Source organism: Lontra canadensis, unplaced genomic scaffold (assembly GCF_010015895.1).
Source record: "Lontra canadensis isolate GAN:19392208 unplaced genomic scaffold, GSC_riverotter_1.0 scaffold9, whole genome shotgun sequence".
NCBI classification, from domain to species: domain Eukaryota; kingdom Metazoa; phylum Chordata; class Mammalia; order Carnivora; family Mustelidae; genus Lontra; species Lontra canadensis.
This window is the reverse complement of record NW_022631003.1, coordinates 30,366,539-30,431,991: the sequence shown is the minus strand read 5'-3', so window position 1 is coordinate 30,431,991 and position 65,453 is coordinate 30,366,539. Positions and strand designations below refer to the sequence as shown.

At 41.9% G+C, this 65,453-nt stretch overlaps 2 protein-coding genes across 4 annotated transcripts; one reads left to right on the top strand and one right to left on the bottom strand.

The window, feature by feature from the left end:
• Nucleotides 1–5,742: 5,742 nt before the first annotated feature.
• On the bottom strand, nucleotides 5,743–12,059 carry MANSC4 (MANSC domain containing 4). 3 transcript variants are annotated; one of them, XM_032855189.1, is made up of 4 exons: nucleotides 11,795–12,059; nucleotides 8,919–9,053; nucleotides 6,206–6,486; nucleotides 6,041–6,126 (listed from the first exon to the last, which is right to left on the bottom strand). In XM_032855189.1, exons 1-4 carry the CDS (start codon nucleotides 12,021–12,023, stop codon nucleotides 6,067–6,069), a joined length of 705 nt encoding a protein of 234 aa, XP_032711080.1. In that variant the 5' UTR covers nucleotides 12,024–12,059; the 3' UTR covers nucleotides 6,041–6,066. The 3 variants fall into 3 exon arrangements, with proteins under 3 accessions (XP_032711079.1, XP_032711080.1, XP_032711081.1); XM_032855190.1 differs by having other exon boundaries at nucleotides 6,047–6,126; nucleotides 6,276–6,486; XM_032855188.1 differs by having other exon boundaries at nucleotides 5,743–6,486.
• On the top strand, nucleotides 9,048–33,752 carry KLHL42 (kelch like family member 42). Its single transcript, XM_032855186.1, is given in 5 exon segments — nucleotides 9,048–10,481; nucleotides 18,145–18,650; nucleotides 18,653–20,000; nucleotides 29,618–29,811; nucleotides 33,112–33,752. Coding segments are annotated over 4 exon segments (2,256 nt in total). The 5' UTR covers nucleotides 9,048–10,481; nucleotides 18,145–18,388; the 3' UTR covers nucleotides 33,564–33,752.
• The last annotated feature ends 31,701 nt before the right edge of the window (nucleotides 33,753–65,453 follow it).

The window sequence follows — 65,453 nt, the reverse complement described above, 5'->3', positions numbered from 1 at the left end:
CTTTTTATTGATTTTGAGGGGGTGTCTCTGTCCCTCCTGGATTGAATGCCTATTTCCTTCTCCAGATTAGGGAAGTTCCCAGCTGTAATTTGTTCAAATAAACATTCTGCCCCCCTCCTTCCCCTTCATCTTCTGGGACCCCTATTATATGGATATTATTTTGCTTTATGGAATCACTGATTTCTGGAAGTCTTCCTTCATGATTAAGTAGTTGACTCTCTTCAGCTTACTTATTTTCCATTATTTTGTCTTCTATATTACTGACTCTCCTCTGCCTCATTTATTGTCACTTTTAGAGCCTCCATTTTTTTTTTTAAGATTGTATTTATTTATTTGAGAGAGAGACAGTGAGAGAAAGCATGAGCAAGGAGAAGGTCAGAGAGAGAAGCAGACTCCCCGTGGAGCTGGGAGCCCGATGTGGGACTCGATCCCGGGACTCCAGGATCATGACCTGAGCCGAAGGCAGTCGTCCAACCAACTGAGCCACCCAGGCGTCCCTAGAGCCTCCATTTTTTACCGCATCTCAGTAATAGCACTTTTAATTTTGGCATGATTGTATTTTAGTTCTTTTATTTCTACAGTAAGGGATTCTCTAGTATCTTGAATGCTTTTTTCAAGCCCAGCTTGTATCTTTATAATCATTGTTTTAAGTTCTAGTTCAGATATCTTACTTATATCCATATTGATTAACTCCTTTCTTTTGTGATTAAGTTTCTCCATCTTGTTATTATGTCCAGAAGAGAAGAAAGAGAGAGTAAAGACGACAATATTTCTAAAAAGTGGCCACTTTTCTCTTTGTAGCATTGCAGCATTTCTTTTATCAGATCTCTGGTTGAAAATGCAAGTGTTCAGAATGATTTGATAACTATCTAGCTGAATTCCAAGGATAAGACAAACATAGGGTCCTTACTACACCATGTTAACTCTAGAAGCCACATCACATTTAAAATATTTTCTCGTACTAATGCATCATGGCAATGATTATTCAGCAATTTTCTTATTTGTATGGTGTGGCAGTAGAACTGATTAGATCTGTGTGATTCCTTCTGGTTTGAAAGTATTTTAATTTTATTTCTGCCATCACTTTAATATTCATGTATATACATATGTTGTTCTTTTATCTCCTATTTCTTTCCATACAAATTAGCACTTATTGGTTGTTTTTGAATCCAGATCTTCCTCAACTTATGATGGGGTTATGTCCCAATAAATCCATCTTAAGATGAAAATATTGTAAGTTGAAAATGTATTTAATACACCTAACCTACCAAGCATCATAGCTTAGTTCAGCCTACCTTAAACATGCTCAGAACACTTAACGGTAGCTTACAGTTGGCCAGAATCATCTATCACAGAGCCTATTTTATAATTAAGTGTTAAATATCTCATGCAATTTATTGAATACTGTACTGAAAGTGAAAGAATGGTTTTATGGGTACAGAGTGGTTGTCAGTATATGGGTTGTTTACCCTTATGATCACATGGCTGGATAGGAGCTTTGGCTGCTGCTGCCCACTATCATGAAAATGTATCATCACATATCACTAGTCTGGGAAAAGATCAAAATTCAAAATCTGAAGTATGGTTTCCTCAGTATGTTACTGCTTTTACACCATTGTAAATTTGAAAAATCGTGAGTCATAATAAGTCAGGACCAGCTGTAATGACTTTGGTTATTTAGGAAGCTAAGTCCAGAATCTACTCCCCTGAATATAGTTCAGTGCTTTTTTTTACATAACTACTGTCCACCCGATGCCTTTTCTACAGATGCCAATTCTGATTAGAAACAGGTTCTTGGAAGTATTTTTCTAATCTGAAAAGGTTGCTCCATTCCTCTCTTTTGGGCTCACTTTATGTTAATTCAACTCTGTTTAGCATCCTCCTTTCTGTTTTCTGGGGCTCACTTCTCCAAACCAATGCTTGCAGAAAAGTGGAAATGGAGATTAACTGGTATTCATCTCTTTAGATTCCCCAGTTAGAGTTTCTGCAGCTCAGAAAAGAGATGAGGTGTAAGACCTTGAAATTGATTGGAGTAAATGACAAAATAAGAACTGTCCTATGAAACATTCCATTCAATTTAACTGTCAATTCAGTATTTTTATCTATTATGTCTTACCACTTCCAAAGTTGTAAGTGGTTAAGTTAATTAAAATAGAGGAATTATTGAGTTTGTTACTTGTCCAAAACTTATTTCGCCTAACAGAATTAGAGAACATAAATGAAAGCCAAAAAGAATTTGAAAACAGTTACCCAAAGGATTTATATGAAATGAAGGTATGATTTAGTATTAGCAAGGCCAAGAATCTGTATGTTATTAAGTATGATAATATGACCTTGATTGCAAAAATAGAGATACATTGTAATCCACTGCATAGAAATAGTAAATTAGGGCGCCTGGGTGGCTCAGTGCGTTAAGCCGCTGCCTTTGGCTCAGGTCATGATCTCAGGGTCCTGGGATTGAGTCCCGAATCGGGCTCTCTCTTTGGCGGGGGCCTGCTTCCCCCCCCCCACCCCGCCTGCGTCTCTGCCTGCTTGTGATCTCTCTCTCTCTGTCAAATAAATGAATAAAATCTTTTTTAAAAAAATTAAAAAATAGTAAATTAAAAGCATACTTTAAGTGTATTGAAATGTTACATTTCTAAGAGATTCATGGAGTTTAAGGAATTTCAGATGTAGAAACAGTATTGAAGAAGGGAACATTTTGAAAATAGAGGTTGAGGAGAAATCCTTTGGGAACATGTAAAGAGATGGTAGGTTAGGGCCATCCATCTTGTTGAAATAATACTATAATAATAGATAAAACAGAGGAGGTAATGTTATATAATAAAGAATCTGACCTAGCCCAAAGAGAGGTCTGGCCTTTGCTTGCAGCTTCTAGGAGGTAATCTATGTCATACCTCATAGAAGTATCTTTGTTTAGGGTGAGAGCCAGTCACAATGGATTTTAGGGTGGGGCTGGCCACACCTGACAGTTTTAGCCATGCCGGCAAAACCACATGATTTAGAGGAAGGGGCATTAAGTCACCTGGGATCAGTCCACCTGGCAGCTGAGATCAACCACCCAGGTAATCACTCAGTCATACCCCTGCAATAGAACCTCTATAAAATCTTTGAACTGCTAAAGTTTGGGCAGGTTTCCCTGGCTGGCAGTACTCTGGGCATATTACCATACACTGGTACAGGCAAAATAACATATCTTGCCTCTAGGGGGAGACACCAGAAACTATAAATTTGGAACCCTCTGTGACTTCATTCTATGTGCTTCTTCCCTTGGCTGACTTTAATCCATATCCTTTCCCTCTGATAAACCATAACCATGAGTATAACAGCTTTCCTTGAGTTCTGTGTATTATTCTAGTGAATTACCAAACCTGAGGGTGGTTTTCAGACAGACCTCCCTGCTCCAAATTTATACTTGGTGTCTCACAGAGCACTGTACCCTCTAGCCTTTGCAGTTTGGGTATCTCCAGGCAACTGACCTGAAGATAGGCTGTACACTGACACCTAATGGCAAAATCTTAGAGCTGTGAGATTAATACAGAACTGCCTCAGATGGAAAGCAGTTATGATCATTATAATTTTAGCAATAATTAAACTACTGTTTTTCATTAATCGGATCTTTATCCATTAAACTATTAATTGAGCCAGTATATACAATGAACATCATATTTATCCTTTAAGGAGTCTAAGGGATATTTGCTACATTGATAACAGATTGACTGCTGACGTCAAACTTAAAATTACATAACTCAGAAGTTGCTTAAACACATAGGCAACTAAGAAGTAGGATAAATCTGTTCCCTTAATTGTGACATGCTTTAGTTCTTTCTTTGCATATATCCTTCCCAACAGTGGTAAGTATTTCATAATCCTGGACAGTTACAGACTTTTTAAAAAAGGTCTGGCTAGTTACAATGTTGGGAGGATTTCAGTATCATGGTTACTTTGCAACTGAGTTTAACAATCTTGGCCTTGGTTGTTGACTGGTTGTTGGCCTTGAGAATCTTTTATTGTTTCTTAAGAAAGTTTTAAATTCCATTCAGAAGTTCTCTTTTGGTCCTTGTGGCTTCCAGGAAGGACATGGTTTCTAGGCTTGGCGACTTTTGCTTCCTGGCTGACACTGGTCTGGTTGCATCTACAGTCTAATAAATGTCTTCAGTTTATCTGATGGTCACAGATAGTGGCTGAAGAAGAGGAGTATGAGTTTGGTTTCTTACAAACGTAAATGTTTTCTCAAATTATGGTCATTTTTATAAAACTACCAATTTTAGGAAATGAGCAAATGCTAAGAAACCCCAAGGAAGAAAAACGTTTTTCTAGCAGCCCTGGTTTTTGGGAAACCTTTAAAAGCTTGTATATAAAAAATAAAATAAAATAAAAACTTGCATATATTTTAAAGAAAAATAATCTTTTAAAAGATTGTACAAATAATTTTTAAAGACTGCTTCCTGCATTATTTATTGAAATGTAATTTTAGGGTAATTTAAGTCTTTATATCCTCCCTATGTAATATGAATAATTTTTTTTCTTAATGAATTGGGAAAGAAATTGATAAAAATAAGGGTAAGTTGATGACATTTTTAAAATCAGATTTTTATTTGTGGCTAATATTCCACTGATATAGATTTTTTATATTTCTTCCTTATATTAAAAAAAGAAACAGACATTTTTCCCCCACAGAGTATCAACACTAGGGAAAGAAACAGAAACACCTCTTAAGCCACTGGACAGTTTGTTATTTAACATAAGTGAGAACAGTACTATTTTATTAATCCTATAATAGGGTTTTCTTTTATCTATTCTTCTTGCTTATTGGCTGTCTTTTAGTATCTCTCCTCACATGTAAAAGGAGTTTCAAGGGTTAGATTAAGGGCCTAAAGCTTAAAATCACTGGAAACTTGATTGAATTAAAGTGTCTGCACTTCAGGATGGGGGTGGGGGTAGATCTCGTGTAAGATTTGGACAGAGCTCAAATACCTACAGCTAATGTTTGCACCTGGGGAAACACTACATACACGTGAGGGCTGTAAACTAAAACTCCCAAATTTTATTCAACAGAGATCCACACAAACTCAAAGATTCCAGTACCAGAGTTAAAGGCATGTCATCTTTAAAAAATGAAGATGGTTTAGGATGGAGAAGAATTAATCAATTGAACATCAAAACTAAATTTTTTTAAAAGGCAGCATTTGCACATGTGTTAGTAACTGTAATAATAGCACTTTTCTGTCTAATCCACTAAAAGATTTTATTAACATACATGACAATTATTTGACCTTGACAGGAAACATATGATGTTATGTATGGTGTTTTCCTCTCCGTATCTTTTTTTTCCATTTTTTTGGAGGCTTTTAATCTAAGTGATTTCCAGCATAAACTTTTGAATCAGATATCTATTAAATCCTGCCTTCACTAATATTAAGCTATATGACTTTAGGGAAGATAGCCTCTCTCTTCTCATTTTCCTCATCTATAAAATGTGATAATAATACTGTAGTCATTAAAAAAAGTATATCTAATTCATAAAATTATATCCATGAGGGAATACATATATAGCACTTAGAAGCATATCTCTCACACTGCTAAACAAGTGCAGGGGTCAGAATTTTGGAACTTTGGCAAAGGGTAGACAGTTCACAAAATAGAAATGATCAAAGCAGTTAAGTTTATGAAGATTTTGGCCTTTTTTAGAGGTTGGTAAGGGGGGTATCCTGTGCAATTATTATTATTTTTTTTAAACAAACAGCCCTTGTCTTACAGAAACTAAAAAACGATACCCTTGAAAGCTTAAAATCTCCTTGTAACTTTTACTATTAAGAGTTCTTCTTTAGAGTGTTACCTTTACGACATGCCTGGACCCTGACTTTCTCTGCCCTGGCTTATACTGGCCCTGCTGCTTTCTCCAGCATCCAGATGCCAGGATGATCATACAACAGCAAAGAAAGATGACAGAGGTACAGAGAGCCACCGGAGCCAGCCACATCTTTGAAGTCACAGATGACCCATCAGGTGTCATGTCTTCATTCTCAGCTGTGTGGTTTCTGCTGTTGGACCCCTTGGTTTTATTTAGTAATTGCTTGCTACTGTTGAGTCGGGATGGAATAGGCCTATGAAAAACTTTTGTGTCTATGGGAACAAAGAAAGGAGAAATAGTCTTGTTATCTGGATTATTGATGAAATCAGTGCTGTGTGACCCCATATTTACCTCTGTGGTAATGGAGTTATTCAGGGAAATGAATTTTGCCCAAGAGTCTGTGGTTAATTCCTTGGAATACCTAGTACTGTTTGTGTTGACAACCAAATCTTGATGTGTGGTTGATGACGGCATCTCTGGTGATGGTAGCATTTGGTTTATCACTGTGGTTTGTTGTTCATCTAAATGCGTAGCTTTTAAAATCCTTAGTCTGTCCCGTGTATTAGATGAGGAACGGGTATTTAGATATGTGGGACGTGATTGTTCAAAAACCAGCAAATCTGGATCTATACCTGAAAGATAAATAAGGCATCATTTTTATTTTTTATTTCAAGGAGAGAATATCAAAGCACAGCTTGGAGAAGTCTTGGGTTTGCCACCAAGTTAGTGAACTAAGCTTAAGTTCAAGTTCTACTATTGCATATTTCCGGAAGGCTTAGAAACGTACTGGCTACATTTGAATTTATCTTAACTTTCAAGAACACTTTCTGTTATAAACAGCTGGCTACATCATGGAGGATTCTTTATGTCTGCCAGGGCTTCTGGGTAACAATAGCCAATGTCAGTGCAAGAATTGCAGAAAAAAACAGTAACCATTTGAGATATGTAGCATCTTAAAGTTTTTAAAAAGTAAATAATACAGAAGTATAACTGTATTCAAAATCATGAGCAAAGCCCTCTGTCTCCTCCCTTCCCAGTTCCTGAAGGTATTGACTTTGTCTTCAGTATTTTCTCTCTTGTAAAGGAACTCCTTTCCCTCTGACTTCAGACACAAGCAAATATTGCTCTGTTGTAAAGGGTAGGGGAAAAACTTCTCAACAGCTTTTCAGTTGTCTCTCCTATCAGTTTCTGTCTCTCTCCCTCTCTCCCTCTCGATATAACAATATCCATTTCCTTTCTTTGTTGTTTGCCTTCTGCCATCTTGTTCCATCCACACTACTGTCAGAATTATGCTTCTGAGATAATCAGTAGTTTCCATATTTCCTTGCCACCTCATTGTTTTGACTTCTCTTTTACCCTCAATCCTGCTGGCCATCCTTTCCCTAAAATTCTCCTCTTGTGACTCCCTGGAACACAGATTCTCTTGGCACTTTATCTCAGATTGCCTGTTTCTCATTTTTTCTTTCTTTAGCTGGTTCTCTCCTTGGTCCAAACTGGTTGTGTGCTTTCCACAATCTTTAGTCTGTTGTCATCTGCTGAATTTTCCCTTCATCTCAGCCCTTCACACACACACACACACACACACACACACACAAGTATCCTCATCGGTTGTCACCATTATGTCAGTGGCACTGAAATCCACATCACCTGTTATTTCCTGTTTCTCGGTCCCTGGTCTCATTGCTCCTGTGGTCTACTGAAGGTTCCCACCTAGACATCTCATGTCATCACTGAACAGTCCCAAAGCCAAAATCATTTTGTCTGGCTCTCTCCCTTTCGGTGACCTCACCAATCTTCCATCACCCAAGCTGGAATCTATGTACTGCAGAGCAATCTTTGACTCCTCTCTCTTCTTTTCCTTCATCCAAAAAGTCGGTCCTATCTGGTTCCCTCCTAATGTGCCGGTAATCATCCCTCCTCTTCATTGCAGTTATGGTCACCTTCTCCAGATCTAATGCTTCCCTGACTAGATATTCTTATTTGCATCCTGCATATTATTTTCCCAGACTAAAGACAATCACACTCATCACTTTAATGATGACGTTTTTCTCACTAATTGCCTTTGCTGGTTCTCTGTTGCTGACAAAGTCAAGCCCAAACACTGCTTTGTCCAAAACACTTTTGTAACCTGGCCTACCCTGTCCTTACCCAGATTTTCATTGCAACCCCGAAAGTGCCCCTTTTGTAGCCAAATCTGTTTTCTACTCTCCCATCGTGTGATACAGAACTCCTTGTCTTGCCTCTGCCTGGCCTCTTCCACGAAGCTGCCTCTGAATGTAGGTTTCTTTAGTCTCCTCTTCTTTTGAGTGCTTGTACTTGAGGCAGTATCACACATTTTTGTATTCAATTAGGTTCTACACTAATTGTGAGCCTTGTCATATCAACTAGATTGTAAGAAACTCGAGGGCAGAGATACGGCTGCCATCTTCTGCAATGCTGCTCCCGGCCTGAATTAGGTGTTCAGTAAGTAAAATCAATGATGAAATTTATCGCCTTTGTGTCTGGATGGCAAAAATCTATTCTTTCATATTTACCAATTTGTACCGTCTGTTTATATACATGGGCAAGGTACGCTTAAATGTGTATTTATCTAAAATAATGGTTATCTTGGTTATCTTGTGACCATTGGTAGGCTAATGTATGTTAGAAAGTGCATTTCCTTGTCCTTGACATCAATCTTTGTAGAATCGTTGTATAGTGTCTGTCCATAGACCTCAAAACTACCACTAAGCATTTTCTTTGTTCCTAGTAGTACTCTTAGCCCCTCCAGTAGGAATGCCTTTTTTGGCTTTTGCTGGGGGCTCCTGGAATATAGGTAATGCTTAAGCTCTTCTTTGATCACATACAATTTGTTATCATCTGGAATGAATTCATCATTGCTGAGCATGCCAAACTAAAGCAAATTTATTTGTAGTTTTCTGCCCTGGATGCACAAAACTTTTCCAGATAGAGATCACGGGAAAACAGTGGTTCAGGTTGTTGCCAGCCAGTTTCTAGGTTATACATCTCTACTAGAGCATTACCAACATTCTTCAACATAAATACAAAATACACAAATCATTACCTTCTGTTACGTTGTATAAAATGGCACTGGTTCCGGGCTCTAATATGCAACTCTCCAGTGTGGGGCAGTGAATATGGAGGCAGTTGACATTGTCATGCATGGGATCATGGTAGAAGACAGCCACGTTACAGGAAACTGAAAGGAAAAGTGCATCTGCAGATGGTTTTGGTTTCTCCCAGCTGGAAGAGCTCTGAGTAGCTTCTATTTCTTCCAAGAACATGGCATTCACACCAGTATATTGCAGGGCTATGTTCAGACATCTCACAGAACATGGTGAACTACAGTAACTGTTTCTATGAATGTGGAAAATGCCTTTTTAAAAGAAACTATCCACTGATTTTCTCTAATCTTTCACACATTCCATTCCACACAGGATTACCTGGAATCATTTTCCAATCCCAGGACTTTATGTTCATGAAAAGTTCAGTTGGCTACAGAAGCCCCGGGGGTTATCAGATTTCTAGTTGCAGTGCCCTCTCAGAATGCTAATGCACCGGAGTTCACCAGAGAAAGAAATACGAAAATCAAGTGACAGATGTTGTAACAAAAGAGGGAGTCATGGGAAGGCTAAAACTGCAATTACTGGGAAAGGCCCAGATGGTAGAAAGGCAGCAGGCTAGGTGAACGCTACCCTGACCTGATTATAGGGGAGCACTAGCCCCATTTGCAAATCACACATCCAACGGAAAGCCTATTCAATGTCCTTTAAAGAGGAAGAGAGTCTACTGACAGGATGTGAGCATTTGGAATTCTAGTGGGTGGGGGTACATCACTGATGCTATCCCCCTTCTCCTAAATAACTTTGCTCCATAAAATGCATCATGTTATTTCTGGAAACCCTTAAGTCTGATTTGCTGAGTGCCAGTATCCAGTCTGTCCTCTCTAAAGTGCAAAACAGACTTTCCTCCTGCTGCAGTGTAGTAGGAACCATGTGCTGGGAAATATCCATTGACCAAAGGTATCAACTTCTTTAATAAAATAAGATTACAGAGGGATAGCATACAATTACCAGACCTCAGAGTATCCCTAAAACTGTTGTGGAATTGTGGTTGGCCAAACCTTTGCTGCTTCTGTGTAAGGTTAACTGTGGGGAGCTCTATCCCACCCCTCCCCCATTACCTCTGGACCAGCCAGGAGGATAAAGAAGAGGGCAGAATTCAATGAATAATACATTGCTAATACATTTTAGATTACAAATGCATTCCCTGAAGACTGGACTGTCAAGTTTAAGGGAAAGGATAAAAAAATATTCAAATTTAGACATTTAAATTTTTGATAAGAAAGTAGTTGATGCTGTAAAGAGAATAATTTTAAAAGAAGTTTTATATTCCTCTTCGTGTACATTTTAGAGTTCCAGCTCTGAACAGGTTAGCTATTGCAGGATTGTGGCTTTTTAAAGTTCTGGCTTCCAGCTAAAACAGACGTGTGTTCGTGCCCTTTCTTCTGGAGGAAGAAAACCACAACTTGGAAGCTACAGAGGCTCTAAAATCATGGAATTCTACTGGATGCTTACAGTATCCCTGGAAGTCCAGAGGACACAGTTTCCCTGCGATGGACAGTCAGGTAAATTGATACCATGGGAAAATGCCGAAAGGTACACCCCCCCCTCCGCCCACCTTCCCTTGAGGCTTATGGGAATTAGAAGCATCTTTAAGGTGAGAATCTAGATTGGCAACCTTTTCAAAAAAATTTCCCTTTGGGGCACCTGGGTGCCTCAGTCAGTTAAGTGTCTGCCTTTGGCTCAGCTCATGATCCCAGGGTCTGGGATCAAGCCCTGCATTGGGCTCCCTGCTAAACGGGAAGTCTGTTTCTCCTTTCCTTCTGCTGTTGCCCCTGCTTGTACTCTCTCACACACACACACACTCTCTCTCTCTCTCAAACAAATAAATTCTGTAAAAAAAAAAAAAAAATTTCCCTTTAAAAAATTAATTGCTCTCTTGTGTGTCTGATTAACTTTCTAGGGCTTAGCTTGGGACAGCTTCTCACACTGTGGTCAGTTTACACCCTTGGATAGCCTCAGTCCACATCCCAGAAATCTGCCATGTGTACTTGGATAGAAGGCACTGGCAATTAATAAGTCGGTATCAAACCATGGAAAGAAAGTGTGGAAGAACCAAGAGAATTATTTTAACGTATTGTGTTGCTTTTGCTATTTCTTTCCAAGTAGCTTTAAAATCTTGGAAAAATGAAAAACAAATGAAAGTAGTCTTTAGACAATTGTAACTGAAATTCTGCAATAATGAAATGTTTTCCTCATTATAAACCTTGATCATATTACATGGGTGATGCTTAACTCTGATTCTGGATTTCAGACAAAAAAAATCAGAATATTTAAAATATATATTTCTTTTCTTCCTTTTTGCTAGTTGACATATATCTACCTATGTCCTTCAAAACATCTAAACAATCTAAATTCCTGCTCAATGCAACCCACATTTGCTCAACACAAGCAAGCACATTTCAAAAAATTGAAATATTGAGATCACCAAAAGAAGTTTGAAAAGGAAATTATTGTGTTTTTTGGAAATTATTATATTTTTGAAACCAAATATGCCATTTTGGGGGGGTGTGGAAATATTGTTAACCCTCAAGGAAATAGTTTCATTTAGCACTTTAGTGAAGAAAAGAAGATTGTGTCACCTGTGGGTTCCATGGCACCCTGGATCATCACCAGATTTGTAAACTGAGCCAGCACTGATCCAAATGGCAAAGTCAGTCTCAATCTCTCTCCTGCCCTCCCCCATCCCCTTGTCTCTCCCTCATCTTCCCTAGTCCTGATCATCTGTTCCCTGGAACCTCTGCCTAGAGCTCCTTACTTAGATCTTCATTTTATAAGTTTCTCCTGATTTTTGCTCAGGCATATCATTGATACTTACCATCCTTCCTAAGGCAGCAGCTCCTGCTGCATTTCTGGCCGGTACTTTCAGAATAATACTTCAGGAACTGAGCTCCCAGCTTCTGAGACTCCTCCAGGTCAATCAGAAGACCTGGAAAGCGACGGATCCAACAGTCTCTATAAAAAATGGTGGGTGAGCAGAGAGAGTCTGAAGTCCACCCCATGCTCAGCAGCAGCACCAAGGCTGTTTCCACCACTGCCACGTGCATTTCCGTGGTAGGAAGATCGGGCAAGAAGTCTGAGTTCTGGACAGACTGGAAGCTGAAGCTGACCATCGGGGTTGAGGACAGGTTCTGGAACTTCGAAGCTGTTGCTAAGGGACTCTCCTAGAGAGTCACCTTCTAGAAAAGTGAAGCCATTCTTTGACTGCATATTGATTTTTCTTTTGTTTCTTCCCAGCTGAGCCCTAGGTGAACATTTGACTTTCTGATGTTAATTCTGAACATTTTCCAGGCCATTTTGTTACTCTGTCCCTTACCCTCTTGAAGATGTGGATTCTCTCCTCTGCTTTTCTTCTTTCTCTGAAAGTGAATAGTCACAGACACCTCTTACTAAGTAAATATAAAGACAAGTGGAAATCCTAGCCCAGAGTCTTTCTGAGGAAAACAATAATTTGGTCACTTGACATCAGATAAAGGAAGGATCCATTACACCAGAAACAAGACATTGTTTGTAAGGGAACTGTTGTATGGTTTTAAAGAAACCTGTGACTGCAGACTTTTTATTTTTTTTATTATTTTTTTAAGATTTTATTTATTTATTTGGCAGAGAGAGAGAGAGAGATCACAAGTAGGCAGAGAGGCAGGCAGAGAGAGAGGAGGAAGCAGGCTCCCCGCCGAGCAGAGAGTCTGATGCGGGGCTCGATCCCAGGACTCTGGGATCATGATCCGAGCGGAAGGCAGAGGCTTAACCCACTGAACCACCCAGGTGCCCCGACTGCAGACTTTTTAAAAAAAATTTTCCCCCTATGGATTTAAGTTCTGGTATTTACATTCACCAGAAAACCAGTTTGTGCCCTGTTTCAAATTTTTTGTTTTTACTAACAAAATAACAACAAAACCTTGAAAGTAAATGAAAACTGAAAATGAAAAAAAAAATTAATTTTGCAGTGGTTTTGAAAACATTGAATGTGGATATGTGGATCCTGGTCACTTCTTGGAGCTAGGCATTCCCCACCCCCACAAAGGTCAACCACAGGCTTTCTTTAAAAAAAGAAAATGAAACATTACAGTGAAAATTGTGAAGAAGTTCAAAAAGCGGTGGGGGAGGGCACCTGGGTGGCTCAGTCATTAAGCATATGCCTTCCTCTTGGTTCATGATCCCGATGTCCTGGGATTGAGCCCCCATTGGGCTCCCTGCTCAGCGGGAAGCCTGCTTCTCGATCTCCCACTCCCCCTGCTTGTGTTCCTTCCCTCGCTCTCTCTCTGTCAAATAAATAAATAAAATCTTTAAAAAAAAAGTTCAAAATGGGGGCTATCTAATCTATTTTCTGAGATTCTTGATTGCAAGTTATAAAGGATACTTCTTTGTGAAGCATATACAAAAACGCATAGTATCTCTGACGAAAGCAGAGACAGTTGCTAAGAAATGTGTATTAGGGAAATGAAATGGTTTTAAATTTCTAAATATTAATAAAAATCACTTCAATTGCAATGCCAAAACATTTGAAAAGATACTAAAGGAGGCAAAAATGGGCTCTCACTTTTGTGAAGGTTGTAGTTTCCATATCCCATGATGATGTCCACATTGACAAAGTAGTTCAAAACATGAAACTGTTGGGTTTTTATACCCATTTTTATACCAAGCATAAGTGAAAATCAGCTTTTGGCATAAAGTATGGTTGAACTGCTCTTTTCAAAAAAAAAAAAAAAAGACGAAGCTTTTTCTATCCTGTGATCTGGGTTTCTTTTATACCTTTTGCACAATGACTCATTCACTTACTTGACACAAAAACGTTAACATTCTTTGAATTTTCATTTCTCTACCTGTTTTGTAATAATAGCCTATCACATATCCTTTAATTTTTAGAAATATATGATTTAATCATCAATAATAAGCAAATAATCAAAGGGCTGAATAACTTTAAAAACAAAACATTTTACTTTCTCCTAAGCAAAAATTATAGCAATGGATTAACTCCTAACCTTGCATAAGCCACCTAAAATATACTAAAAATGATTAATATGTTATTCTATTGAACTTCTCATAGAAAACAAGTTTCAGTTGCTTACCTGCAAATAATCAGACCATTCTGTCTGTTCCAAGGAGAAAGGGAAGAGAGGTTTCCTGATGGGAAAGTAAGCGACAGGTGAGGAACAAAAAGATTACTCCCTTTTTCTCCATGAGGTTCCATAGATACAGCAATTAGTTCATGCCCCAGGGACATAAACCAGAAAGTCAGCTTTCTAACCTTCTACCCCCAGTGTCTTTCAATCACATTAAATGCAGTTTCTTTTGTGTGATATAGAATTCCTTGAAGTTCTCATGTATCCTGCAGGGATAATGGAACAACCCATAATTGCTTAATCCTTTTGCTGTGATATGGTGTTCAGGTAAAGATCAAAGTTGCATTTTTAAAGAATCTCCAAATTCCAATGTAAAAGCATGCTTTAAAATTTTTAAAGCAATTTTTTTTTTTTTTTTTTTGGTGATTGCATAAACATTCAGTTGGAAACCAGGAACTTCTTGGAGCCAAGTATTTTGAAAAGGAGAGATAGAAACTGGACTGCAGGGGCAGAGGGAGGAATCCACAATGGGCTGAGATACGTGGCCCAGAAACATCTAGTCTCAAAATTGTCCATGTGAGATGAAATTACAGAAACCAGAAAGCAATTCCAATTTTGAATAAAAAATTGCTATATAGGCTTTTATAGATTTTATCAAATATTGAGAACTGTTACACTATTACAATGCAGTGATATGTTATATTTATTTCCAACTGGGTGCTCTTAAGAGGGGTTCAAAGATTGTATTCTTACCTTAAAAACCACACTTTTCTTTCCAAGAGCCTCATTCAGTTGCTGTAGTCTGGGAACCAGAATTCTTATAAGCGTCCCAGGTGATTTACTAAGATGTTTGGAAAACACTGACATAACACTGACTGCAAAAAAAATGGAAGTTTTACTTACATTAAGATGCTCAATCTGAAATATGAATGATTTTTATTTTTTTTAAATATTTATTTGAGGGGGGGGTCAAGGTGGGGTAGAGAGTGAGGGGGAGGAAAAACAGACTCCCTGCTGAGCAGGGAGCCTGACCTGGTGGGGGTGGTGTAAAGATGAAAGGGGTTGGATCTCCGGTCCCTTCCCAGAGGTCATGACCTGAGCCAAAGCCAAAAGTTGGATGGCCAACACACTGAGAATCATCCAAGAGACCCTGAGCCATTTTTAAAGAACTGTACTATTTTAAAGTCATTTAAATTGTCCCACATGCTTTCATGAAAGGAAAATATTTCAGTTTTGCTTGTTAAAAAAGAAAAGGAAATAATCTTTATTAAAATGTTTTGCTTTTTATTAAATTGATATATGTTTCACTTTAAATACCCAAACTTTTGGGGCACCTGGGTGGCTCAGTTGTTAAACATCTGCCTTTGGCTCAGGTCATGATCCCAGGGTCCTGGGATTGAGCCCCACATTGGGCTCCCTGCTCTGTGGGAAGCCTGCTTCTCCCTCTCCCACTCCCCCTGCTTGTGTTCCCTTTCACACTGTGTCTCTCTCTGTCAAATAAATAAATAAAAATCTCTAAAAAAAATTAAAAAATAAAAATCCAAACTGTACAGAAAAGCACAAAAAGGAATAAAAACTACAGTCCTATAGTCTTAACACTTTCATTAACATCCTTCTAGACATCTCTATAGAAAATAGATACATATATGCCATTGTACATAAATGGATTCATGCTGTTCCAGAAACTGTTTTTTAAAGATTTATTTATTTGTTTTAGAGACAGAGAACATGAGTGGGAGGGGCAGAGAGGGAGGGAGAGAGAATCTTAATCAGGCTGCACACTGAGCACGGACCCCACTCAGGGCTCAGTCCCATGACCCCGAGGTCATGACCTGACTTGAAACCAAGAACCTGATGCTTAACTGACTCTGCCACCCAGTTGTCCCTCCAGAAACGGTTTTCTAAAAACCCAGGGTAAAATTATATTTTTCAGGGTTTCTAAAGAAGGATCTACATGTTTATCCAAAGTTGTAATGGGTCTCCAGTATTTCATTCTACAAATGTACCAAAATTTACTTTGTACTTCAGCTTCCTCAGCTATGAAGCAAAATAAAAAATTGTATTGTAATCCACAAAATCACTGACAATAGTGCTTAGCATATAATAAACAATAAATGCTGGCTACTATTACTATTATACATTATGTTTTCCAATTTTTTATTATTAAAAGCAACACTGTAATAAACATCTTGTACTTAAAAATTTTTTTCCCTTCTCAGTCATTAAGGTTGTATTTTCCAGAAATTCTTAAAGAAACAGCCTGTGTCTGACTCTTACTGTAGTCTTTTGTAAAAAGATCATAATATATAAAGTGTCTGAAGTGAGTCATAGTACCACAAAGGCCAGTCTTTATTATTCATTGTTCAGTCAATAACAGATCTATAAAATTATACCACCAGCTGTATATGAGCAATATTTTCATAAGGCTTAGAAATAATATTTTAGATCTTTTGTAAATGAGTTTATATTGCTTTGACTTTGCATTTCTAACTCAACAGAAAGCTTACTGTGTAAATTATAAAAATGATTAGATCTTTTAAGATACTTCCAATCCTAAATGACATTATTATCATTATTGGGGTCAAAAAGCTTACAGGTTCAGTGCCTGGTTTTGTCAGACTCACACCCCAGATTCCCTGCCCAAGCTAATCTTACTCTGATAATATTACTGTGCGTGAATTGCCTTTCTGATGTGCATCATTCTTTGAGTGTGATTTTTTTTGGGTCTCTTTTTAGAAGGCAAGAAAATACCAGTCTGAGGCATATCCATGACGTTTGGAAACAAAAGCATCCATTGGTGAAAGATTCTAAAAGGACAGGGAAGAGACTAAGAGCCTGTTCTTCTTGGCTGACCCACTGAATCTGGCATTGTTGCTGATGGAGGCACAAATAAATCCCAAGCCCAAGCCTCTTTAATAGAGGGTGTGCCTCCCAGCAAAGTTTGCCAGTTTAAGGCCTAATACTAGAGATGGCACTTTACTTTCCCAAAGAGGTTGCTAAATTCATGGTTGCCTCCCCCCAAGAAACTTAGAATGTCTTGACTGCACCCTTATTGAGAACAGAAGTGTGAGAAGTTGCTTGAGAATGGAGTTTTATCAGTAATGATTTAAAGTCCAAGAAATAAGGTGAAAAGATAAAGTTCACAGATTAAAAAAAAAAATAGACGAATAAGGCAAGTCATAGATCCATCCTTGTCTCCTTCACTTTTCCCAGGGAGGCCAGAATCTACTAGAATTTTTTTCTATGTCTTTAATATGTTAGTTTCTTCTCCATGGTGTTTTATAAAGAAAATAATGGAGGACAACTCACCATGAGGCAGTTAAGTTACATAGTGAGAAGCACAAATTAACCAAAAAGGTGCTGAAATAATTTCATGCTTTACCAATCTGACTTTCTTCTCTGGTTTTTAACCCTCCCCCCCTTCCCCCCCACCCCCCTCCCCCCCCTCCCCCAGCCCTTGCTAAGGTAAAATGTTAATCCGGTTGTAGTAGGTAACTTGTTTCAAAAAGCAGAAATGTATTTATGAAGAAGGTGTCATTTAACAACTTGTCATTCAAGAAGACAGATGAAGCTTGTCATAATAAAAACAAAGCCCAAATACATCTCCTCCCCAAGTTGAGGACTATTACGGAAGAATCTTGGTCTGGGAAAAATTTCAAGGTTTTTTGTTTGTTTGTTTGTTTGTTTGTAGAATAGGGTGCCAGTTCCCTCCCAATCCTTATCCCTCTATCTACCCAAAACTAACCTAACAGTATCCCCCTCACTCCCTTCTAAGATTAATTCATATCTCATGAACAACACGAAGTCCTCATTATTAGGCCTGAGCTTTTTATTCATCTCTTTGCAACGTCCAGTGAGAGGAGACCGGGAAGAAGTCTACCCTCCTTAAGTAGTCCTCAGACGGGGCATGAGCTGGGGAACATAGGGTGGCAAGAAAAGCCACTCGGTAGGTCAGTATGACTAAAGGCGGCCAGACCTTCTGCCCAAAGGATCACGTTCTGTCATGGCTAGCCCAATCAAATTGAAATAGGAGAAGCAATGACTTTTAGACGAGGTTTTAAAAAGAAGTCACGTGTCCTCACTTAAATTGTCTTTCTTTTAATAGCATAAAAAGGATTAACGGGCCCCAGCAGCAAATACAAGCTCCTCTGCTTCCCGACCCGTTTCATCTGCTGTACTGTGCACCCCAGCGAGCCCTGCAGAACCTGCTGCCATCTGCCTGGACCTTCTTTCTGCAAGATGGCTTCTACACGATGGCCATGGCGAAGAATCAGCTCTAGGTGTCACCTGCGTGTGTAGGGAAGGCCTGTGTGCCTCAGGCCCCGGGACACTATGCCTGATTGGGCTAGATGGGCGATCCCAGATGTGATGTCATTTTGACTCCCAGGACCCCCGACTCCCATCATCCCGGTCCCCCCACGCCTGTTTCTTCTTTTCTCTCTCTCCGCGCTTGTAAAGCAGCGCGGAAGAAACAGCGGACTGGCTTCACCTCGCCTCCAGTCCCCCTCCCAGCCCGCACATCGCTGCGGAGCCCGCAGGCCGCAGAGCCGCTGCGCCCGGCGTGCGGGGGAGGCTGAGGGGACGTGGCCGCAGCCTGAGCAACGGGGCCCGCAGCCCTCCAGCCCTCCCCGAAAGCCGGATCCGCTCGCAGGTCTGGCGGGCGGCAGGGGTCCTGCGGGCGGAAGTGAGAAGCGAGGCGTGGGAGGAGGCTGCAGACTGGGGGCTGGGATCCCCTCGGCGGCTGACGCGGCCCGGACAACCCGAACGAGGACGGCGGCCGCCTCCCGACGCCCGGTGCGCTGCAGCCGGGCCTTTTTTGGCGTTGAGGCAGAGCAGACGGGCAGGGCGGCCGCTCCGGGGGAGCGAGGCTGAGCCGCCGCCCCCGGGACCAGGAGGAGGGGCTGCCTCGGGGGCGCCGCCGAGACCCAGATAGGCTGGGCGGACGCGGGAGCGGGCGGCGGCCGGTCGCCTCCCTCCTCCGCGGCGCCATCCCTCGGCGCGCCCAACCCGGAACCCGGCGAGCGCGTGGGGGCGGGGAGGCGAGCGCGCAGAGCTGGCGGGCACCCCCGCGGCCCCCGGCCCCCCAGCCATGTCGGCCGAGGAGATGGTGCAGATCCGCCTGGAGGACCGCTGCTACCCGGTGAGCAAGAGGAAGCTTATCGAGCAGAGCGACTATTTCCGCGCCCTCTACCGCTCCGGCATGCGCGAGGCCCTGAGCCAGGAGGCCGGCGGCCCCGAGGTGCAGCAGCTGCGCGGCCTCAGCGCCCCGGGCCTGCGCCTGGTGCTGGACTTCATCAACGCCGGCGGGGCCCGCGAAGGCTGGCTCCTGGGCCCGCAGGCGGAGAAGGGCGGCGGGGTGGAGGAGGAAGAGGAGATGGACGAGGTGAGCCTGCTGGCGGAGCTGGTGGAAGCGGCCTCCTTCCTTCAGGTCACGTCTCTGCTGCAGCTGCTGCTGTCCCAGGTGCGGCTCACCAACTGCCTGGAGCTGTACCGCCTGGCGCAGGTGTACGGGCTGCCCGACCTGCAGGAGGCCTGCCTGCGCTTCATGGTCGTCCACTTCCACGAGGTGTTGTGCAAGCCCCAGTTCCACCTCCTGGGGGCTCCTCCTCAGGCCCCCGGGGATGTCAGCCTGAAGCAGAGGCTGAGAGAGGCCCGGATGACGGGGACTCCGGTTCTTGTAGCCCTGGGGGATTTCCTGGGGGGACCCCTGGCCCCTCACCCCTACCAAGGGGAGCCCCCGTCCATGCTCAGGTATGAGGAGATGACCGAACGTTGGTTCCCGCTGGCCAATAACCTTCCTCCCGACCTGGTGAACGTCAGGGGTTACGGGTCCGCCATCCTGGACAACTACCTCTTCATAGTGGGCGGGTATAGGATCACTAGCCAGGAAATCTCGGCTGCGCACTCCTACAACCCCAGCACCAATGAGTGGCTCCAGGTGGCCTCCATGAACCAGAAGAGGTAAGCGCCCAGCGGGGCTGCTTCTGCTTCTTTTCCCGTTCCATTCATTCACTTGCTCACTAGTTCGTTCATTCCCCTGATGTTTCCTGGGCAATCGCAGGAGATTTTGCTGAGGTGGGAATGACATCTTCAGGAGTGTCGCTGGCCTGGACTCTGGCAGAGTTCCCAAGGAACTGAGAACTTGGAAGGAAGAGAGGAAGAAGTGGCCCCAGCCCGGTCAACTAACCGAGTACTTTCCTTGCAGATCTCGCTTTTTCAGGCAAACTGCCTTTTTGCCTCTTTCCCAGTTGTGGGGGAGGGGTTATGTCTGTGGTTTCCTGGGAGGATACTGTAAAGGAAAACTTTTTTTAAGTTTGCTTTCATTTTTACCTTTTTTTTTTTTTTTTTTTTTTTGGCTCTAATCCTGATTACAGTGACAGACCGGGCAGTGACCTGTAATACTGTCTTGGGAGGATTTTTGTTGTTGTTATTGCCTTTGAAGCTTTCCACACTGGGGCCCCAATCTGTGATCAGGAGATTACCATTAGAATTGTACCTTGGATTGTCTTTATTTTGTATCCTCTCTTTTGCATCTCCCTTCCTTCCCAGACAGTTTCGTCTTTGCTCTAAAATTTGAGCCTGGCAGTGGTCACCTACAGAATTAGAACATTTCAGTCCACCCAACCTTCTCCCCTCCCATCCTCAAATCCCTCCCAACATGCCCTTGGGTGACATGAAAACAGGTAAAGGAGGAGGGGAGGTGAGGGAGAATAGGGAATAGAGGTGGGAAAGGAAAAGGAAGAAGAGGAAAAAAAAAAAAAAGAGCAGAGCAGATACAGGAAGAGATGGTAGGTAGGAAAGAAAGATGGTAGGACTCAGGATGGCCCAGAGCCATTCACACACAAGTGGGGAGAAGAATCAGTGTGACCCACGAAAGGACAGGAATACTCTTTCTTCTGCTACACTTGTATCCATCTCAACCCCCACATGGGCCCTACCCTGAAGTGTGGAACAAGTAGTTGGGGGACTCACCACCAGGCAAAGAAAGTTTTAACTGGAATGGGAAGACCATTATACATACATACTTGACTTAAGGGTACCTCAACCTGGGGGGGTGGGGGAAACAGTGGCTTTATTTCTACTATAACATAAAATTCATTTTGGAAAGTGTTCTTTTTTTTCTGGTGATAAAAATAATACATAATTATTCTAGAAAAGTGGAAAATGGAAAAGAATCAAGAAACAGAAAGACTATCACTCCTGCTCCCTCCCTCACAGAGGCAATACTGTGTAGAGATTGGAATGTTTTCTTCCAAGCCCTTTTTAGTGTATTATTTATACCACTGAGATGATACTGTATTTAAGATTTGGTATCAGAAGTGTTATTTTTAAGCAAATTCTACAAGCTTTAATTGAAGTAACAAAGGGACATTCAGTGGTTACGGATGGTGCTCAGATTTGGGGTGGAAGGCCCAGCCGGTTGTCTGTCACCTCTACACATGTGTGTCCAGCTGTATCAACTGCTACTCAACAGAACCCCTCCACCCCCAAATCCAGCTTGAGCTCTAACATAACACCTCACAGAATTATTATTATTATTATTATTTTTTTAGAGAAGCGGGGAGGGCCACAGGGGGAGAGTGAATCCTAAGCAGGCTCCATGTTCAGCACAGAGCCTGACGTAGGGTTTGATCTCATGATGCTGGCATCATGACCTGAGCCAAAATCAAGTCAGATGCTTAACCAACTGAGCCACTCCAGTGCCACCTTTTCTTTCTTTACAAATCCTTGATAGTCTTTTTTCTTTTTCTTTTTAGGAATATTCTTTATGTCCTCCAGGGGAAAAAAAGGTATTCAAGTAATTCGTAAATACATGCTTAGAAAAATTACAAATGACACGAAAAACCACAGAGTAAAAGATATGTGTATCTACTGATATATATTTATATATTATACATTTGTAAATATATGTTATAAATGTGCATTTATATAAACATAAGTATGTTGATAATTGTTAGGGGAAAATGTATGTATGCGTGTACATGCAGGGGTGTGTGTGCATCTTATATATGTTTTTACCATAGGTTGATTAGGCTGTGCTGATTATTCTGACCATTCCACTTGGAGAGTTTTTTCTGTATCAACAAATATCAACAAATATAGAGCTGTCTCACTCATTAATAAGAGCTGTATTCTAGCCTATGGCTGTACCATAATGTAATCAGCCCATCCCTTACTCATGAGCATTTAAGTTGCTTCTATTTGCCATTATAAACAATGCTATAATGGGATGCCTGGGTGGCTCAGTCGGTTGAGCATCTGCCTTTGGCTCAGGTCATGATCCCAGGGTCCTGGAATGGGTCCCATGTTGGGCTCCCTGCTCCTCAGGGAGACTGCTTCTCCCTCTCCCTCTGCCCCTCCCCACACTTGTGCTCTCTCACTCGCTCACTCTCTCTTTCGAATACATAAGATCTTTAAAAAAAATGCTATGTTGAACATCTTGGCATATATGTGCCTCTCTTAGCAGGCATTTTTCAGTAGTTCTAAATGACAAATTCCTGGAATCCCTGGATAGGTGAGCCAAAGTATATATAAGTTTTTAAATTTTGGTAGCTCCTGCCAAGTTGCCCATCAGAACATTGTTCAGATCTCCTCTCCTATCAACAGTGTCTGAGCTTGCCAGTTCCTATACTCCTGCCAAGACAAGATATTATCATTATTTTTTATTTTTACCAATCTAGTGGACAAACACTGATGTGAATCTTTCTGCTTGGGAGAGAAATTTTTCCTCTCAGATGTTTATTGGCCCTTTGTATATATTTTATAAGTGGCCTTTGCCAATGAAAAAGAAAATTGGTTTATCTTTTTCATATTCAGTTTAGAAATTCTGTTTACATATGTAGAATCAATCTCTTGTCTCAGGTAATGTTGCACTGTTTCCCCCCTGCCTTTATTTTACTGGAAGGCCTCAAAAATAAAATCCGCAAAGTGACCAGGCTGGTGAAGTCAATGAGTAGAGGGGTGGGTTGGAGTGATGATGAATTGGAGAGCTGTCACCCCACCGCAAGAGGGCCCCACCTCTCTCACCCACAGCTTGTTGCTATCTCCAAGTATAGAAAGCATTGCCAGACAGCCAGATGCCCTGATTTTTAAAGGCTGGCAACTTACTGCATTGAAAAAACCAACATCAACTGTAACAGAAACCTTGCAGACCAAACGAACTGTAGGACAACACCAGCATTGTGAGCCTCCAATTTTGGACGTCAGGTTTATCATGTTTTCTTACATGAGGAAATTTAAATTTTTTTGAAGTCAAATTTGTCATGTATATCCTATTAGCTTTTAATCTTGCACAGGAAAGGTGTCTACAAGTTAAGAATATACAAATATTCATCTGTCTTATAATCTATTTTATAGTTTTGCCTTTTTACATTTATATTTGAATGTGTTTGGGATTCATTTTTATGTAAGGTATAATGTTAGGTTATAGCATGTTTCCTAAATGTCTTAGTGGCCTCACTCCTCACTGTGATTTGCACAACCAGTTATCAGATGCTAATTTTCCTGTTTCCATATTGACATATTGGCTATTCCTTTACCGATAGCATACTTTTAAATTATTGCAGCTTGGTAAACTATTCTGTTGTCTCATGGAATGGAGACCTGTTTTTTTTTTTGTTTTGTTTTGTTTTGTTTTGTTTTAAGATTTTATTTATTTATTTGACAGAGAGAGAGAGAGATCACAAGTAGGCAGAACAGCAGACAGAGAGAGGGGGAAGCAGGCTCCCTGCTGAGCAGAGAGCCCGATGCTGGACTGGATCCCAGGACCCCGAGATCATGACCTGGGCCCAAGGCAGAGGCTTAACCCACTGAGCCACCCAGGTGCCCCTTTTCTGTTTTATTTTGATTCTCTTAGCTATTCTTTGTACATTTTCCCCTTCAGAGAAACTTTAGAATCCGATTGTCAAGTCCTGTTGGAGTTTTAATTGGGCTGACATTGTATTTATCAGTTAAGTTGGAGGAGGATTAATAGTTTCATAATACTTTGCAGATAGAAAAATGGTTTATTTTTCCATGTATTTAGGTCTTTTGGTCTTTCAGGAAAGGTTTATGATCTTTGTATAGTCTGTATATTTTGTGCAGTTATTCTCAGGAATTTTCTAGGTTTTTTTTTTTACTTTTGTTTATTTATTTATTTTTTAAGTAGGTTCTGGGCAAAGGTTGGGCTTGAACTCAAAACCCTGAGATTAAGAGTTGCGTGCTCCACTGACTGAGTGAGCCAGGCAACCCCGAGCTACTGTTTTTTTTCTACACAGATACTTTTTTTCACCAAATTTTAAAATTGGGGGCCATGTCAGGATTTGTAACTGTCTTTATCTCTCTCATACTTTGACGTGATTTGATGGTCAACTCAACTGGATGTCCCTTTCTGAACTCTCAGTTAGGCTAAATATTCAAATTCTTTGTTTCTCTAGAACACTCTCCACCTCGAATTGAAGTTTTCTGCTTATGTTTGTTTCTCTCCCTTCCAGTCAGGTCCAGTTCATTGCTTCTGTGTGCTCCTACTGCTAATGTGATATCCAATAATTCATAGATGCTCAAAATGCACCATTGTTTTTGAATTATGGGCTATATCATATATTATTGTAATAAAAGTGACTATATTATTTTATTTTTTAAAATGTAATATTGTGAATATTTTTATCTTGTAACAGTCACTATAGTTATTTAGAATAGTGGAAAAATAATAATAGGTAACATTTAACTGAACATTTACTCTGTGCTAGGTACTATTCTTACTGCTCTCACTTATTCTTCACAAAGACTGTATCAGTCAGGTTCCCATTTTACAGAGTCAGAAACCAAGGCATAGAAAGTTAAGTAAATTGCTAAGGTGTGTAGTAAGTAGAGTAACCAAAATGTAAATATCCATTGAATAGATATAACCATTTAGAGTATTTGCAGTTTGGCTTATAGACTAGCAGTGACCATCTTCATTCATGTGCATTTTTTAATTTTCTTAAAAATTATTTTCTTCAGAGAAGTGGAGCACAGATGCTTTGTGCTGCTTTTAAAAATTTCATTACGTGTGTTTGAGCTTCACCACAGCCTTCATGTCTAGCATCTTTCTAGTCACTATTGGGCAAACAACAAAGACGACATGGTTCCTGTCCTCAAGGAGTTTAGATGATGAAACAAGTAAAAATGAAACTTAGAATGGGATTGTTTCTGGATAATGTATCTAATACAGTTTCTGGAAACACCAGAGGAAACTTAGAACCTTGAGGAAAAGCAGATTTCAGCCTCTGTGATTACATAGCATTTCACATCTGGCTTGATTCACTGCCTCTGTGATATACCTTTACTGTTTTACTTTGACAAAGTGGTCAAATGCAATGCAGCCCACATTCCTCAGCGACTGAATAAGGTGGTGATCTCAGAATCTTAAATAGTATGGGACAGGCAGGAACCCTAGCTTTGAGAGATTCTGTAAAGTCCTTTGCACCTGGAGAAAATGGTGCATGTGACCAGTAGTGCTCCCCCCCCCCAAAAAAAGGGAAGAAAGAGATGTTAGTGTTGTGCCCGCACACTTGAAAATGGCAGTGTGAGTACACAGCAGAGCAGAGAGGCTGCTTTGAAGTCCAGGGATGCCACACTGCCCAGTGGTCTGCATGTGGGTTTGATCTCAGGAGTTGTCAGGACATCCATGTGAAAACCTGTATACCCACAACATTGCTTGCCCTCCCTCCGCGCTTACATTGGTGATAACTTGCAGGAACTGGCCAATGTTGCAGCAATCCTGTTCATTCATTTCTCTGTCTCTAACGTCTCTAGTCTCTCTGATTGCCCTGTACTTTTGCTCTGCAGTTGTTCTGTGTGTGAATACAAAGCCGGGAGAGAGTTAAACAAGTTTCCTGGCTGAGATGGAATTACTGTCGTCAGCCTTAGCTGTTCCCTTTTTCTCTGGGTCAAAGTTTAGTATTTTAGGGCATTTCTGGTCTCCTTTCTGGTTAAGGTTGCAGCGGAGCCCGAGAATAGTGGGAAGGAAAGAAAACTATGTGTCTGTTCATCCCCCACTCATTGTGATTTTGTCCAGTAGATGCTTTGTGTGCTCCAGTCTCTCAGACACCTAGTAGGTAGTGACCTGCTGGTCCCCAGGGGAGGTTAGTCCATAGGGAAGTGGCAGAAGGTAGGCATGAGGAGGAGGAGGAGGGGACATAAGGACCCTAGTGCTCCACAAACTATGTAAGTCTTTTCTGAGTGGTTGAGAAAAGATCTTGCCATTTCTCTCTGATGTTTACTCCAATGGCAACAAACTTTTCTATGTAGCAAACCCTAACAAAGGTTCCTATTTCTTGAGCTCTTAACTCAGGGCTACATGTTGTAGACACTGTTTTAGATGTCACTTCCTATTTCAGGCTCACAGCATCTCTTTGGGAGTAGTAGTAGTATTGGCTCCATCTCCCCAAGGGGAAACTGAGGATGAGTTTCATAAGTTTGCATGGTTACAGGGCCAGCACTCGAAGCCGCTCACATCTCTGTGTCACCGGCCGCCCTACAGCTGTATACAGCTACTGTTGATCTGTAGCAGGGTTCAACGTGTTTCATGTTACTTAGTTTTTAAGGATTTGCTGAGTTCTTTATTTCCTTGAGATGAAGTAGCAATTAAATCAGCATTTTTTAACCTTTATTTCTATTTACTGTAAGTCAGTCAAGGATGTAGCTACAACACATCATTATTTGGTTTAAAAATTATTCTCTTTACCCCCTGAGGGTAGTATGTCAGGGATCAATATTGAGAAAACACTAGAGATGACAATTTTTAAAAAAAAAAATCCATAGCTTGGATTCATACTTTCACCCTTCAGGAGGTGAAGAGTGAAAGAGTTACTTTCAGAGAGTAGGAAATGAGGTGCTTCATGGTGAGAATTTATGGATGAGAGAGCACTTTGTATATAATTCCAGAATACATTCTAGCCGGTGACTGTTGCAGTTAACAGATGACAAAGAGACCCTCTCGGAGTTAAGAAATTTAGCCTTATGACACCCAGAAAAAGCATTCCCTCTTGTAACCCCTTTCTGCAGGTGTTCCCCTTTTTAACTCTTCCTATGTGTTATATGTTCCTTTCTCCACTTCACAGGTGGGGAAACTGAGGATGAGATGAACTGAGGATGAGATGAGATTCAGTGACTTGTCCAAGGTCACACAGCCGTTGGGTGGTGGAGCTGAGATCTCCCTGTGTGAGCCTGGGATTACAATCCTCAGCAGGACACGTCTTCACTAAGTGGTTTGCGTTGGGGTGGCAGTTTCATCTTCAACTCAATATTGAAAAGCGTCTTCTCTTCAAGTGAATTTGAGCATGCTGGGTCTGGAGAGATGGAATTGTTTACTTTTAACTGCTTACTCATTCAGCCATTACATGTTTACTTAGGACAAATGATTATGCTGGATGAATATTAAAAACCGTTTTGATCTTAGAAAATTTACTATCTGTGTACCTTTGGGGAGCAAAAACAAATTGCAGGCTGGTAAAATTTAGTCCTTATTTGCAAGCTTTATTTCCTTTGGTTCCCCAAATTTGCACATACACAGAGGGCATCATGGTCAGATTTTAAGGACCATTGGCAGCAGGAAAAGTAAGCAACATGAAGTAGAGACCCCCCCAGTGACTGCCACCCTGTGAAGTCTGTTGGCATGAAATGTGATTGGCTGGCTAGGTGTAATGGACAATGTGAGGTTCTTGCTGAAAAGTACTCTGTTCACTTTCTGATTTGAAAAACAAAACAAGGACTGATTTAAACGGACACACTGCAGGCACCTTTGAAAAAATCTTACTGTTTTAGTAGGTGTAGGTGGCTATTACCCACATGTCCTTTGTCATGGTGCATCAGTGTTGATTAGACTCCTGCTCGGAGATCACACGTGGGCGACTTGTTCCCTGTTTCTTCCTCATCTCCCCTCTTACCTGCGTTTTTCATATGTGGCCTCTACCCCCATTCTTTCTTAGGATATTGTTAATTTTGAAGACATTGTTGTATTGGTGGTAGATGTGGTCTCTAAATTTACATGGTCTACTTTCTTTATTTCAAACACTAGAAAACTAAGAAATTATAGTGATAATATCTTATCTCGGTGTGGTACTTCCTGAGAAACTGTTGCCTGTAATGTCTTGACCATCCTGTGATGAGTATTATCCCATTACTAGCAATAGTGAATTGGGGTGTTTGGGCTAGGGTCAGAGAGCTGCTTCAGGTCTTTCTGTTGCATTGTGCTCTGCTCACACGCCTGTAAACTTGAGACTGCTGCGCCAATCTGGGAGACTGGCCCATATGTATCCCATCTGGCCTTCAAGGAGTCATTAATTTCTGTGCGCTACACTGGAACAAATTAGTTTTTTCTTTTCAATTCAGAAGTTAAAAGTTACAAGACTTTTATGTAGCATCTGAAGCTGATGAGCAGTATTTGATTGTATTACTGAATATGGGGCTTAAAACCAGTGTCTTCTCCTTTTAAAATTATTTTATTTATTTGAGAGAGACAGAGATAGTGAGAGAGAGCATGAGCAGGAAGGAGAGAGAGAAGCAGACTCCCTGCTGAGCATGGAGCCTGACACAGGGCTCCATCCCAGAACCCTGGAATCATGACCTGAGCCAAAGGCTGACGCTCAACCAGCTGAGCCGCCCGGGTGCCCCTAAAATTATTTTCTATTATGATAAGTGTTTCTATTATGATAAGTGAACATTTGTTGATTTAAGTATTTGTTAACATATGGAAGCCCCTGTAAGGGTGCTGTATCAAAATATGTTTAGTTTGGTGCTTATGTAACCCTATGTATTGTGTTGTGAAACAGTATATAAGATGCCCTTGGATGGAGTGGTGGGATGGGGGGGCGAGAGATCTGCCAGGAGCACTTGTGGTAAAGGGGTCTTTGAACCACCCTCTAGCACCCACCCTTAGCATACGCACCATAGAAGGTGCTAGTGTGTACCTAACATGGAGCCTCCTCATTGGGGAGGAAGAATGGGAAACATGCTGAGTAGAGAGACAAGGGAGGGAGGTGGTTATGCGTTCCTCCCTTAACACTTGCTCCCGCTGTTGAAAGAAATATTAAGCCTACTGTATACAAAATATCTTTGGTTCTTGGCATAAGGCTAAGCAAGACTACTCTTGGTTATATTGAGTTGCTTATCTCTAATTGCTAAAATTTGAAAAATGCTTCATTCTTGTGAATTCTGAGATAGGAGTGAAATTTGAGGTGTCATTTGGCCATTCCTCTGTCCCCAAGCAGAATGGCACCCAACTTGGAAAGCTAATTTTCTTTAGATATCCAGCACATTCCTCAGTCTGCTTTAGCAGTTCATGCCATTGCCTTCTTTTTTTTTTTTTTTTTAAGATTTATTTATTTATTTGACAGACAGAAATCACAAGGAGGCAGAGAGGCAGGCAGAGAGAGAGGAGGAAGCAGGCTCCCCGCTGAGCAGAGAGCCCGATGAGGGGCTCGATCCCAGGACCCTGGTATCATGACCTGAGCTGAAGGCAGAGGCTTTAACCCACTGAGCCACCTAGGCGCCCCATGCCATTGCCTTCTTAATGGTCAAGAAAACTGACTCTCTGGGCCTTTGTATCTCTCTTTCAGGTCTAACTTCAAACTTGTGGCTGTTAATTCAAAACTCTATGCCATTGGTGGGCAGGCCGTTTCTAATGTTGAGTGTTACAATCCCGAGCAGGATGCCTGGAATTTTGTGGCACCCTTACCAAATCCTCTGGCCGAGTTCTCTGCGTGTGAGTGTAAGGGAAAAATTTATGTCATTGGAGGATATACGACCAGAGGTAAGTGAAGGGGCCAAGTAAGTTATCCTCATCCACGTGAGCTTGGGCAGCCTGGGGAAACGCTCTGATATTATAATTTCATACATTATATACTGGATATTTGCATATCTGGGAGGAAGAGAGTTGAGTATTACAAGAGTACTTTGGACAGAAAGGACCTTTGATCCCTTTGTGTGAGCATGAAAATTGAATGGGGTAGAGGATGTGATGAAGAGAATATATATTTTCTTTCTGCTCTGGAAACCCAGCCTTGTGACCACCTGTCTGTGACTGGACTGGGTAAGTGCCATCCTTCTCCCAAACACATTTAATACTATGGAATTTAGGGCCAGAATATCCTTGTGAATCTGTGTTTTCACTTTCTTCGTTCTTGAGCACAAACGTATCAGACAGTTTCCAGAAGCTCAGCTCAAGGCTGTTGTTCACATAGTGAAAGAGGATTACAAGACACACGAATATAAGAGAATTTTTTCCTGACCAGAGGTGGGAGGTGGTTGTGCTATTTATTGAGCTGTACTGTTTTTGGTGGGCATTTGGCATTAATAATTTGGAAATAAGTTTCTCCAGTAGGTTTTATACTTCTGTTCTCGGTAGATAGCATCTCACATGATCGTGACAAACTTGGTTGTGTTAGGAGGCGGTGGTGGTCCATCAGGTAGAAGTGTGTCTTGCCTTTTATCTCTGTCCCCCACTTGTGTCCGAGTTACCTCTTGGCCAAAGAAATTTATTTATTTTTTATTTTTTAAAAAAGATTTTATTTATTTATTTGACAGCAATAGAAAGCGCATATCTTTTAGGGGGCCACTGTTGAACTCAGGCAGTGACCAAGAGAAATGGGAAGCAGTGAGCTTTTTTTTTTTTTTTTAATGCCCTCAAGTTTTTATCCCTGTGGAGCTAGTCCCAGTGCCTCTCCCTCATGACTTTCCACTAAAGATAAGAAAATTGCCAGCTTTTTTGGGTAACAAATAATTGAAAAAAAAAAAAAAAGAGAGAGAGAGAGAGAGACCTAGCAGCCATTTCTTTTACCTTCCACATTGGTGTTTGGGTACAGTGGTCAACTTCATGTGCTTAATGAAACCATAGCCCCCAGAGAATTCCTGTGTGTGCATATGTACCTCTGGGTGTCTGTGTGTCTCTTCTCTTAGGAAAGTAAATACAGTTATTTACTTTTGAACATTTCTAAGAATTCTGATTCCTCCCTAGATTTTGTAACCCAGAATGCACCCTGTGGGCTGACATAATGCACACATAACCCTTGGCTTTTCTTGGGACCAGGCGCTGGGAAGCACTGACAGGCAGCACTGTAACCCAAGAGTACTCTGCTGGTAGATTTCCTAGTTTTTCCATGACCCTGGCTGAGCAAATGTTCTTTAGATTTGACCTGGAAAACCCTTGTTTGTGTGTTTTCTAGTTTCTCAAGCCACTACTAATGTACCTTCTTCACTCAGGCCACCCATGGTGATTCCTGCCCTGGATTCCCCGAGCCAAATACCTGTGATGGGATGGTTGGGTGATGTGGATGGATGAGTGTTTGTGTAAGGGTTGAAAACGGGTTTTCTGAGATGAGAGGGCGGGACAGTTCCTTGTACTCTGAAACACCCCTCCTCTTCTGTATGGGATCTTCCCAGCACTACCTAATAGTTACCTTTAAAATAAGGAATCATAATTGTCATAAAACAGAATGCAGGGCTCAAAGTTGGGCTCTTGGCTGGCTGACTTCTTAAGTTAGGTAGACTTTTAAAATTTAGGAAGTAATAGTTCACGATTTTTATGACAGCTGTTTGATTGTATTGATTTTGTAGCAGGCATTGAGGAAATTAAAGGAAACCCCATAGAGAGCAATAGTAACCACTCAAGGGAAGAAGGGTGATTTGCTGAAGTTCAGAATCACCTCTCAATATAAAAGCAAAAAGGTTATTCTACCAACTCAAACCACCTCATCATGGTCTGAGCCCTTGTTGGGTGAGGAGAGAAAACATTTACAGAAGACCTGGGAAGACCTTCAGACCTGGAACGGAGAAATAAGTCCTTTATTCATGCGGTGGGAAGCCAGGTTACTAAGGAGCACTTTTGATACAGTGGAACCAAACTCCCTTGGACTGTCTCTGGAATGAGTTTCTTCACAATACCTACAATAAAAAGAAATACAAGGAGGTATTAGTGTGGGTGGAAAAGAGAGGGACCATTTCCTAAAGCTGTAGCAATTCTGAAATTTCTACAGGTGGGGGGACACGTGCACACACAGGGCTCAGTCTCCTTTCCGTTCTTTCTGTGCCCTCTGAGAGGCCCTCGACTTGATACCAGAGGTGGGGGTGGAGCTCCTTCATCTTTGCTAACTGGGGGGTGGGTCCCTCTGTGTCAGGAGGAAGTGTTGTACCCTTTAGTTCCACATCTCTTCCCGAGCTGAGTTGTCTCTTACACTGATGGATTTTGTTGTTTGTTTAAACAACAACAACAAAGAGAAAGTTCATTCTTTCTGATAACTCAGAGCATTTTTTCTGCTGAGGCTAAAATATGCCACTTATTCTTTCCTAAAGGAGAAGAGGATAAAAAAGAACAATTAAAAAAAGAAAAATGAAACTAGTTATTTTAAATTTCACAAGCATTTTTCAAAAAGAGAGTAGGCAGTATTTTTCCTTAAAGCAGCTGAGAATTCAAGATAATGTTAGAGTAGCCTTTGATCTACTTTCTGATTTTATCCACACAAGAATCAGCCATCTTTGGGGAAGCAGGCTTCAGGGAGAGGAAGAGCCTTTGTGAGTATGTCTCTGCTGTTATAGTTGGGACATGGAATTGCCAAGTGATTCTATGGCTTGAAGGCCACAGTGAGAATTTCTGGGGTTTCTCCTGACTTGCAGTTGTGTGTTGTTTCCTTTAGACTAACCCCTGAAGATCTTGCTTGGCTCACTTGTCTTGTTTAGTAGAGTCGCTTGTCAAGAGTAGATCCCTTGGGGCTCCGCCTGTCACCTATATTAAGAGTCAGTAATTTGTAGCGATTGAGGAGAGTTCCAAGGCTCTGATTCTTTTTACATTGGACTGGTGGTTCTAAAATGCTCCAATCACAGCAGGCCGTGTCCTGGCCCTCTTGATTCTGAGAGCCTCCCAGGGAGGGGACATCCCCAGGGGGTTGGTTCTAAGCAGATGATCTCCCAGCCATTACTGTTGTCCCAACCTCTGCTTCTCTGGAGTTGTTTTGCCTCTGACCAGATGGTCCAGGCGGGGGCAGATGTTATCACAGCGTGTGCGGGCAGTGGTGCTCCTCACGGCCATGTCCTCATTTGGCTTCTTTCTTCCTTTCAGATCGCAACATGAACATTTTGCAGTATTGCCCCTCGGCCGACATCTGGACACTGTTTGAAACCTGTGATGTCCACATTCGCAAGCAGCAGATGGTGTCTGTTGAGGAGACCATCTACATCGTGGGCGGCTGTCTGCACGAGCTGGGGCCCAACCGGAGGAGCAGCCAGAGCGAGGACATGCTCACGGTGCAGTCCTACAACACCGTCACGCGTCAGTGGCTCTACCTCAAGGAGAACACGTCCAAATCGGGGCTTAACTTGACTTGCGCGCTCCACAACGATGGCATCTACATCATGAGCAGAGACGTGACCCTGTCCACCAGCTTGGAACATCGAGTTTTTCTTAAGTACAACATCTTCTCAGATAGTTGGGAAGCATTCAGGCGTTTCCCGGCCTTTGGACACAACTTGCTGGTTTCCTCTCTTTATCTGCCCAATAAAGCAGAAACATGACTGAACCAATTTAGGATTTAAAAGAAACCTGGTTCAAGGCAGAAAAAGAAAAAAAAGAAAAAAGTAGTGTTCCATTTCAAGGGAGGCTAATTTCCAAAGGGAAAAAGTGGGTTAAAGTAGGTCACATGTACAATAGCTGTAAATAAGCTTACTTGAACTAATTACTTGAAAACTTGTGGAGAAAAGAGACCAACTTTGTTATTTTTTTAATTATTGATTTTTAAATGATGGGATCAAATCCATGATACTATTTTCATCAAATATGGTACCCTTGGGCCAGTGACTGAAACTGATCAACAAAAAGAAGATTCATTGTGTCTGCTTTAGTAAAGGACCAAAGTCAATAGTTGACGTGAATGGTAAAGATAATTTTAAAATCCGTTTTATTTAGGTCACTTGAAATATCATTAATACCTTAAGTGAGAGATTTTTCATTTACTTGAGATACATTTATATTAACACTGTCATTCACTGCTTTTCTCCCCTATTCATACCCACATATACTTCCAGTGGTTTAAAAATAGGGTTCTGTGTTTATTTGCACACTACTTTCCAGGAAACTTACCATGATGGAGCCCTAGAGTGAGTCCTTACAAGCTTCCAGTCCTCCCAGAACCTTTCTTAAAAACCTTCTCAGCTATTTTCCCAAACGTTTTTGCAATTATGTGTACTGAATAGACAGACAGGTGTAACCTCTTATTTCATTTAGGTGGCAGATTACAAATTTATGTGTTCAGATAAGTTGCATTGCTAGGCATTCTGTATTGTTTAAAAGAGAGGATATATTGTTTAGAAGGATGGATATATATATATATATATATATATATATATTTTTTTTTTTTTTTTTTTTTGAAATCAAGTCTTAAATGGGAAGGGAAGACCAAATAAGAAAAAAAAAAAATTGCCTTTAAGAGTTACTTTTGATGAATGTCTTTGACTTAGTTCTGTTTTTAAGATAAGAAAGATAAGTTCATCATCTTTAGATCAGACATCTTTCTAATTTAACCTTAGCCTTTAAATTCACCCTTTGCTTTTATGAGGGAAGGTGAGGATAGCTGTGGGACTTTGCTGCTGGAGAGGGAAGAAACTCTTGTGGAAGAGGAATGGCCTCTGGTGGTATCTCTGAAATTCGGGAAGTTTCTCCACTTGCCTTGGTGGTTGAGTCAGATGGAGCCCAGCTCCAGCAGTTGTCAGTAAGTCAGCTAACACGAATATAAAGTTTCTGCCAGTCATAGCTCCCTCCCTTTAAAAAATATATATACTTATAGAAATGTTATTCTTTCTGAGCGTCTCTGATCTTTTGTAATAGGATGGTGAAGCTGGGAGCTGGAGTCTATCCTTCTGCTCTAACATTCCAGTTACGGCACACCTCACTTTAAGAACGTCCCGCAGAAAAACAAAAAAACTGTCATGGCAAATCCATGTGTTCTGCGAGGTTACCCAGCGCCTCGGGTAGGCATTCACCCTGCGGACATGGTGCAGAGGGATGGTCACTTTGGCAGAGCTCCCCAGGTTCTCACAAGGTCACTACAGGGTTTCTTGACAACCATGGCCTGCAAGCAGAGTGAAAATCAGGGTCTGGTTGTAAAAATTCTATTTGCACAACTTTTTAGGAATACTTCTATTAAGTAAATTGAGGCAAGCCTTCATTGTGGACCTAGGAACAGTTCTTGGATCTTGTCACCAAATAATCATATCAGTACTCTACTTACATTACTTAAGGGTTTCTAAGCCATACCCATTTATTCTCAAATACTCAGCCTTTTTTTTTTTTTTATCTGAACTGAAGTCTTCTTGGGGATGATACTTTAATAATAGATTTATATTAATTTATATTCATTATGGAATTGAATTTCCAGTGACCTATAATTTCATTGCATATATTTAAAAATCTAATTTATTTTAGATAGTGTTAACTTTTGTTGCTACAGATCTTAACTTTTTTAAAGCTTCACGTTGTATATTCTGAAGAGTCTAGCCAGTTGAATTAGTTCTGGACAATTAGACCTTAGCTTGTAAATAACCATATCATTTAAATGTAATATTATTGCTGCCAACCAGTTCTCTTCCTGGTTACATTCTTAGGGTCTGTTTCCCTCATGCCAACAATTAGATTCTTGGACCAAGTGAAGGCATACTCTGATCCACAAAGCTCTTTTTATAAACCAGGTTTAATATGTATGTGCATATTGTGTGTGTGTGTGTGTGTGTGTGTGTGTGTGTGCATGCACGTCCTGGCATATTGCTCTAAGATACCCAGACATCTAACAATGTTTTTGTCACTCTGGACTGCCAGCTGTACTTGGGCGAGGAGGAATGTGTAATAGGAACTGATCTGTGGATTTGGGTCATCATTCTTCCTGCTGTGCACATCAGCTATGTTGGCATTTTAAGGATAATTTTAATTTAGCTCTATTCTCACATTGGTGCCCATGTTGTAGTGAAGACTCTACCTATGATGAGGGAATGTTGTTTTGAAAAGTCCCTGTCATCCCCCAGGACTTTGCTTTTTTTTTTTTTTTAATTAAGTGTTTATTTTAATTCTAGTATAGTTAACATACAGTGTTATATTAGTTTCAGGTGTACAATGTAGTACTCTTTGATAATACTCTTCTGTTTTCTTCCTTTCTCTAAATGCTTCTTCCTTCTTTTCTGACATGCTTCTGAGGGGTGCCAACCTTCCACGGTGGGGAGGAGAGTTAGCGGGAGGACCCCTGCTATTGGGAGCCACCTCGCCAGAAGAAACCCATTTTATGGAGAATGGTCTGGGTGGCAGAGGGAGGTTGGTTCTCCCTGTCATTCTTTCTGGCTTTCTTCTTAACATTCTTGGTTTCAGAGGCCTCTCCCCTTAGCATCCTTGGAAGTTTTTCTGATGAAAGAGTAGGAGTTGATTGTTTCAACAGTGTGGGTTAAGTCATAACAATGAAGTACTGAGAAGGTTTTGGATTCTATTAAGAAACAAATAGATTAAGATTAAGCATGAATACCAAAGAGAATTGAGCTCGGCCATGTTTTCTTGAACCAAAATCACAAGTAATTCCAAACGCCTTAGATGTCAGTTAAAGTTGTACTGAGATGGACAAAGCTCTTTCTCTCCAAAGGGAATTAGAAGGAAATACTTGTTTTCTTTCAGTAAAGAATTACTTAATGAGCATTGTGGATGCCATGTTTTCAGATTTCCAGGTAAAGTCATGACCCTACTTATTTGGCCGCACAGGTAAATCGAGTGGAAAGGCCTTGGCCTTCTTGATCAACCAGCGTCTAATGAGCAGTGGCTTAATGCAGAGCACTCGTGAGGCAGCATAGTGACAGAAGGGAACATGGGTGAGTTGTTGGATGCCTTTTCCTTGACCAGGGCTGGGGAATATATAACGTCTGTGCCACCGTTCTCTGATGGTGGCATCATGAATCAGTAGCACTCCCTTCCTCTGTGCCAGGAATTGGTCTCACAGTCCATGTCATCAGAGCTGCCTGGCATCCATTGCCCAGCCATCAGAGTGAGATGAATGAAGTCTCTTTCTCATCCTGCCTTAGAGGAGTGAATGAAATAGTGAGTAGATACCATCCAGATTGGCTTTTTTAAAATTTTATTTTATTTATTTATTTGACAGAGAGGGATCACAAGTAGGCAGAGAAGCAGAGAGAGAGAGGAGGAAGCAGGCTCCTCGCTGAGCAGAGAGCCTAATGTGGGGCTTGATCCCAGGACCCTGAGATCATGACCTGAGCTGAAGGCAGAGGCTTAACCCACTGAGCCACCCAGGCGCCCCCCAAGAAAGGCTTTGAAAGCACTGAGCTGATTCAGCTCCATTCCCTGGTTCCCAGAAATACTGAAAGTCTGTTGTGTGCAGGACAATATTAAGAACTAGGGATAAAGAAGTAAATGAGTCCCGTCCTGTGACCTGGAGAGCTTACAGCCTTGTGAAAATGTTTGCCATATCATTGTAACCCATGTCCTCTAAGATGCCCACCTTTGTCAGGCATACTGGGGCTCTGTGGCCTGGCTGCCTCTCGTCTAGCCACTGCTTCATGATCTAACAATTCTTATGAACCAGCTTTTCTCTAAATTTGAACGTCACAACCTAAGTTCTAAGGGTTTGCTTTTTTTTCTCACTACCTTTCATAGTCTTCTCTGTACTTCATTTTTCAAAAAAAAAATGTCATCTGCTTTAAAGATAATTACTAGGCACACAGCTTATGTGGCTAAGGGCTCAACAGCTCAATCCCTTGAGCGGGGGGAGCAAAGTCAGGGAAGTGAGTATTGGGGGAGAGGGGAGCTCTTCACATGTGTGCTTGTACCTATGCCTTTAAAACACTTCCATAAAAAGCATTACTAAATGGTCATTAAGACACTGGTCCTGACGGAAAGTCGGTTGATGCTACCTGTGTGATCACTTATCAAAGGGTGGTTTTCTGTCCTTATGTTTCATTCATGTAAGAATATTTGCTGTTTTTCATTCTCTTATGTTAATTTAGGAACACGGTATAAAATACATACCAATGGACATAATGCTAACTTCTGCACTTGACATAACCATTTTTATCATTCCTCTAGAACACATTAAATGTAAAAGATGGTCAATTTTGAGGAGCAAAAGGCCGCTGAGAGGATTTTGGCAGGGTTGGCTGCTGCTTTCTCAAATGGATGTCACAGTTTGTTCCTAGTAAAGAAAAGGAAAATGTAATTTTTATTGTGTCATTTTTCTAAGAAAAATCTTAATGGGGTTCTTTAGATGTCTCTACAATGTTTTCATAGTAGTGGTTATTTTAGAAGAGTGGATAATCTGTAGAATTAACAATTATGTTTTGTTATGATTGACACTTTGTTAAAAAGGTTGTATTGTGTCTTCAAGTATGGCTTAAAATGTAAACACTATGATATGATTCGTTCAAATACAATGATGCCTCTGATGCCCTCACTCAAATAGCATCTGTTCTGTGTTTGTAACTAGAACCGTAGAAGAAAATCTCTTCAAATAAAATAGTTAAAAATCTTAGCAATCTAAAGTGTTGTCCATTAGGTACTGTGTACCAGCCGTGTGGTTGGGGCTGTGTGGAGCAGAGAGGACACAGGTCCCTCAGGTGGGGGCTCTTGACCCACAGGGAAGGCTAGACTAGCACAGAGAGACCAGCTAGAGAGGCAGTAGTCCTGTAGGAAGATGGGTCAAATGGGATAGCAAATGTTGCCAGAGCCTTTAGTGTTTGGAGAAGAGGGATCTGGGAGGAGGATGTCTGAAGCCTTAGAATTCTGACGTCTCAATCCCACCGTTCATCAATTACAGTACGCCACAATCTGTTCCACTGTTTTCTAATGTTTCCCATTTCCTTTAAAAACCCCTCACTCCAGGAAAACTGAAACACACAACTCTTTGCCTTTTTTTTTTTTTAAGATTTATTTATTTGAGAGAGCAGGGGAAGGGGAGGAGAGGGACAGAGGAGAGAGAATCCCAAGACGGCTCCCCGCTGAGTGCAGAGCCTGATGCAGGGCCCGATCTCACGACCCTGAGATCACAACCTGAGCCGACCCTGAGTAGGAGGCTTAACCAATTGAGCCACCCAAATGCCCTACAAATCCCTTGCTTTTGAGGTTTGCGGGGTTCCTGGAGGGGGCATCATCACAAAATGGGGTTCAGTTACTATATGACATCCCATGGATGTCCATTCTCTTCCATCCTTTGATTGCCCCATGTGCAGGAACTCACCTGCGCATACATTCCCCCTTATACGTACAATTTTAAGAATGATCCAACATAAAATAGCACTGCTACCTCATAAGAAACCTGACATACCTGACTTTACAGTCAAAAATCAGACCTAGCCACTGCACCCAGGGACATCACAGCTTATTGCATTCCAGTCCAGGGTTGTCAGGGGATGTCCATTGCGAATGTCCCTGGGTGACCACTCAGTTCTGACAATCTATCATAAATAATTAAGATTATTTCCTACATACCCAAGACACACGAAAACAACCACACCCAACACAAATTGAGCTCCTACTCTGTGTAAGGAACTGTAAGCATTTAAAAAAAATTTTTTTTAAAGATTTTATTTATTTATTTGACAGGCAAAGATCACAAGTAGGCAGAGAGGCAAGCACAGAGAGAGGAGGAAGCAGGCTCCCTGCTGAGCAGAGAGCCCGATGTGGGGCTTGATCCCAGGACCCTGGGACCGCGACCTGAGCTGAAGTCAGAGGCTTTAACTCACTGAGCCACCCAGGTGCCCCAGAACTCTAAGCGTTTTTAAAATTGAATTGATTTCATCCTCACAACAATCCCATGTGGTAAATACAAATATTATCCCACATTACAATTAAGGAACTTGAGACATACAGGTCACACTTTGCTATTTGGGAAAAGGGAGAAGGAAAAACTGTAGTCACTGGTCCAAATTGTATACTTCTTCCTGCAGGTAAGGTCTAGCAAGGGCTCCCTGCTCCAAAGTTGGTATGGATTCCCGGTCAGCTACTCTGGGAACCACTTCTCCTGCCTTGCAGCTGGATGTTCCATGGTCCTGCCTGGGTGCTGTGCCCATGTGGTAGCTCTCTTCCCATTGAAATGGTTGTTGGATGGACGGTGTGTGGAGAGAACCTGGGAATTTCTGTAGAGGCTGGGGGATCATCTGTTTACAGTCCAGTAACATTTCCTTGGCGATAAAACTCCTTTAAGAACTTGGCTAGAGCATGGTGGATCTGATCTCTGGCCACCCTGTATGCTAAAGGCCCAGATCTAGTAGGGCCTGGGTTTTTAGACTTGAAGCCCATCTTTGTGATATCTGTATTCTTGCCTATACTCTTTACCCCTCGCTTAATGGCTCCAATGTCTTTCTCAGCTTTGGGAAAACCTACAACAATAGGGGTTTGCCCTTGCTGAGGTATATCCCAGGGAATGCTGCTTTCGTAGAAATGCTTGCTTCTGTGTGGCAGAAGGTGTTTGGGAGGGGTTCTGGGCATGAATTCCTACTCTATTTCTTTGCCTGTTCTGAAGGCCCAGTCCTGCTATGTTTTCCTGTTTGTTCATGCACCTTTGATGGGAACAGAAGTTCTGGCTCTTCTGCAAGGCACACATTATCTGACCTTCTGCTGTTGCCTGGCTGCAGGCAGAAAAGGGAAAAGCCTGGGCTCCAGAGCAAGGTTGGCTGAGTCTGCTTCCTAGTTCTGCCACTTTCTAGCTGTAGAGCCTTGGTCAGATAACTGCATCTCCCTGGGCCTCAGGGTTTTTTAACTGTAAAGTAGGGATAACCACTGTCTCCACTCTGTGGAATTATTATGACCATTGAATGAGGAATCCAGGTGAAGCACTCAGTGGACATGAGCTGTTGGATGTTTTCTTTATACCTTCAAATGGGCTAGCACGGCCAACATCTTTTGCCCTTCTTAAAATACCTTACGGAAGCCGTTAAGAGGTAGCTAACAAATTCCAAGATCCTGATGTGTTTCTGTCATGTCTCCCGAAGAACTGGCTTGAAGGGTTTGAATCCCAAGATAGAGCAATATCATCAGTTACCTTGCTTCTCTCATAAGGATAATGATGGGGAATCCTGCCTATTCCACCCCTTGTCTTTATTTAGATGGTCCTGTATTTCAGTGTTAGATAGTTGGAACATCCCATCCCAAGGACCAAACACTTTTTTTTTTTAAAGATTTTTATTTATTTATTTTGAGAGAGAGAGAGACAGAGAGAGAGAAAGAGAGAGCATGAGAGGGGAGGTCAGAGGGAGAAGCAGACTCCCCATAGAGCTGGGAGCCCAATGTGGGACTCGATCCCAGGACTCCAGGATCAAGACCTGAGCCGAAGGCAGAGGCTTTAACCCACTGAGCCACCCAGGTGCCCCTCCTGTGCTTTTTCTCTTTTCATTCCCCACTGAGCAGAGAGCCCAATTCAGGGCTCGATTCCAGGACTCCAGGACCATGACCTGAGCCGAAGGCAGTTGCTTAACCAACTGAGCCACCCAGGAGCCCCTAAGGACCAAACTCTTTTTTTTTTTTTTTTAAGATTTTATTTATTTATTTGACAGAGAGAGAGATCACAAGTAGGCAGAGAGGCAGGCGTGGGGTGGGGGGAAGCAGGCTCCCTTCTGATCAGAGAGCTGGATGTGGGGCTCGATCCCAGGACCCTGAGATCATGACCTGAGCCAAAGGCAGAGGCTCAACCCACTGAGCCACCCAGGCGCCCCAGGACCAAACTCTTAATCAAGACTTTGATGGGACCAGCTCAGGTCATGTGTCCATCCCTAGGGTAACTGCTGTGGCTGGGGAGGTTGGAGGGAAAGCTCTAGGCTCAACCACATGGAATGAATGAATACCAGATAAGAGGTATTCCTCTTGCCAGAGAAAGGGATGTCGACTGTTGTATCCCGAAAAGACCATATGAACAATCTGTTGCTCGAGCTAATTGCAGTGAGGAAGGGACATCACCTTGAGTCTGAACCATGTCTCAGAAGGAGGACGTCAGGTTTCCAGGCCTGGGCTGGATGATCTTAAAGCAGACTTTGAGACTGTGTAGTTTATGATATGACAGCTTTGGGCACGACATTTTGTGGCCATATTGCAGTGAGACCTTGCAGCTGGCCTTGATGAGTAAGCTATGAGTCTAAGCTGTGAGTCTTAGTGAAGTGAGCTAAGTACTAGCTTCATGGTGTTATGAAAGATAATTCCTTACGACAGTTACATAATAGTTCTTATGTGTGTTTCTTATTCTTGTTCTAGGTTGTGGTTTCCTTGATGATACAGTGTTGTATTCGTTCTTTATAATCCTAAATCAGGGAATACAGCAAAGTCTTGTACATAGCAGATGCTTAACATCTTTGTTGACTTTGGAAGGTCTTGAAGCCTAGTTGGGTTTTCTAAAAAGAAATGTAGGTTTTGGTATATCCAGCCATACAATTTCCTTAAAGGAATTAATTTAGTATTTTTTTGATCAATAACTTTTATTAGAAATACCTTGCAGTAAGCTGATACAGCCACTCTGGAAAACAGTATGGAGGCTCCTCAAAAAGTTGAAAATAGAGCTACCCTAAAACCCAGCAATTGCAATACTGGGTATTTACCCCAAAGATACCAATGCAGTGATCTGAAGGGGCATGTGCTCCCCAATGTTTATAGAAGCAATGTCCACAACAGCCAAACTATGGAAAGTGCCTAGATGTCCTTCGACAGATGAATGGATAAAGAAGATGTGGTTTATATATACAATGGAATACTATGCAGCCATAAAAATATTGCCATTTGCAATGATGTGGATGGAACTAGAGGGTATTATGCTAAGCAAAATAAGTCAATCAGAGAAAGACAATTATCATATGATCTCACTGATAGGTGAATTTGAGAAACAAGGCAGAAGATCATAGGGAAAGAGAGGAAAAAATGAAATAAGATGAAACCAGAGAGGGAGACAAACCATAAGAGACTCTAAATCTCAGGAAACAAACTGAGGGTTGCTGGAGTAGAGGGGGGGTGGGAGGGACAGGGTAGCTGGTGATGGACATTGGGGAGGGTATGTGCTATGGTGAGCACTGTGAATTGTGTAAGACTGATGATTCACAGACCTGCACCCCTGAAACAAATAATATATGTTAATTAAAAAAAGACACTATCACTATATATATATATATATATATATATATATATATATATATAAAATACCTTGCAGTGTATTTTTCTCTTCTACCATAGTACATAACTCATCAAAAAGGTGGGAGAAGTTTCAGCTTCTGGTAGGTGCTGGAAGGGAAATCTGCCCTCAAATAATAGTGATGCTGGTGCTTAGGAACCCTAGAGCACTGCAGGAAAATGGGAATCCAGCCCTATCACTTTGTTATCTTCTTGTGAATGGAATCAATATCAGGGCTTGAGTGATAGTATTGTCACTTAGAGAAGTGACTTTGTAAAATCTGAATTGAATGCCACAAATTTGAATTGAATACTAGATGGAAAGAGAAGTAGAAACTAGACAGATATTGTTGCTGGAAAGTGTTTGACTCAGTGACAGAAGGCCAGTTTCCTGCCTGTGGTGTGATTCCCGCCACCCCTGGGGAGGGCGGGGGGGGGACTTGGAAAGGGCTTCCTGAAGGATGAGGAAGCCCATGGAACAGAGAGTGCACTGCTCACATCACTTTCAGCCCTGGTAGATGTCACCAGTGGTGCTGGATGAAAGGACAAGGGATCTAAGAAGAGACACTATGATACAAGTGGTGTATGGTTCAAGGTTTTCTCATGGTCTAGTGTGTATGTATATGTTTGCCTGCTCGCCTTATTTTAACAAAGTTTCTGCCATTAAAGCAATGTCTTCTTGAAAATCTGGAGAGGAGGGTATTGTATTAGTTTCCTAGGCTTCTGTAACAAAATAATCACAAAGTGGATGGCTTAAAACAACCAAAGCTTACTATCTGACAGTTTGAGCCTAGAAGTACAAAATCAAAGTTTCAATAGGGCCACGCTCCCTCTGAAACCTGTAAAGGATTCCTTCCTTGCCTCTTCTAAGTTGAATGGGTTTGCTGGCAACATGGGGCTCCTTGGTGTGTAGCTGTACTAACCCAGTCTCTACCGTTATCTTCATGTGGTATTCTCCTTGTATTTTTCATGGCTGTCTTAGGAAGTCACTCTAGACTAGGAGCCCACCCTACTCAAGTGCGATCATACTGTAATAGTTACAGCTGCAACAACTCTACTTGCCAGAAAAGCTCCATTCCTTGGTACCTGGGGCTAGGACCTCAATATCTTTTTCTGGGGGGAACACAATTCAACCAATAACAAATACTGAGTCTTCTTCTAAAACTTTTTAATTGTTACTATTTTTTACATAATGTGATTCATGGAGAGGGCTCAGTTCATGAAAGGAGGTCTGCTTTGAGTTGCATCCTTCCCCATCTCCCCACCTCCTCATCAGGGAGCATCTTTTAATAATTATAAATCTAAAAGAACAGAATAGATTCGACCCCTTCTGTTAATTGTGCTTTGATTTCTATTTAATGAATTAACTTTGATTTCTATTTTTAATGACAAACAAGGTATGTTTCTTAGCTAAGTGCATGAGTTAGCAGGTTTACATGATGTTTGTGAATTTAGTGCCATCAATGCCCATTGTCCCACATAGAATAATTTCTGCCACCCTTGAATACATGGAAGGTACCCACCAATCAAAATTCTTTTTAAAGCACCAGGTACAGGTTCTAGCTAATTAAGAGGGAGAAGGAGAAGAAGAAGAAGTGGGGGGAGGAGGAAGAAGAGGAGGAGGAAGAAGAAAGAAGAAGGAAAAAGAAGAAGAAAGAAGAAGAAGAGGAGGAGGAGGAGGGGGAAGTGTTGGAGGAGGAGAAGGAGGGAGGGGAAGGGGGAAGAGGAAAAAAGAACAGAAGGAGGAAAAGTAGAAGGAAGAAGATGAGAAGGAGGAAGAGGAAAAAGAAGGAGGAAGAGGAGAAGAGGCAGAAGAAGGAAAAATTACTAAAAAGTTAAGGGTCAGTTCAATATTAAAAAAATTTTTTTTTAGATTTTAGTCATTTATTTGACAGAATGTGCATGAGTAGGGGGAGCAGTAAAGGGAGAAGCAGGCTCCCCAATTAAGCCCGATGTGGGGCTTGATCCCAGGACCCTGGGATCATGACCGAGCTGAAGGCAGACATTTAACTGACTGAGCCACTCAGGTGCCCTCAGCTCACTATTTAAAAGGGAATCAAAGAAGCTGTGGAACTACAGCAGCTCTGGGAATTGGGAACTCAAACACAATCTCATCAGGGCTCCGCCCAGGAGATAGAGGAACTCTAATTAACTTCAGGACCCATGTCGTCAGATCAACATGGAAATTCAAGGAGTGAACATCCTGACTATCCAGCTGGAGTCCCGTGCCCACGCCAGGACAGGGCAGGGCACCTTGATGGACAGTCTCAGGAAGACTGTGCCCAGGGTGGGAGGGTGATTCTCCAGAACAAAACCAACAATTAAGCTATGGAGTCAGGGCGGCCCTGTTCCCATCCTAGGAACCATCTGACATGGTTATCTTATGTTTCAGAGTACCAGACATGGTAAATCTCTAGTTCTGTGGAGGCACTCATGGGAGAAGAGAGGTCACCAGAGGCCTGTTCCATAACTACCTTAAGAATATTGAAAAAAAAAAAAACAGATCCAATGCCAGGGCTCTAGCATAGTCGATATCATAATAATGGCTGCTGGTTTATTCAGTTTTCTTATCTGAATAGCCAATCGGGATAAAGAACAGATAAGGAGTATTTTTAACCCTATTTATCTTACTGGGATATTCTATAGCCCAAACTCTGACAATCTTCTGAGACTTTCGCTGCGAACATACTCTCTTAAACCAACAACACCCAGGTGTGCGGGAACATTCTGACATTTTTTCCATCTGGTTGGTGCCCACAGCAATGCCATCTACTTCTACTATCTTAATCTGGGTCACTTTATGACTTTTTTTTTTTTTTAAGATCTTATTTATCTATTTGACAGACAGAGATCACAAGTAGGCAGAGAGGCAGGCAGAGAGAGAGGGGGAAGCAGGCTCCCTGTTGAGTAGAGAGCCTGATGCGGGACTTGATCCCAGGACCCTGAGATCATGACCTGAGCTGAAGGCAGAGGCTTAACCCACTGGGCCACCCAGGCACCCCATTTTATGACTTTCATAGGTCCTTGGCACTTTTGCCTTCGTGTGCCTCCTTTTCTGTAGAAGATATTAAAAATTACATCTTTTGATTATGTTGGTGTACAGACAAATATAATCCAGGATGGAATCATTATTATGTAGGTCTCTCTTTTGATAATAAAAGACATTACAAGTAAAACATTTTTATTGGCCTCAAAAAGCCCAGGGACACTGAGCCCAGGGTGCCTCCTGGGAATGTCAGCCTTGTGCTCACAGTCTGAGTGAGACATCCTCTCTCCACCTCAGCACCGCTCTGAGAAGGATCAGGAACCCACAGCCAAAGGCCCCCTTCTGAGAAGTCTGTGCTCTGTGCTTGGGCAGCCTGAACGCAAACAGCTGGCCACCTGGCCTCAGCCTCACGTTCACGCGCATCCTCAGTTGTGGAGTGCAGGTAAGGATACCAGGTACCTCACTGATTTCCTAGCAAGATCCCCCTAGAAAATGCACACGCTTCCCACAGGTTCTCACATGTGGTGGAAACTCCGCATACGACAGGGACATGTACTTCTTGTGACCACTCTTCCTAAGCTGTGAGTGTGATAAGAGGGAGCTCCTGGAGGAAATTTGGCTGATTCTTGGATGATCAGACCCCTTCCATGACCTGACACACCTGCAGAAGGGGTCTGACGAGGAAGTCCTGGTGGATCATAGGTCATCAATGCTGTTCCTCCAAGACAGCTCTTACACAAAGAGATGGAGGAGGACCTTGAACTCTACATTATGTGTGTGTATGTATGTGTGTATATATATATATATATATTTTTTTTTTTTTAAAGATTTTAATTATTTATTTGACCGAGAGAGCGAGAGACAGAATACAAGCAGGGGAAGTGGGAGAGGCAGAGGGAGAAGCAGGCTTCCTGCCCAGCAGGGGCCCCAATGCGGGGCTGGATCCCAGGACTCTGGGATCACTACCTGAGCCGAAGGCAGACGCTTAACGACTGAGCCACCCAGGCGTCCCTGTACGTTACATTTTGGGGAGCCCCGGGGAAGGCAGGGAGCGGAAGCCGCGGATGAGACCGTGTTTGTTGGGAGCGCCGGCGCCATTGCTGGGTTCCAGGTTCAGGTAAGGACCTCAAGCTGTCCTCTCAGAGGGCCGCCGGCTCCGCAGGGACAGAAGTAACAGAAGGGGGTGCCGCTCTCGGGCTTGCTCCAGGCGCCGGGCTGGTGGGTGAAGGTCCAGCCCCTTCGCTGTGGCAGATTCATGCTCAGGGGTCCCGCGCTACTCAAGTCTGAGGGGAAAGCCTTGGCCTCTAGTGTTTTCCGCCTCCATCTTCAGAGAGGTGCGTGGGTGTTTTCTGGTCGCGCTGAGGCTTTTTTGGTCTGAAGTCTCTTCCGCTCTCGAACGGGGTCTCGAACTTCCCTGGTCTTGGAGGCGGCTTTGTGAGGAGGGACTTCCATGTCACATACTTCCGGTGTTGTCGCCTGGCTTCAAATGTTTCCCACCGCGGGGCCGACCGGAAGTCCCTGTCAGCATGGCGATCGTTGTTTCTCTGGAAGTCACTATTTCGGGTCCTCCTGCGGCTTGTAAGGTGGGTCCGACTCTGCTGTCTGAAGTGCTGGGGTGGATCTTCCAGAGACGCGGCTCTGACGAAGCGGCGCCGCTGGGGACACGCGCCAGGTAAATCCTGTCGTCTTCTGCTTCGGTCTGGCCCCAACCCACACAGAGAAAAACCCGCGCGGAAAAAAATTCAGTGCTTGAGAGAGAAAACCGGAGAAAATTAGCCTCGGGTCAGGTTTGTCTGCATTCAACAGAAACCCTAAAATAACTGTCCCTCGAAGAAGGTGGAGGTTCTTTTTCTCGGAGGTTCTTTTTCTCGAAACTGAAGCCTGGCGGTGGGCCGCGCAGAGCAGCTCCAGCCAGGGGTGGCCTGGGGGTGGCTTGTTCCAGCTTTTGAGAACCAATTGCTAGTATCTCTGCCCAACTCCAAGTTCAGGGGCGTCCTAGCGGCAACTTGAAACTGGCCAGGGTGGAGTATTTATATCACAGAAACTGGCAAATGTTACAAATCAGGTTTCGCCTTTCTGAGAGCCTGTGGTTTAACGTTTAACAGCCCGCCCCTGGATAGAGTTCTGTAGAAGACTGGAGACACCCAGGTTATTTCGATCCTCCTGCTCCACTGCCTTTGCATGTGGCTCCTATTCTTATGGTCCAAGTTGCTGCGAAAGTTCCAGACATTAAATCACACGTTCCAGCTGGCAAGAAGGAATCAAAACAAGAGGGGACAGATAGCTATTGGGCAAAAGTAGTATTTTAAAGAGGTTTCTGGGAAGCTGCTCTCCAGCACTTTGGTCAGCACTTAACTACATGGCTGTACCTAACTGTAAGGGAGGCTGGGAAGTGTAGTCTTTATTTGGGGATCCACCTGTGAAGCTTAAAGGTAGGGGTCTCTTGGTGGACAGAGATCTAAAATACTCCAGGGCTCTCCACCCTGTATAATCTCCTCTGCTGGAGTATGGGTGGATCTTGCAAATATGATACCACTCCTGTGATTATGTTGTGTTCGAAATTAATCAGCTTTGAGATAGGAAGATTATCCAGGTAGGCCTGACTTCTAAATCGGGTGTAGAGGTTAGAGATGGAGGAAGTTAGAGATTAGCAGCAGGAGAAAGTTTCAATCTGTCATTGCTGGCTTGAAGATTGGGGGTGGGGGCGGGCTCTGAGGCAAGGAATCCAGGCAGATCTAGGAGCTAAAATCAAGACATCAGCTGGGTTGAGCAGTCTCTGTGAGTTAGTTAGTGGGGGCTGTTTTAAGCCGCTAAATTTGTGGTAAATTGTTATACAACAAATGAAAACAAATACAGGATCTATTACTATGGAAGTAAAGAAAAATAGGTTTTGGAATATGCAACTTGCAGTCTTTGACTCAATACATGAAAATCCCCAAATGTGTTGAATGTGTTGGAAGCAGAGGTTGGTGAGACGTAACTCCCTGCAGGCATCTGTGGCCAAGATTAGGTTCTTGCAAAACTTTAACGTGGAGAACATTAGTGTCTCTCGTGATTGGGGTCCTTGGACAGAACATATGCCTTGAGCCCCTATTTCCTTTCCTGCTCTGGAAATCTTTGTCCCATCTGCTGGAGGTCTGTTGTCAAGTAGCTTTTCAAGCTGTCTTTCTGCTAGTCCAAGTTGTTTTAGTGTGGAGGGAGCCACCCAAGGAGAAGCCCTGCCCTGCCCCTCACCCAGTTGTGCAAGAGAAGAGGATGGAGTGTGTCCAGGGGTGGGGAGAGAGGTTTGGCCCCTTTGCTCCCCTACTAAGAGCTTCCCTCTCAGTCTGTCTTTGCTCTGCATCCCTCTTCCTTTTGGAGTGAAGAGAAGCAAGGGTGTGGTCAAAAGAGGACTCTGTATTTCCATTACTTAAAGCTTAGGACTTGGGCTTTCATTAATTACCAGCCCCCTGGTCTTCTTTGTATGACAAAAATCTTCTTTAACTGGAACTATTACTTTTTATACTTTCTCCCTCACCCTCAGAATTCCACAATGGCTCTGAGGATGTCCAGCTCTTTGAAAATTTTGGGGGAAAATTGTAGAGGTGATGCTGAGATACTTTGTCACCTTAGTGTCACCTACTTAGTCATAAGGAGCACCGAAAGAATAGCTGTCACACACTGAGCTCTAATTGTGTGCCAAGCATGGTGCTAAACACTCTGTATTATCACAATATACTCCAGATGGTGAATATTACAAAATAACTTGTCCAGTTCTACCCACTACTAATTGACAGAGTTGGGACTTGAACCCCTGTCTGTTTCCAAAGTTCCAAAGTAGCCCCAACTACTGTGTGATTCCCAGAGGAACGGCTCAGTCTGAGACAATGGAGAGGTCTGGGATGTATTTTCCTGATAATGACAAAGGATTGATGCTCAGGCAGCAGAAAGAGAGGTGTGAGCAGATGGACAGTAAATTGGAATAGGGATGATTTTTAAAGCAGTTGGATTAATCTGGGATTTTTTGTATAGGTGGTAGCCTTTCCAGAGGAATCGCAAATATGACACAAAAATCCTTGATGAATAAGAATAATAATGAAGGGGCACCTGGGTGGCTCAGTGGGTTGGGGCCTCTGCCTTCGGCTCAGGTCATGATCTCGGGTTCCTGGGATCGGGGCCCCGCATCGGGCTCTCTGCTCAGTAGGGAGCCTGCTTCCTCCTTTCTCTCTCTCTGCCTGCCTCTCTGCCTACTTGTGACCTCTGTCTGTCAAATAAATAAATAAAATCTTAAAAAAAATAATAATGAAAAGCTTCAATATAGATATTCTTGGAAGTGGAGTGAGAAAGGAAGGAGCATACCGTACAGCGCACTGAGAAATGTTGACCATTGTCTTCACCATCACCTCTTCCAGGGTACCACATGGCAGTCCTGTGTCCTGATCTCACCTGTCCTCTTATAATCTCCCTAATTTCTCAGTCTCCCTTCTCTTTCCCACCTTTTTACCTCTTCAGTGGGTAGCTCCATACCCTTACGACGAACATGACTCATTTAGCCTCTCCCTCAGATGTATCCAATAACTCCACACACTGCTCTCCTCAGAACCATAGTGACCCAAGAACTCCCTTGAAGTGTTGGGAAAGCAAGAAGCTGTGAAAGATTTGCTGCAGTATATTTGTGCCCATCATATTAGGAACTACAGCCATTGTCAGTGCACAGAGTATGTGGATACCTGGGCCCCTGACATTGGGCATATATCTCAGGATCTTGGACTCAATAATGTGGTGTCCTAGTATGTGCCAGGTGCTCCGCTGGGTGTCAGACATTCAGTAGTGTCCCAAAAAGACATGGCACCAGCCCTTGGGAGTACATTTTTGGGGGAGTGAGGATACAAATTGTGATGATGCTCTAAGGTGAAAGAAAACCATGTTATTAAAGTGAATAATAGGAGGGAAATCAACTTTTTTAGGAAGGGACATTGAAGCTGAGGGATGAGAAGGAGCCAGCCAGGAGAAGAGACTCTGTTACCCAACAGATGGAATAGCGTATTGAAGGCCTGGAGGAAGGCAGGGCCTTGGTGAATTAGGGGAGCGGAAAGGACAGAGCAAGGCTCTGGCTTAAGAAGCAGGTGTGGGGAACAGGCAGCACTTGCAAGGCTTTAGGTCACACTGAGATAGAGTAAGCTTTTTATAATTGGTGTTTAGATATGATTTTTAAAAATCTGCATATTCCTGCGGTTGCTATAACAAAGTACCACAAACCATATGGCTTAAAACAACAGAAACTTATTTTGCCTTGGTTCTGTAGGCTAACATCTCAAATCAAGATCTCAGCATGGCCATGCTCTCTCTGCAACTCTGGATAGAATCCATCTTTGCCCTTTCGAACTTGTGGTTGTGGCCTGCAATCCTTGGCATTCCTTAGCTTGTGGCTGTGATGCTCCAACTACAGTCATCCTTGTACGACATTCTCTCTCATCCTGACAACAGGAATGTTGGACTAAGGGCCATACTACTCTAGTATGACCTTATTTTAAGTGATAACATCTGCAATGACCCCGTTTCTGTAGAAGACTGTAGTCTGAGGTACTGGTGGTTCGGTCTTCAACATATATTTTTGGGGGACATAATTCAACCCATAAGAACTAGTGAGGAAATAATATATTCTATCATGTAATGCAGAAATTGGCTTTTTTCCTTAGATACTTAATTGTTCCAAAGCTGTCAGTATGTTAATTTGTAGCACATTTTGTGCTAACTTAACTATGGTAAATTCCTAATCAACATGTGGAATATGTTGCAACTACAGTTGACCCTTGAACAACACGGGTTGAACTGTGTGGGTCCACTTATACACAGACTTTTTTACAGCACAGCACTGTAAATGTATTTTTGTCATTATTTTCTTAATAACCCTTTCTTTTCTCTAGCTTTACTGTACTATAAGAATATCATATGTAATGTGTATAACATACAAAACATGTATTTGAGTGCTTATATTACTGGTAAGGCTTCCAGTCCACAGTAGGCTGTTAGTAGTTGAGTTTTGGGGGCGTTGAAAGTTATGCATACATTTTTGACCACATGAAGTTAGAGGAGGGTCAGTGCCATCAACCCCCACATTAGCGAAAGATCAACTGTATATTATAATGACTGCCATTGGAATACAAACCAAATAGGAATCTATATCTTAAGAGAAGCTTCCAACCTAGTTCAGGGGCAGACATGGAATTAATGCACTTAGAGAAAAGAGAATGTCCATATATTTGCCTTATGTTCGGATCCAGAAATGAATGCAGTAGAGCCTAGAAATAGATGTTAATTGTGGGATGTGGACTGCATTTGCCAGGAAGTTTTTGACTGTCAGAGAAAACTCAAAATTAAATGGCATAAACAATAAAGGGGATTTTGAGATAGAAGATAAATGAAAGCTCTGAGCATGTGATATATAATTAATTGAAGTAGGAAGATCAACGAGCAAGCTTTGAGATAATTCCAGCAAGAGGTTCTGAAGTCCTGAAACAGGAAGGTAGTGGAGGAAATGGGATGTTTTTGGAGACATTATGAGGAAGATCTCCAGCATTTGATGATGGGTGATGGGAATCAATGATTATTTCAAGATGTTGATTCTGAAAGATGAAAAGTACTGCAGTGCTACTAACAGAGAAGGAGGGCTGGGGAGGAAGGATGGATTATGGGACATAGAGAGAAGGAATAGTGGGTTTCAACCGCTTTGACTTTAGAATAACAGTAGACTATCAACAGGGAGCTGGATAAATGTAGCTAGAGAGAAGAGTGTCAGGTCAAGAAGTGAACCTCAGTGACACCCACGGAGGAGAGGTTGAAAGAAACAAGGGCAGTGCAGTGTCAGAGTCAAGAAAGGTATTTCCAAGGGGAATGGTGTCAAAGCAGATGGGAGTCATGATCTCTGTAGATTTAATATTCAGGCCTAGGGATTAGAATAAGGAAGATAATGAAACATGGATGAAGGCATATATAGAAAAGAAAAGAAATGAAATCGAACATGATTGGTATGGTGGAAGCTGTTGGTTGCCTCCACCATAAATATTCCTCAATTCTCCCTTGACGTATTAGTTATCTGTTGCCAAAAACTTTGTGACTTAAAGCAACATACACTGATCATCCCACAGTTTCTGTGGATCAGAAGTCTGGGTATGACTTAGCTGGATCCTTTCTTTAGGGTCTCACAGAGCTGGAGTCAATGTGTTATCTGGCTGCATTCATATCTGGAGACTTGACAGGTGAAGAATCTACTTCTAAGGTCAGTCAGGTTGTTAGCAGAATTTACTTCCTGTGATTCTAGGACTGAGTATCCTGGCTTGTTGCTGGCTCAGCTCCTAGAGAGCAGCCTCAGTGCCTTGCCATGTGATCCTCCTAACGTGGCCGCTTATTTCTTCAAAGCCAGTTTGGAGGAGTCTCTAGAATGAGTCTTAGCAAGACAGAATCATATATAATGCAACATAATCACTGAGCTAACATTCCATCATTTTTTTCATATTCTCTTGACTGAAAGCAAGTCACGGGTCCCGCCCACACTCAAGGAGAAGGAATTACACACGAGTGTAAGTGCCAGAAGGTGGGGATCTTTGGCGGTTACCTCAGTCTGTCTGCCATACTTAATGACCTCAATTTTATTTGGGATCTTCATGTATCTAGTTGTAGATCATGGTTGATTTAAGCTAACTGTGATACTGTTTCCTGCTTTCTCAGTCTCTCTTGGAGTGAGAAGGGTTCATGTGAACCATGTATGGCAATGACAACTAAGTACAAGTCTCTTCAGAGGTTCTGGGAAATCTTTTGGGCTCTCCTCATAAATGGCAAGGGATACAGTTGGCATCACTCTTTCTCCTTTTTAGGTCTCAAATGTGTATATAACTAACTGGAACTACAGTAGCACAGGACCAAGAGCAAGAAGTCAAGAGAATCACAGGGATTATGGCCTTATGACTGATGAGCTGCTGAACTCATACTAGTAATACCTATAGCTGGACTTCTCGGTAGGTCAGAATAATTCATTTTCATTTGTTTAAGCCACTGTAGCATGTTCTCTGTTAATTGCAGCCCAAAGCATTCCTAACTGATACAATTGGCCATGATTTTTCTGCCCTCAGCTCTGAGTAATTATGTGTCTGACTAAAGCAGACAGTTTTGAGGATCTCTGCTGAGTCTGGGATCTCTGTTCTCTGAGCATCTTGGTGTATGAAAATGACCAATGAGGCTCTGGTCATAGCTGTTGAACTAGGAATGCACTCTTGACCCAAAATGGACCAATCTGATTCTCTTTTGTATTTAAACTGAGAGACATAAGAATAGGCTGTTGAGAGTTGAGTCACATTAATTCCAGAGCTTTGAAGTAAAGGTTGGTGCATTTCTGCAACTCAGTTCCTGGAGGTAAGTTCCAGTCCTTACGGAGGCCTGGCTGTTCAGCTTTTCATTTGATTCCATGAAAGGCATCTGTATCCTCATAGGCTATTCTCTGCCTGAGCAAGATAAATTCTCTATTTATAAGAAGTATCAGTTGGGAAATGTGGTATACTGAGCCCTTCATAATCTGGTGTTTGATTCTTTTTTGAGCCACATTTCCTTCACTCATACTCAGTTCCAGCCTTCTCGTCTTAGCAAATCCTTCCTTGGAAACAGATAGACTAGATAGACTAGGGCCATATTATGGAGAGCTTTGCATACAAGGCTTGTAATTTATTTTATATGCAACAAAGAAATGTAAAAGAATTTTATGCACAGATGTAATTGGAGCGAGGGGTACACAGACTAATTTATAAGCTTCTAAATAGCTCAGAAAATACATGACAAGTGACCGAACTAGGGTGGCAATGGTAGAAATAGAAAGGCGCACTGGCTCTCAAGAGCTTATTGTGAAATTTTCAGGAATTTTATGAGCCAGATGTTAAACTTTTGGTAGTTTTAAATTGGCCATAGTGGGAATATTTGCATCATAGAAATTGGCAAGCAATACAAATTAGGTCTTTAAAAAAATCTTATTTTTTGGGAAGTCATTTTACTAGCACACCACTGAAAAAGATTTCAGAGAGACGTTTGGGTAGAATGGACAGACCTTGATAATTGGTTAAGGTGCATGTGGGGTTGAAAAGTTGTTAAAGATCACTCTGAATTTCTTATCTGAAGTTGTAAGTGACTGGGAGGATAAGGAAGTTGTTAGCTAATAGTGGGAACACCAATGGGAGACCAAGTTTTGGGGGAAGATGATGAATATAATTTGCTGCATATATTTGGGGTGTAATACAATATAGATGTATCTCATCCAAAAAAGAAATTGAAGGATCTCTCAGACCTGGAGGGTAGACTTGGAATCATGTGCATAGAAATGGTGGTTGAAGCTTTATGAATGGCTACATCTTCCAAAGATGAGGATTAGAATGAGAGAGCAGAAGAACGAAGGGACAGGCAGGAGAAGAGAGCATTGAAGGAGACTGAACAGTCAGGGGCTACCTGTGTACAGAACAGAGGCACATCCTTTTTAAGTCTTCATTCTCATTTTTCTGCTGGACATTTTTTGGTCTTTTGCTCTTCTTTAGATCCTAGGTTCTGGAGAAATTGCCTATACCAAGTGGCCTCAACTCTATTAGACTCAACACTTCTTTTGCATTGTATTTTACAATGTTTCCTTTACTACTTTGAGATAGCAAAGAATATAGAATATGAAGAATATAGCCACCCTGCACACTTCATTAAGAATCAATATGATTTCACTTATTTGTGGAGCATAACAAATAGCATGGAGGACATAGGGAGTTAGGAGAAGGCAGTTGGGGGAAATTGGAAGGGGAGGTGAACCATGAGAGACTATGGACTCTGAAAAACAATCTGAAGGGTTTGAAGAGGTGGGGGGGTGGGAGGTTGGGGGAACCAGGTGGTGGGTATTAGAGGGGGCACAGACTGCATGGAGCACTGGGTGTGGTACAAAAACAATGAATACTGTTATGCTGAAAATAAATTAAAAAAATGATTATAAAAAATAAATAAAAGATAAAAAAAAAGAATCAATATGATGCCCTGTTGGTAAGAGAAAGAAAAAGGAAAATGATTTATAATCAAATAATGTTTATCAATCTGTAAATGTTGGGGCACAACTGTCCTAAAAGAGACAGTAAAGCTGCCAGAGAATTTGATCTACCAACAATCCTTGCCCTGTGACAGCTGCAGAAGCAGCTTGATAAAGGTGTGTTGTACCTGTGACTCAGACACCGGTGATGGCCTTGCCATTGGGGACATGGATTTCCATAACTGTAAACAACCTTAGGCAAAATTTTGAGTGGAAAAAGAGGACAGTCTTCTCTTGATTTATTCAGTAGATGTATTCCTGGAAAGTTCACTGTACTACTGAATTACTTTGCAAAAAAACAGTGAACCCTATCTGTAAAGTAAACTTATATTCTAGGTAAGAAAATTATACACAGAATGTTTCATCTGTGCATGTCTTTGGACAACACAAAGTTTCTAGGATGCTGGACAATTCATTGTCTCAGACTGTTCTGTTTACTGCAAAATATCTAATGTTGGAACTAGTGTGCACTAAGTGTAGGAAAGAGAATGACTAAAACACCCTGCCAGTTTCCAGAATGCCCTCTGTGGGGCGATACTGTCTCCATTGAGAATCCCAGGTCCTACTCAGCAGTTTTGGTGATAAAAAGGCAGAGATCAGGTGGCACTAACAATAGTGTATAGACACCTCGCATTTCTGGGGAACGTGGAGCAGATGGATCTGAGAATCCGCCTGCCATGAGGAATAGGCAAAGGCTCATTAGTTGGAAGGCAAGTTGCTTCTTCAAAAGTGAAGAGCCTTTGATAGAGACCTTGAGTACTGGAGTTTAAAAACATTCTTAAAATGAAAATAATAACAATGTAAGCTTATTGTAAAACCCACCTCCTCTCCCTCACAGAGTCAAGAAGGCAGCAGAGACATTTACTGCAGATGCCTCTCATCCTCTTAAGTTCTTCTCCTGCCTTTAACAAGATTTAAGAACATAAAAAAAACCCCTCTATTAACTCTAATTCCTGTCATTAACTTTTTAAGATGAATATCAAACAGGTTCCAGAGAGATGTTCTCTCTATCTGAGATAACCGTGCCCCGCGCCCCCCCCCCCCGGCCTCCAGCTTCAGACCATAGTGTAAAAATAGGGCTGGGAATAGTTGCCCACTTTTCTTACACTTCACCCCTTCTTGCTCACCGTCTTACGACCAGCGGATTCTCTTCTGTCTGGTACGGTTCAGAACTGTCAGCCCCGACTCAGCAGCTGTTCCTGAGAGAGGGCAACAGGAGCGAGGGTGGCAGCCCCTGGAACCGCTTGCAAATCACCTCCTTCTCCAAGTCTAAATTTCACAAACACATACTTTAACAGCTGCTAAAAACACACATTGCTTCTTGGCGTCTAAAAAATACATTTTCGGACTCCTTGGCTTTAATAAGTATCTCAAATAGTAGAGCAGTTAGTTTGCTGATGCTGGCGGTGAGCCAGCGCCCATGTGGTCAAGGAGCTCTGCCGTTCCCACCCTCACCCTTCACGTTTCCAAAATTAAAGCATTTGAGTCCAAACGGGAGATGTTCATTGGAATAAATGCCATTCACGATATATGACCACTTGTGAGTAGTTCCTGCTTCATTTAGCTATGGATTAATCTGAAAAGGGAAGACAAAAGAATAACTTTGAATAACTATCTTTGGAAAAGAGGCAAATCGCTGATGTGTACTATTTTGTCCATAGGATCAGATGTTTGAGGAAAATACTTCTTGTTTTCTGTTATTAGCATTATGCTTTCTTTTGCATTGGGACAAGAAGATTTACTTTACCCCCAAGACCAAAGCAAAACAAAACAAAAGGTCCTACCTCTATTACTTACTACTCACTCTAGAGAAGTGTGATTCCTCTTAATGTACTAGCAATATTGCATCGGTGGCCCGATTTGACTGCTAAATTGGCACTCCATTTTCACTCACCAACTTCTCTGTTTTTGGAAACGCAGTCACTCCTAATACCTTAACTCCTTAATCGAGTGATCATCTTCTTCAACAGATGTATTGCCAAAGGTAGCCCTTCTCAGACATGAATGTGCATCTAATTCACGTGGGCATCTTGTTAAAATGCAGATTTTGATTCAGTAGGTTGAGATGGAACTTGGATTCTGCCTTTCTAATAAGATTTCAGTTGATTCGGATGCTGCAGGTCACAGACCCATGCTCTGAAGTGGAAAGGTATAGTAGAGGAATGACAGATGGAGCTAAGGGGAGCTAACTTTCACAGAGCCATAAGCCACCTGGGAAAATAAGATAGCCACGAAGAGGTGAGTAAGGGTGTGTATATGTGATGAAATATTTATGTATATGAATATAAGATATGCATGAATATATAAGCTAGCTCTGTTTAAAAATGGCATCATTCAATAGATGTTTTGCAAAAACATTTAAAAAGGTGGTATGAAGCTATTTAGGGATCTTTTATAGCTAGTCTTTAATACTTAAAGTGTCATAGCTTAAAATGAATTAAGATCTATAAAATGCTTTGCATAATGCCCGACATCTTTAAGCCTGATGTCAGCATTACTTATGTTTATTACTGTCTTTCTTATAGTTTTATGCTGGTTCTAGATTTCGAAGGTCTTGGAATTAGAATGGAAAGGAGTTTCTTGGAGAAAGAAATTCTTCATGATTGATAAAGGACAGTCATGGGGATAGTCACAGAGAAACAAATCAAAAAGTCACCACTGTCTTCCTAAAGCAGCCCTCTGCCTCACAGTGACCGTCTAAGACTGAGGAAGGACTGGGAAGTAAGATCTTTCCAGAGTTGGCAGGATGTGGATGAGCCTCAGCATGAGAGGCTGCAGTGGCTTCTAATCTCAGTCACATTTATAGTCTGAGACTCTCCTGACAGCTGAAACTTCATGTATAAAAAAATGGGGGGGACGACTGCGGGTTGGTTGGTTAGAGTTTCCCTCTTAAAAATTGAAAAAGTAAAGACATGATTAGATTCAGCAATAATCAGCAGTAATTGAATTTTAGTGAGAAAGCTACCAAGTTACAGCAATTTGCAAAAGGTTTCTCCTTGTCCCAAATCGGATTAGTTCTAATGCTTACTTAAGAAAGAGGTTGCTTTTATCAGATAGCATAATTAAGTGGGATTTGGTGTTATAAATGAGACTTTTTAATTCCATATGGTTTTATTGTTCTCACACCCCTTTTAAATTCTGAAGTCTTAATCTTGTTTTCCAGTGGAGCTTGTAGTCTCTATTTAAAGCTGGTATAACTGACTTTATAAATTTAAATGTTTGTAAGTTCCTAGGGAAAGCTTACCCGTTACTCAGCAAAATCATTAGTATACAGAGCACTACCATCCACCTAGTGGTTAAAATCTGGATTGCAAGCATCACGCTGACGTTGAAAGGCTGCAAACCGCTGTTGATGGGTTAGCCAGACACATCCCGGCAGGGGCCACGTGCAGTCATTCCTCTGTGGGGTCAGTGGACCCAAAGAAATGTGGGCTATTCACGCACTGCCTTTGAGATTGGAGTTAATACATCTCCTGGAAAAGTACGTTGCTTATTCCCTTAAGAATTCACTAATATGTGTCAGACCTCTCTGTGTATGGGAGAAAAATAGATAATACTCTAATTATCATGACTATGCTCCAAATAATGTAGTACCTTCCCAAGTTTGCAAATAGAACAGAAGAAATGAAAGATGTATTTAAAAGCTTTTACTATTGATAGAGCTTATCTAAATTGCAGTGACAGATCATAGTAAAAATTAGAAGTAGGTAGCCCATAGGATGTTTTATACAATTTAAATTCTTCCTTATTGCTTCATATTGGGAGGCAGTGTAATATGATAGAAAGAGCACTGGTAATGCATCAACTTGGTTGGAGGGCTTTAGCAAGCTCTCTGAGCCTCAGTTTCTTCATTTTTAAAATGGGATAATGATATGGAACATAAACTGTTACTGAGATTCACATATGTAAAGCAATTAGTACAGTGTGATCACAGAGCCTCATTCAGGGAGCAATGGCAAAGGTTCTAAGTTTTTACTTAGTTTTTGTCTATTTGCGAGGAGCTCAGCACCTCCAGGGACACTATCCCCGATGCCACCTAGGTTCATGAGCTCAGCACTGAGTCAGAGGAAAGGAGGTCGCTTTCTGATTCACGGTTCCACTTCCTGAGGTTCCTTAGTCATCTGAATTGGTCCAGACAAGCCTGCCCTTACTGAGCAATGTTCGTATTCCATTTTGAGTCAAGTTACATTATTTACTGATAGTCTTGCCTGGATGTAAATGGTGTTTGTGTATTGGTGCACTATGTGGCCAAGGTAACACATATGTTCTTCCGAAGCTGGCTTGTATTTTTTTGGAGAAAGTTATGACTAGCCGCAGAGAACTGGAAACTGTCTTTCAGCTCGGAGGAGCAGCGGAAGTTGGTGATAGGTGGAGCAGAAGCTGACTAACTTGCCGCGTAACCTCGGGTGAGGTGTTCCCTAACCTCTGGGTTTGCCACCTGCACAGTCGAAGCCAGGGTTGCTTCCCTGCTGCTGGGGAGGGGGATTTACACAGTGGTTTCCAAGCACTTTGATTCAACATCACATTTCAATAACGATGGCCACATTTATGGCTGTCAGCACTCGAGAGGATTCCAGTGGTGATTAACTGGAATTATGTGAATTTTGATTTATGATTCAAATGAAAAGAACGTATGGCCACAAGAGTTCTAACTAAAAGTATCTTTGTCTAAAAAAAAAAAGGTGCACAATGCTGTCCTTCTTATTAAAATGGTACATGCTTAAGGCAGAACATTTGGTGTCTGAGCAGCATAATAAAACCAGTCACCCACAGTTAGGTGCAGTTAGTGCATCCTAGTGCACCCAGGACCGTCCCAGTCCAATCAGCACCTCCTTCACTCTCAGAAGTGTTCCTTTAGGACAATAGCGGATGTGGCAATTTTCCTCTTTCCCAGAGGTAACTACATGCTCATGTCAGCCGATGTCTCTAGATTCCTTTCTCCAACAAAAGGTCAGAGCAACAAGATGAGTCTGTGTGCGGGGAAGCCCAATAAACCAGTTCCAGAGTTTGCCTGGGCCACTTGCAGCCCTGTGAGTTTAAGCAAAGACTTTACAAAAAGTGAATTACCTTCTTGTTACTTAAAATGCATCAAATAGTAAACTGTGCTATATCATTTCTAATAGTGTAAAAGAGTACACGATGAATCCTGTGGCACCTCTACCTCTCCAGAGGTAGTCATCTTAGGTTGGACTGGTTACTTCACCTTTTTTGCACCTCTGTCTCTCATCTGTAAAATGCACATTGTAAGCTCATCTCACATGGACTCATCTATATAGACCTCTGGGCCCAGCACAGGTTCTGACGTATAGTAAATGCTAACAAATGGTTATTAATTCTGTGATGACTGGCGTACTCTTTTGTAGTCTGCTTATTTTCACTTAGCAAGTATAGAGAATGGTTTCTTAACCTCATTTGTAATAAACAAATCCCCCAGTAAATATGGAAATGTGAATTTTCTGAGGGGCCTCTATTCAAATGTTGTCCTTAAGCAAATAGTACCAGGCTCAATAAGCATCGGAATGGAACTGTCATCTCCCTGCTAGAAGCTGGTCCTTCCAGGTGGGGTTTGGGGTAGTCTGGGTGTGTGGGAGGCAGTAGGGTGGGACATTTACACTGCTGTTTGTGGTGTACCTGTGCAGTCATAAACAGAGAGCTTCAGTTTCCATCTGGCTCCTCTTACTGGCACTCAACTCACATTAAAAAGAGAGAGAGAAAGAAAGCAATGAAAAAGGAAGACCTCTAAACTGCTCCGTGGATAGGATCAAAACCAAATTTGGCCCCACAATCCCAGGTTCTAATGTGGTCAGCATGAGGCAGGAGATGAAGTTTTCTAAAATAAAAGAACCCAATCGAGACATATTTTTGACTGGAAAGAAGATCAGTTCTTGTCAATTCTCAGTGATGAGAGCTACTCACTCTCTAGTCAAAACATCCCACTGAAACTGGGGATTGCTGTCCTCCCTTTCCTGTTGCTTTATTTAGTTACAGTTACAACTTGTTTTGTCACATCAGGCACTAGGGAGATGCCTCCGTTATCCTCAACAGAATGGAAACTTTGGTTCAGAGAATTTACTCTTTTTAGGCTCTTCCAGCCCCCTGTCTCTCCTCTCCCAGGCCCCACCCTGACTGTCTGTCACATTGGGTTTGAAAACCTTTTCCTAAAGCTGGGGAACCAGAGTTGAGCTATGGCAATTGGAACACCCACCTCCCATCTTTACTCACTCCTGTATTTTTTTTCTTAGGCTCTTTTAAGTGGATTAAAATCCAGTCTCTCCTTTACTCCCAGGTTGGGAGCATGCAAAATAATAAACACTAGCATGTTTTCCAAGTGTAGAGCTGTTCTGGCACCAAATGTATATCAAGAGGAGTTTATTCGTTAGACATTTTGGCACACCAGTAAGAGCAAAGGATTTTTACCTACCTGAAGACTAATGGAGTGAGGGCCTGTGTTCCTTTCTCCAGAGGTAGCATCTTGACTCTAGATATTTATGACTCTGTATGTTCATGTCCTTTATGTGCAGAGAGTGACATGTAGCAATTGAGTCTTAACGATTACATTCCATGTCTTTTAGTTAAAGGCATCTGTAGATAATAAATCCTTTGACCACACAGACATTTGTTTTTAACCACATGAATGCGACACTTCAAAGAAGTTCTTCTGTATTGGCTATCTTTATTTGTTATTTATTGCTGCATAACAAATTACTCCAAAGCTTAGCAACTTAAAACAACAGACACTTATTATTCACACACTTTTTGAGGTTCAGGAATCAGGGAGCAACTTAGCCGGGTAATATTGACTCAGAGCCTCTTGTGAGGTTCCCGTCATGATGTCAGTTGGGGCTACAGTTGTCTAAAAATTTGACTGGGCTGAAGGATCTGCTTCTAAGCTCAGTCACATGACTATTGGTTGGAGGCTTCAGTTTTTTTTACACCATGGGCCCTTCCATGGTACTGTTCACAACATGGCAGTTGGTGATCTCCAGAGTGAGTGATCCAAGAGAAACAGAACAAGACAGAAGCCACAATATCCTTCATAACCTAATCCCAGAAGTGATGTAACACCACCTCTATAGTCTGTTGGTCACACAAATTCTGGTACAGGGTAGAAGGAGATTGTACTTGACTGTGAATGATACAGTGCCATCTTGGAATCTGGCCACCACGGTCCACCCTCTGGGTCCTAATGATTTACATCCTTTCCACATGCAAAATACACTCATCCTGCACTTAAGGTTCCCCAAAGTCTCATCCTATCATAACATTCATTCAAATTCTAGAATCCTGTCATCTAAATGAGGTTTGGGAGTAGACGAAGCTTGTCAGGTGTAGTTTCCTATGTATAGCTCCTCCAGTGCTGTTCCTCTCTTTGCAGACCTGTGAACTCTATGACAAGTTATCCACCCCACCTCTCAACATGCAATGTTTAGATAGGTGTAGGATAACCACCGTAGATATTTCTGTTCAAAAATGGGGAAGTGGGAGGCATGCAGGAGTCCCTAGCAGTTTGAAGTCCAAGTCTTCCAAATATGGAAGTCCCTTGATTAGAATTCAGTCATGCTCCTGATTAGGAGTTACTCTACATTACTCTTGGCTCTGCCTTCTGGGCCCTTGGATTTGTACCCTCAGTACTCCTTTTTTTTTTTTTTTTTCCATGAGAATTAGCATGTGTTTGCATCCAAGTGTTTTTCTCAACTACTTCTTGTCAGTTGAGATTTTGGGGTCCAATGACCATTTTTTACTTCGTCCTCTTCCCTGTGTTCTCTTTTTAGTCCAGGCTGAAATCACATCTTCCTAGGAACATCACCAAAGGCAAGGGAAGCAAGGGCAAAAATGAACTATTGGGATTTTATAAAGATCAAAAGCTTTTGCACAGCAAAGGAAACAGTTAACAAAAGACAACTGACAGAATGGGAGAAGATATTTGCAAACGACATATCAGGTAAAGGGCTAGTGTCCAGAATCTATAAAGAACTTAGTAAACTCAACACCCAAAGAACAAATAATCCAATCAAGAAATGGGCAGAAGACATGAACAGACATTTCTGCAAAGAAGACATCCAGATGGCCAGCAGACACATGAAAATGTGCCCCATATCACTTGGCATCAGGGAAATACAAATCAAAACCACAATGAGATATCACCTCACACCAGTCAGAATGGCTAAAATTAACAAGTCAGGAGATGACAGATGCTGGCGAGGATGCGGAGAAAGGGGAACCCTCCTACACTGTTGGTGGGAATGCAAGCTGGTGCAACCACTCTGGAAAACAGCATGGAGGTTCCTCAAAATGTTGAAAATAGAGCTACCCTATGACCCAGCAATTGCACTGCTGGGTATTTACCCTAAAGATACAAACGTAGTGATCCGAAGGGGCACGTGCACCCGAATGTTTATAGCAGCAATGTCTACAATAGCCAAACTATGGAAAGAACCTAGATGTCCATCAACAGATGAATGGATAAAGAAGATGTGGTATATATACACAATGGAATACTATGCAGCCATCAAAAGAAATGAAATCTTGCCATTTGCGACGATGTGGATGGAACTAGAGGGTATCATGCTTAGCGAAATAAGTCAATCGGAGAAAGACAACTATCATATGATCTCCCTGATATGAGGGAGAGGAGATGCAACATGGGGGGTTAAGGGGGTAGGAGAAGAGTAAATGAAGCAAGATGGGATTGGGAGGGAGATAAACCATAAGTGACTCTTAATCTCACAAAACAAACTGAGGGTTGCTGGGGGGAGGGGGGTTGGGAGGGGGGGTGGGGTTATGGACATTGGGGAGGGTATGTGCTATGGTGAGTGCTGTGAAGTGTGTAAACCTGGCGATTCACAGACCTGTACCCCTGGGGAAAAAAATATATGTTTATAAAAAATAAAATTAAAAAAAAATTATCATGTAAAAAAAAAAACTTTAATGGGCCTTCTATGAATGCTATTGGGGTTTACTTCATTAAATAAAAACTCATACATCTCTCTGAGAGACACCTTTCATTTCTTTAAACTTCTAGTGAAGGACAATGTCCCTAAGCACTGTAAAAGTCTTGAAGTTTGAATGAATCTGGGAGTAAAACTCTTAATATCTTTATGGAGCCTTTAGTCAGAATGAACAGTACTCTGAGGCACAATGTCTTCCTGGAATTATTCTGCATTGGATTTTGGCTTGAAAGCCCTTTCTCAAATTTATCATTATTTGTCATTTGGAATG

Bases quoted from the DNA above. Each gene is read 5' to 3' on its own strand.
- MANSC4 (XM_032855188.1), bottom strand. From the start codon at position 12,023: ATGCACGTGGCAGTGGTGGAAACAGCCTTGGTGCTGCTGCTGAGCATG. The intron at 9,054-11,794 runs GTAAGTATCAAT...TTTTCCTTTCAG, and splicing joins CTGCTGCCTTAGGAAGGATG to TTTCCTGTAACGTGGCTGTC. The intron at 6,487-8,918 runs GTAATGATTTGT...TTTATCTTTCAG, and splicing joins TTTATACAACGTAACAGAAG to GTATAGATCCAGATTTGCTG.